General features: G+C 42.4%; 1 protein-coding gene across 1 annotated transcript; it reads right to left on the bottom strand.

The window, feature by feature from the left end:
- Positions 1-40,751: 40,751 nt before the first annotated feature.
- LOC128472431 (periphilin-1-like) lies at positions 40,752-64,843 on the bottom strand. The gene is made up of 5 exons (XM_053454274.1): positions 64,791-64,843; positions 61,095-61,298; positions 60,448-60,618; positions 60,135-60,287; positions 40,752-41,238 (listed from the first exon to the last, which is right to left on the bottom strand). Exons 2-5 carry the CDS (start codon positions 61,260-61,262, stop codon positions 41,026-41,028), a joined length of 705 nt encoding a protein of 234 aa, XP_053310249.1. The 5' UTR covers positions 61,263-61,298; positions 64,791-64,843; the 3' UTR covers positions 40,752-41,025.
- Between the last annotated feature and the right edge of the window lie 7,246 nt (positions 64,844-72,089).

The following is a 72,089-nucleotide window of genomic DNA, read 5'->3' as shown; positions in this document are numbered from 1 at the left end:
TTATATGCTCCTCGTAGGTCTAGTTTGGTGAATATAGCGGCTTGTTTTAAACGTTCGAATAATTCCGGGATGAGAGGAAGAGGGTATCGATTTTTTATGGTTATAGCGTTTAGTTCTCTGTAGTCCACACAGGGCCGTAAACCCCCATCCTTCTTTCCTACAAAGAATATCCCTGCCCCGGCTGGAGAAGTGGATGGACGAATAAAACCCTTGGCTAGGTGTTCGTCGAGGTAATCTCGTAGTACTTTCAGTTCTGATTCCGACAAGGGATATATACGGCCGTAAGGAATTTTAGATCCAGGTATGAGGTCTATAGGACAATCATATGAACGGTGTGGCGGAAGACAATCAACTCCCTTTTCATCAAACACGTCCTGGAATTCCATATAGCATGAAGGCAAACCCGGGATGGAGGTTCGGGATACAGTAGGGGACGTTTGAAGAGTAATATGTGCAGTACTGAGACAATGGCGGATGCAGAACGGAGAGGAAAATGTTACTTGTCCTGTAGTCCAATGAATGACGGGATCATGTTGCTTGAGCCAGGGCAGGCCCAAGATTAATGGAAATAAAGAGGAATTGATGACATCAAAGGTTATTTTTTCTGTATGCCTATTCCCTATAGAACAGGTGAGTGGGACAGTCTCTAAATCCACTAGTCCAGAAGACACAGGTGAGCCATCAATGGTCTGGATAAATACCTCATGTTTCTTAGAAGAGGTAGGGATCTTCTGTTTGGCGAGGTATTCTTTATCAATTATATTGCTGCTTGCCCCGGAATCGATGATGGCTTGGAGATGAAGTTGATGAGATCCCCACTGTAAACGCAGAGGAACAGATAGGTGAGTAGCGGTCTCCAGAAGTATGGACGAAATACAATAGGATCTGTTTCTGGACTCACCTCTAGGTGATTTAGGACAGATAGGGCAGGCCGACAGGAGATGGGAATCCGCTCCACAATATAAACATAAATTATTGTCCCTGCGTCTGTTCTTTTCTTGAATGGACAGAGAAGATCTGGCTAGCCCGATCTGCATAGGTTCCACCTCCGATAGAGGTGAAGGTGTAGGAGTAGGATCATGTGAACGAGGCATAGATGTTCTTCATGAGGGAGTCCAGGGACGATGTTTCTCGGCCCTACGTTCTCGCAATCTCCGATCAATAGAAAGAGCCAAAGCCATGAGAGGTTCAAGTGAATCTGGAATTTGGCCATGAGCCAATTCGTCACGAACAGCATCCGAAAGACCTAGGCGAAATTGGTCAGCGAGGGCGTAATCGTTCCATTTAGTATCCGCAGCGAGGCATCGGAACTCTGTAATGTACTCCTCCACTGGACGGCGGCCTTGAAATAAGGTACGGATAGCTGAACATGCTGAGGAGTGGAGGTGCGGGTCATCGTATAATGAGGACAGAGCAGCAATAAAGGAGGTGTAATTATGAATAACAGGATCATTTGAAGATAATAAACGATGTGCCCAACTGGCAGGTTCACCCTCCATTAACAAAATCATTGAACGAATCTTCACCGAGTCAGAATTATAAGTACGTGGTTTAACAGAAAATATGAGTTCACAATTTGTAATAAACGTACGGAAAGTCTTTCGGTCTCCGGAGAATTTGGTTGGTAAAAGAACTTGGGGTTCAAACGACGATCCTGACTCTGGTGCTGCAACGGAGGGAGCAGGTGGTGGAGAAGGGTTAATAGGAGCAGCAACTTGGTTCTTTAGGTCAGCTACTTCATTATGAAGATTTCCATATTGAGCTTGCATGTCTATCATCATTTGGGCCAGCTTCTCCATCTTTTCGTTCATATCAGAAAGCGTGGCTTGGAGTCCTGCAGGAACCATGGTAATTGCTGAAGTATACTGTCACGATCCGTATGTGAGCTGGTAAGCGAAAGGTTCCTAATCGCAGAAAAAACACCAAACCACACAGGACAAAAATCCAGGCGAGGTACAATAGGGCACGAGCGGAGGCAGAGTCGAAAAACAAGCAAGGGTTAAAGGCAAGCAGCAAATAGTCAATGGTCGGTAAGCAGGAAACAGGGTCTGGTACACAAAGGGTCAAAACACAGAGAACGCTTCAGTATAGGAATCTAACTTCAACTGATACTTCAGCAAAGGAAACTGGGACTGGAGCGTCTAAATACGTTCAAATTTGGCGCCAAAATGACGTCAGCATTTGAAACGTGTTGCCATGGCAACGGTGGAGCGTGTCCTACGTTTCACTTGATTCTGCCGGCAGCTAGAGAGAGACGCGTCTCCCTGGCAACGGAGCGAGCGCCCCCTCCCTCCTGATAACCTCCGGCTGCAGCTGTGTGGGAGTGTAGCTGGAGAGGCCCTGCTTGCTGCTGTGTCAGTAAGCCGGGAAGGAGCAGAGATGTCAGCGTGGGAACGATGGCGGGGGTAAGTACTTGATTTATGACAATAGGTCAGGTTCAGGCAATAGGACAGGTACGGGTACAGGTTCAGGTTTAGAATAGGGACAGGAGAACAGTATTGGGAACGCTGTGTAGGGCACAGAGCGTCTCAGAATATCTGAGCACTGCCATAAAGGAGCTTGGGGGTTTTATAGGGATCTCAGGCATGACGTATGATGTCACGTCTGGAGATCCACCCTCCGTACTGCCCCCAACATACAACATCTACAGTGAGAACCCTCCACACTCACTCTTTCCTTCTCCTCCTGCACACAGTCGGCAGGAGGAGGAGGTGCCGGAGCAGTGTGTAGAAGCGCCGCCCCCTTCGTGGGACCCGACACCGCGTCGCAGCCATGCTCCCCAGCTCCCTGCTTCGATGCAGGGAGTGAAGAATACGCTGACCGCGACGGTCCCGGGACCAGGGAACCTACCACGAGCCGTCGCCGTCGCCCCCGGACGGTACGTGCCTGACAGGTGTTGTAAGAGGTGAATCACCTCCGTCTTGAAATGACGGTAGACGATGAAGGAATTGTGCGCACGAGGATTTAGAAAGGGACAAAACTCTCCTTCGGGTCTTCTTCCTCACAAGAACGGTATTGCTGACAAACTGGAGCGCCTGACGCATGTTTGAATGCCCTCTTGTCGCGCAGGGAAAGCAGTTCGCATTTACCAGCGCTAGTGTATCGCCCTCCATATGGATAGGGTGAGGGGGACAAAGTTGATGTAGATGGGAAAGGAATTCTAAACGAAAACCTTGGACACAACGAAGGATCCAGGGGTCCTGAGTGAGACGTTCCAAGGCTGGGAAAAATGAAATAACCTATCCGCTACCGGCGTATGAGGCAAAATTGAAAAGAATCTTACCTTATGAGCCCCTGGTCTTATGGGAAGAGGTCCCTCTGCTCCTAGCAGTGCTTCTGAAGAACGAGGATCGGTATTGGAACCGCTGACTCGCCATACTCTCCTGGAATCTGGGCCTGTTGCCATGGAAGGCAGCTCTGCTGATGGCAAGACCCCTCTGCCGACCAGCCCTCGCCAAAAAGCGATCTCCAGCCCTGAAGACCTTCCGCATTTAGGTCTGAGCCTTGTTCAAGGATGTGAAGATATTAACGAGCTGGTTCAGTTCTTTGAGAAACTTATCCCCAAACAGGAGGCCTTTGGCACCTGGCCCCAACTCTTTCGGCGGCGGCGGCTTGGCCACTTTACTGTCAACTTAGGTAGGGGCTGTCTTCCTGCGTTCCGCGGATATGGCAGAGTTAGCATTACCCAGGAGGCAAACAGCTCGTTGCGCCCACTCCCTGACTAGGTATTGATCGGCCTGGGTACCTTCTGCCATAGCCTCATCAGCCATAGAGAGAATCTGCGTCAGAGGGCCTGCCATGTCCAGCAGTTTCTTCTGTGCAGACCCTGCTCCAAGCCCTTCCGAGGATCTTTTCCGGACCTGTTCATGAAGGTGACTAGCGTAGGTTCGAACTGTGGGGTATTCCCCACCTTGTCAGGAAGAGGGTACTCAGCAAGCCTCCTTCTCCAGAAGTGCAGAAACTGCACAATGTGGGATGTAGAAGTCCACTCTGAGTACCTGGGGTCGCACAGGGTACTCGGGTCAAATAGCGAGAGGCCTGCGGAATCCAGGATCTCCGTGGAGGACCTGGGGGCAGAGGTAGGCTGAGAGTTCCTCAAGATTGTCTCTCGAACCAACGTAGATTGCTCCACTGGAGAAGCTGGTCAAGAGCCTTCAGCGGGTTATTCATCCGATACCTCATATTCCTCAGCTTGGCACTCTGCCCTGGATGTAGACGGGTGCACCAAAGCTAGTGTAGGGGCCTTAGGTTTTTTCAAAGGCCCCTTGCCCTTAGCTGAAACGTCCGCCTCCGTCCACTGACAATTGCGTGGGCGTTCCTTGGTGGACACGTGATGTGACTCTTCAAGACTCAACCCGCAGTGACCCCCACGCCTGGGCAAGGGCCGAGCGGTCCAGTGAGGTCAGGGCAGACTTCAGTAGCGCAAAATTAAGACATGCTTCGAAGCCGGACATCAAGATGCTGGTCCGTGGGCCATCACAGCTATTGCGGCTGCCTCCACCGCTTAATGATTTTATTCAGACATGCCTGGAGGGCAGTGGCCATAGGTAGAACAGCGTCAGACAGATGCTTGATATCTGCCAGACATGCAATGGACAAAATTGGTCTCAGGGTTACACGGGGGTCACCAGAGGGCCGAGATTCCAGGCCAGAGGCCAGTCACAAATTCTAGGGGGTCACCCTAAGGGGGCGCTGCACCAAGCTAACCCCAGGCAGGTGAAAGTGAGCCAGGTCACGAGAAGATGAAAAACTACCAAAGTAGTTTAAATAAATCTACGGCTGAGACAGGCTTTGTAAAAACGTATTTTTCAATTTATATATATATATATATATATATATATATATATAGTGTAGTGTGGAGGGGGGTCACCCTCAGGTAGTGTGGAGGGGGGTCACCCTCTCGTAGTACGGAGGGGGTCACCCTCTTGTAGTGCGGAAGGGGTCACCCTCAAGGATCAGGCAGAGGGGTTCATGCGGTGAACGTAGACAAAAATGCTCCGCACCATTAGGTTATGCTGCACTAAGCGAAGGCTGGGTCGCATAACAGCAGGGAAAGAAACTGGAAAATGCGCAAGCACAGATACCCGGCCGGCCGCAGTGAGGCCACACTATACGTGGGGTGCGCACCCCCAGGAGGGGGCTGCCTCATCAGGGCATGTCTGCCCGTAGGAGGAAGCAATCCCGTGGCCCAGCACGGAAACATGAAGGTTTGGGAAGGCGGACACACTGGATGCTTAGACGCAGTAAGGCAGAAGAAGCAAACGCTAAACAGTAAAGTCGAAAAGAGGCCTAAACAGGTGGAGACAAACACATATATTGCAAAATATATTTTTTTTTCCAATTCCGTTTATTAAGACTGGAACCATACTCATGCAGAATCATACAGTGACTGGTATGACAATAATTACATACAAATGTCATAATAGGAACATGAGGTACAGTAAATAATTTGAAATACATCAACAAGATGAAATAGAGTACGAATATCAATAGGCACATAGCAAGAACAAGTAGGCAGTGCCGGGTGATCATCATCCTGAGTGTACATAGTGCCAGAGAATCGATTAACGATGAAAATAACAAAAACATACACCAAAGAAAAAAAAATGAAACGAATCATGAGCGGTGGTATGGATAAAAATTAAAATTAAAATGGGGGCGTGGCTGGCCGCGGGACAAGATGGTCGTGTAGTTCCTCTGCTCTCCCTCCCAGCCCTCAATAAGCTGCTGTTTAAGCGTCTTCACCCACTCTCACCTTCTCCAAAATTCGTCCCACCGCTGCAGTATGCCCGGGGGCACTCGGAAATCTTCAAAGAAGACTTCGGTACCAGACATTTTTCAGAGGAAGCCCTCTCCTGCGGTGCTTCCCGCGCTACCATCATCTGCGCCACTGGGCCTACTAGACGACATGGCCGCTGAGGCAGCCTGCTCCAAGCAAGATATTGCGGACCTTAAGAACTTAGTTCTCTCGGTTAAGCAGGATATCATTGCCCAACTTCGAGGAGAGCTGCAGGACCTGCGACGGGACATCGCGGAGATCGGACACCGAACAGACACACTTGAAAATACACAGTCTTCGATGCAACAGGTACAGCACACATTGCAGTCTGACATCGCCACATTGCGACAAACACTGCAATCACTATATGATGATCAGGAGGACCTTGAGAACAGGTCCAGAAGTGATAATATTCGCATCCGTGGGGTGCCGGAGACTTACCTGGTCGTCGCGGAGGTGCTGGCAGACCTGTTTCGGCAACTTCTTCCCGACACCCCTCCGGAACAGATTGTGGTAGAGCGCGCTCATCGGGCCCTGCGCTCCAAGCCCTCTAGCCGAGAAAGACCGAGGGATATCATTGTTAAGTTTCGGGACTTTCCCATCAAGGATGCGTTAATGAAGGAGGCCAGGTCGAAACCACCTACCATTGGCAATGTGGAAATCCAGTTTTTCTCGGACCTCTCTCCCAAGACCCTACAGCGCCGCAGAGACTTTAAACCGCTTACCGATCACCTCAGAGCCTGTGCTATTTCCTATAGATGGCGGTTCCCCTTTGCCCTACAGGCCACTAACGACGGTAGGAGCATCGCCATTAAAACCATGGAGGACGCTGACACGCTACTGCGAGAACTGGATTTGCCGCCTTTACTCCTGGGCCGCAAGAGACGCCATCAGGAAGCATCCCCTGCAGCCACAGACACCTGGTCCGTGACCCCTGCACCTCACTCCACACGCGACTCGTCCAACACTGCCACTGCGGCTGGAGACATCGTGCCCTGAGGGCACCGGCGCCGTCTACACCGGGTTGCTATCAGGCCCACGCTCGTATACTTAGGTGGCGACTCAGGACCGGACGCTATACGAGACTCACCTTGCGGTTTCTGATGTCTGCCTCACCGGACAGATAATTTTTCGTTTGAACTCTGTTCAGTGTTCACTCATGTTGCTTTATTTTGTTTTTGTTTTGCTAGTTATGCCGCGATATATATATATGGGGACCTTTCAGTGTGGAGGTCTGTTTGTTTGAACCCCGGTATTACAGTCTGGCAATACGTTTATCCGCTGTGGGAAGCCTCTGGTTATTACTAGGGTGAAGTTTTACCTCATCACGGGGCTGGGGGGAGGCCGTCGAGTTCCGTGGACGGTTGATACCCCCTATTGACCCTTGCGGTCATTCTATTACTTGACGGTCGCCGTGCCCGACCTCGGCTCGAGAGTGGACGGCGTACCGCTGTCAAGTGATAGCCAAGAGTTATATATGAGACTGTTTTTTTTTGCATTCTGTTTTTTGTGCTCTCCTCTTTCTTTTCTGTCTTTCTTTCCCTTGACCCTGTCCTCCTCCTTTCCTTACCACTTTTCATGGGAGATGTCGCAAGTTTCTACTGATGATGCCGCATTCGCTGTGATTGACGCCTGCTTTCCAGCGCTGTCCCTCCTGACGTGATGTCTGCGCGGATTAAGATCATTTCCCACAACGTTAGGGGTCTCAACACCCCACATAAACGGAATATGGCTTTACGCTACTATCAACGTCACCATTGTGATATTGTCATGTTTCAAGAAACGCATCTGCGCAAATCCTATATACCGTCTTACTGGCACAGATCCTTCGGGATGCACTTCCATGCTCCGCACCCGAGACAGAAAAAGAATGGAGTTAGTATTTTCCTGCGAACGTCTCTCGGATTCCAGCTCACGGAGGCCCGCCCGGACAAATGGGGTCGTTATCTATTATTGATAGGAACTTTACACAACCAACCCACAGTAATCTTGAACGTATATGCTCCCTCCTCTAGTGATGTCTCTTTCTACAACCGTTTATCAGATATTTTGTTGCCGTTTCGCTCCCACCGTGTTATCGTCGGCGGCGACTTCAACTCTATTTGGGACCCGTTCCTTGACAGGAGAGGACCACACACAACATCGACTACGTCGCCGAATACGAAACACCTTAAAGATTTTATACGGACATCGGCTTTGGTGGACATCTGGAGACTACTTCATCCTAAAATGCTTGATTTTTCTTTTTATTCTCACCCCCATAATTCCTATTCGCGCATTGACTTTATTTTTTTGAGCCAAAATATGATTTCGTCTGACATGTCTTCTGCAATTCACCCCATCATTTGGTCGGATCGCAGCGCGGTGGAATGCTCGATAGTGCTACCGGACACCCCTCCCTCTCGTCCCACATGGCGGCTGGATGAATTCTTGCTGACCGATCCCTCGGTGCTGGAGGTCGTTTGCAGAAATCTTGAGGAATATTTTCGTTTCAACGAGACTCCTGACATGGATCCGGCCCTAATCTGGTCGGCCCATAAGGCTTTTATCCGGGACTTTTCTTAAAATTGCAGCGCGACGAAATCGAGCGCACCGTGTGGAGGTGAAGTTGCTTACCGACAAGCTTGCTCAACTCGAGACTCTCCATAAGAATTCCCTCTGTGACTCGACCCTTCGGGAGATTGTCCGGACACGGGGTGAGTTGAATTTACTCTTAAGTAAAGCGGTTCTCTCCTCCCTCAACTTTACGAAACAAAAATTTTTTGAGCATGCCAACAAGCCAAGCGCGATGTTGGCGAGGCGCCTACGCTCTAGGAGGAAATCTCAAACCATTTCGAAAATAGTAGACAGCCACAAACAAGCTTGGGTGAATCCCGTTGACATCGCGGAACAATTTGCTGCTTATTACAGGGCGCTTTATGATGGCAACAAGGCTCCCATTAATAAAGCTGGAAATGAACATATTTCGGACTTCCTGAACTCCCTGTCACTTCCACGGTTATCCACGGATCACATGGATTTTTTGAATAGCCCCTTTTCGGAAGACGACCTCAAACGCGCACTCTCCTCCGTCAAATCCTCTAAGGCTCCTGGTCCGGATGGCCTCCCGAGCTTGTACTATAAAAAATTATCTTCGATATTGAGCCCCAAATTGCTTGCCCTTTTTAACTGCTTTTTGGATGGGAACCCGATCCCGCAGGAAATGCTTACAGCTAGGATTATAGTTATCCATAAAGAGGGGAAGGATCCAGCCAGCTGTGGGAGTTATCGGCCCATATCCCTTATCAATGCAGATACTAAACTTTATGCGAAACTTTTGGCGACGCGTCTGAGTTCCATCATTTCGGCATTAATTCATCCGGACCAGGTGGGATTCATACCCCACCGGGAAGCCCCAGACAACATCAGGCGAACATTAGATCTGATTGACATTGCGATTTCTACGGATCAACCGCTAATGCTTCTCGCGTTGGACGCCGAAAAGGCGTTCGACCGCATAGACTGGCACTATATGTGGGAGGTCCTGCAGTCGTTTGGCTTCGACGGTCGTTTCCTCAGGGGCGTTCGTGCATTATATGAGTCTCCAAAGGCGACAATTGCTCTTATGGGTCATGAATCCTTGCCCTTCCAAGTATTCAACGGCACCAGGCAGGGATGTCCGCTCTCACCTCTTCTGTTCGCCTTATGCCTGGAACCGCTGGCGATCGCTATACGGTCTAATCCAGATGCGCGGGGAGTGGAGATCCTTGGACGCCAATATAAACTCAGTCTGTTCGCGGACGATATCTTACTTACCGTGTCGGATCCTCTCATATCTCTCCCCAACTTGTATTCCACTCTCCAGGCTTTCTCTAATATCTCGGGATATAAAATTAATGACTCTAAATGTGAGGCCCTGAACATCACCCTGGGAACATCGTGGTCAATTCACTTTCCGCTGCTTTTAAGTTTACCTGGAAGTCTACGTCTCTCACTTACCTGGGTATACATATTACTAAATCACACAAAACAATGTACCAAGCTAATTATGCTCCGCTATTGTCCACGCTTCGCTCAGAAATCACGAGCTGGTCCAACTACTCCATCTCATGGCTTGGGCGCATCCATGCACTCAAGATGAACATTTTGCCTAAACTTCTTTATTTGTTCAGAGCTTTGCCTACCCCGATTCGCCGACCTGATTTAGACGCATTTCAGTCATTTCTGTTTCGTTTTCTCTGGAATTCTAAAAGAGCCAGGATCAATAGGCACACGTTGTATTTACCCAAAGGCAAAGGGGGCCTCGCTGCTCCGAATCTGTACCTTTATTATTTGGCAGCAAGAATTGCTCAATTGGAGTCCTGATCCCTCTCGGAGGGCGCGCTCCCGTGGGTGGACATCGAACGTGCGTTTGCACCACACCAACAACTCCACCTCCTGCTCTGGACGGACGCCTCGGTTCTATCTGCTGCTTCTCCTCCATCATCGATGTTGGCTTCTCTCTCTATTTGGAAGTCCTGTCGCTATACCCTGAACCTTACAGGTGATGTCTCTCCCATGACTCCCGTGTTCTTTAACCCGACGTTTCCAGCGGGGCTAGAGCCGAAGATTTTCCAGTGGTGGCTGGAGAGGGGACTTGTGCGAGTGAGCCAGTTGATCCATCAGAATGCGGTTGTTCCATTCCACACGCTGCGTGAGTCGATCGACATCCCATCAAGGGAATTGTTTCGGTATCTCCAGATTAGGCATTTTATTCACTCCCTGCTGTCAAGATGTCCGGTGGCCGTTCCTACGGTGTTTGAGAAACGTTTCCTCGCGGGTAAGCGCCGCACACAAGCAATCTCTACATACTACGGTCGCTTCCTGGAGCTTAAGTACGCAGATCCACCTTCTTACAGGCACAGCTGGCACACGGCCCTCAACTGTGTATTCCCACCTGAGGCATGGGAGAGGGCGGCATCCACCGCGCATAAACTTACTGTGTGCACGGTGGTACAGGAAAGACTATTTAAAGTAGTAGCGCACTGGTACCTCTCTCCGATACGTTTGTCTCACATATTCCAGTCGGCTCTTGCAACATGCTTCAGGGGCTGTGGACAACCCGGCACTTACCTGCATGCGTGGTGGAGCTGTGCATCGGTTCGGCCTATCTGGCGGGACACCTTCCGCAAGCTATCCCAGGCGTTGGATCTAGAGATTCAGGATACCCCGGAGGTGGCCCTGCTTGTGATGGACGCCGTACAGCCTGCGCTCTCATCCCACAACCACAAGCTTATACACCGCATCTGTGCAGCAGTTAAGCTGGCAATCGCAAGGAGATGGAAGGGGTCGCCGCCGACTGATGCCGAGATACAAACAGCTATCTGGAATATCATAATCATGGAACATCTAACGGCCAAATTGAAGGATGAGTTATCCAAGTTTGATGCCATTTGGTCGCCCTGGCTCTCTGCACATACAGATTTTGCCAACAGGTTGGATCTATTCCATCTCTAATTAGTTGTGCTCCTGAGGCGAGCGTCATCTCCCATTCCTCCTTCCTTCCCCACCTTTTTTCCCACTCTCGGACTATTTCTTCTACTCCTCTAACTATGATTTTTCTTGTTTACATATTACAAAACCACTTCTGTGCAGGTGTTTGTGCTACATTGTCTGAATAGATTCCTTTGTTATAGCCAACGGTCAGGTCACTTGGTGTCAATATATTTGTAACATAGCACTGTATTTTTCTGTACATGACTGTGTATTTACGCAATGTGCTGTTTGGTATCTTTGTTGTGGCTTCCATGTATACATTGTTGGTATATCTGTTCATGACCTGCTTTGTGTCACAGAGGTTAATAAAACTTGAATTTACAAAAAAAAAAAAAAATTAAAATTAAAATACGCGGGTACATTGGGATGCGTACGGAATGGTCACCTATGAGTGGAAAGCAGGTTCTGCAATGACTAGTAGTTCAGGTAGACAGCAGGGCACTTCCCAAATGTGGCCTTTTAACCCCAAACAGCAGTCAAACCCATGTTGGGTATCAGTGTACTCGGGAGATGTTGCTGAACACACACTGGAGTGACATGTACCTGGGGCTATAAATTTATACCCACAGTACAATTTGTGTGAACCACAGTGTGGCAAAGGCTGGTGGTGGAATCTCATGCATGGAAAGGGTTAAAATACTAGCATGTGAAATACCTTTGGGGTGTCTAGTTTTCAAAAATATATGGTTTGATGGGGTAAATTGAATTAACCGGCTTCAAAGATGGTCCTATTAGGACATGGGGGCAGTAGGACCAGATGTAAAACTTCCAAGTTAAAAAATGTGCACTTCCTAAATGTGGCGTTTTACCTCCCAATCAACCCAACAAACCCACGCATGGGGGATATCACTGTACTCGGGAGATGTTGCTGAACACATATTGGGGTGTTGTTTGATAGTGACGTATACCAAGAGCTGTAAACCATACCTGAAGCGCAATTTTAGTGATAAAAAAAACACAAAATAAATTACTACCACAAAGTATGACAAAGACTGGTGGAAGAATTAGTGCATGGAAAAAGTTAAAATTCTAGCATTTGAAATACCCTGGGGTGTCTAGTTTTCAAAAATACATGATTTGATGGGGTAAATTGCGTTGGCCGGCTTCAAAGATACCCGAAATGGCACATGGGGGGAAGAATTACCAGATTTGGAAAAAATGGTTTTGAAATAGCAAAACGCTACTTGTACTTATTGCTCCATAGCGTGCAGAAAAAAACATAAAAACATTGAGTATTTCTAAACTCAGGACAAATAGTAGAATCTATTTAGTAGGTTTTTTTCATTAGCTTTTTTGGATCAGTAAAAGATGTTTTGGGTAAAAGTCAGAAAATGTGTTTTTTTTACATTTTTCATCTTATTTGGGGGCAGATGTGCATAACTGAGGGAGGAAGGTTGGAAAATAAAAGGAAATAAAAACATTTTTCTCAGTCATAGCTTTTATTAAAGAAAAAAAAAAAGTTTACATAGTTTACATGAATTAACATTTACTGGTAAAACTTTTTTCCTATAAGGTCGTCTTATATTCAGGCTTTTTCTTTGTTTCCTAAATTAATATTCAGATTTTGGGGGGTTGTCTTATAATCAAGCAAATACGGTATATACACACCTACACACATATATATTTACACACATATATATACACACACACACCGATTAGTGATAATATTATGACCACCTTCCTAATATTGTGTAGGTCCCCATTTTGCACCAAAACAGCCCTTACCTGTCAAAGCACAAACTCTATTAATCAATTCTCGGTTTATTAAGAAAGTTAAGGTACAGGGTACATTGTGTAGGTACAACATAAAATATTACAGAGAAACATGAAAAATACAATATCACATGAGTCCCTGGGAAGCACAAAACCATGAGATTCACTACGGCAGGGGTGTCCAACATGCGGCCCACGGGCCAAATGCCGGTGGGTCGTCCGGTCCGTCACACATAGATGCTATTGTGGCTGCCTCCGCAGGCTGCTTAATGATTTTAAAGAGCCTGGTTTGCAGGCACCATGCCGCACAGTGCCTTAATGAGGCTCTTTGTCCCGCCCCTTTGAAGATGCAATGTGGCTCTCAAGGGGGCGGGCTCACACAGAAGAGTTCCTCGTGACGGGTAGAAGAGCATGTCGGTGGATAGCAGTCTGCAGGGAAAGGAAGCCAGCCAAAAAAGTAAGTATTTAAAAAAAATACTTGGGGTGATAGCTGGAAGGGGACCCATATTCAAAGAGGGGCTGCCTTGGGGCAACAATTTAACCCCTTTGGTACGCAATTTTGCCATTTTTGTCAGTTCAGCGATTATTCTCTTTTCCTGTGAATAGTGTACCCATGTAAACTATATATTGTTTTTTCAAGGAGAGATAGAGCTTTCTTTTGATACCGTAGTTGGATGATTAGCTGACAATTTAGAATGAAATTCTAAAATTAAATTTCCCTCTGAATCCGCCCAAAATTAGGTAAAGTGATGGAAAATCCCCTCCAAGTTTATCAATCCAAGTGTTCTAATTTCAGGAATACCTAATTTATATAGATTTTCTATACTTTCCCAGCACTTATAGGAAACATACTATAAGGTGTACATTTTTGGTAGAAGTTTTACGCTTATGGCTTAACGGGTTTGGGGGTTGTGAACGGGGGCAGGAGGGTTATACTTGGTAGATGTTATGCTAGGGCAATGAGATGTAAGGTTTTTTTAAATTTTTTATTATTATTATTATCTTTTTTATATGTTTTATTTTTTATTTTTGTATTTTTTTTGTATTTTTTATATATATTTTTTAGAAAAACATGGTAAGAGATCCTCTTAGGGACCTCTTGAACATGTTATTAATGCCAGTGATGTCACAATGACATCACTTAGCTCACTTTATTGGTTTTTTTAATTATTATTTATTGTATTTTACATAGTTACATAGTTCATAAGGTTGAAAAAAGACCTAAGTCCATCAAGTTCAACCCTTCTACCTAACCTTTCTATTCTTGATCCAAAAGAAGCCAAAAAATCCCTAATTAAGCTACTTCGAATTCTGCCATCAGGGGAAAAAATTCCTTCTTGACTCCAAGAGGCAATCAGATTTCTCCTTGGATCAAGAAGCTCTAAAATATTAATATTATTCTATTTATATCCCTGTATATCGTGCCTTTCTAAGAAAATATCGAGGCCCATTTTGAAGGTATCTAATGTATTGGATAACACTACCTCCCTTGGAAGTGAATTCCATACCTTAATTGTCCTCACTGTGAAGACTTTGTCGTCTATGAAACCTGCGCTCTTCCAGTCTCAGAGGGTGACCTCTTGTTCTTTGTGTATTTCTGTTAATGAACAGGTCACTGAAGAACTCTTTATATTGGCCCTGCATATATTTATATAGTGTTATCATATCCCCTCTGAGACGCCGTTTTTCCAGTGTATATAATTTTAACTTTTTTAGTCTCTCTTCATAACTAGTATCTCCCAATCCCCTTATTAATTTCGTAGCCCTCCTTTGCACTTTTTCTAATTCCATAATGTCCTTTTTAAGGACCGGTGCCCAGAATTGTACCGCATATTCAAGGTGAGGTCTTACCAATGACCTGTAAAGAGGCAAGAAGATATCCTCCTCCCTTGAATCAATACCTCTTTTTATGCATGCCAAAACCTTATTGGCCCTCGCAGCTGCTTGCTGGCATTGCGCACTGTTGTCAAGTCTGTTGTCAACCGTTATTCCTAAATCCTTCTCATTGGTAGTTTCCCCCAAGGATATTCCATTTAAAGTATAGGTTGCATTTTTGTTATTTTTACCATAATGCATAACTTTGCATTTCTCTTTATTGAACCTCATCTGCCACTTGCACGCCCAGTCCCCAACTCTGTCTAGATCTTCCTGCAATGAAGAAACATCAAGATTAGTCTGAATTACCCGGCCTAATTTTGTGTCATCAGCAAAAACTGTGACATGGCTCTTAATGCAGCTTGGGAGATCATTTATAAATAAATTAAAAAGAAGAGGACCGAGGACAGACCCCTGAGGCACTCCACTTAATACCTGCGTACAGGCTGAGAAACATCCATTCACAACAACCCTCTGCATTCTATCTTCTAGCAAATTTCTGATCCACATACAGACATTTGCCCCTAAGCCTATTTCTGTTAATTTATACAGTAGCCTTTTATGCGGAACCGTATCAAACGCCTTGGCAAAGTCCAGATAAATCACATCTACAGCCAACCCAAGGTCTATATTTTTACTAACGTCTTCATAGAATGCTAATAGGTTGGTTTGACAAGACCGGTCTTTCACAAATCCATGTTGACTTCTACTAATTGGATTATGGATCAAGATATGATCTTGAATGTATACCTTTAGCAACCCTTCAAATAATTTCCCCACTACCGATGTTTAGTGATTTTTTTAAATGTTTAAAATCACTAACCTTTTTTTTCCCCTCGTTTTCTTTTTTTCAGCATGGGAGGAGGGTGAGAAACACGGTTTCTCACTCTCCTCCCTGCGATCCCCCTGCACTGATCACACTGTGATCTCTATGCAAGTCTGTGGAGATCACAGTGTCTGTGCCTCATCGGAGGACAGGATATCCCCTGGTGACGTCAGCAGTTTAAAAACGTAACAGCTTTCCGGCTTTCGTGCCAGAAGCTGTTACATCAGATTGGACGGCAGAAAGCCGACGATGCTGGCTTCTGCTGTCAGGGGGAGTCCAGGCTGAGTCCCTGCTGCTGCAAGGAGGGCAGTACATACTGGTACGTCCATAGGGGATTCTTGGGATGCGTTTTTTGGACGTACCGGTACGTCCAAAGGGGACTGAAGGGGTTAATAATAGGTAAAGGGTGCGGCTGAGGGTTATAAGCAGACAACAGGGTGGTTGGGGCATCACATATTAATCAATACAAAAAAGGGTGAGTGGGTGGGTGGCTGTTTACAATACACAAGGGTATGGGGGAGCATTACATTAACCCCTTAAGGACCAGGCTGTGTTTTACCTTTTGTACTCTTTGGGACTGAGGCTGTTTTAACTCTTCTGCGGTGCTCGTGTTTAGATGTATCATTTTTTTTCAGATCTAAGAAGGGCTTAGTTTTGATCATATTATCTAATTTCCCATTTAAAAAAATAAAAAAAATTCTGACCTTTACCGGAAATATCTTTTACTCTTCCAAAAAAGCTAATTAAAAAACCTGCAAAATAGATTCTATTTGTCTTGAGTTTAGAAATACCCAACGTTTTATGTTTTTTTGCTGCAAGTTATTGGGCAATAAGTACAAGTAGGGTTTTGCTATTTTACAACCATTTTTTCCAAAGCTGGTCATTCTGTGCCATGTTACACAGATGAAAAAAGACATGCGTCCATCAAGTACAGCCTTTCCCATATCTGTTTATTTCTTGCTGTTGATCAAAAAGAAGGCAAATAAACCCAGTGGCTCATTCCAATTTTGCACAAACTAGGGAAAAAATCCTTCTTGACCCCAGAATGGCAGTCAGATCTCTCCTTGGACCAAGAAGCTGTTTCCCCATAATTTAAAAATTATACTCCTGAATATTATGTTTTTGCAAGCATACATCCAATTGTTGTTTAAATAAAAAATGCGTAAAAAAGATGTAAAAAAGATGTAAATATTTTCCTTTGCCTTAGACTAAATCTCCTTTCTTCCAGTCTAAATGCGTGACCACGTGTCCTATGCATAGTCCTGTTTATGAATAGATTTCCACACAATAATTTGTATTGGCCCCGAATATATTTATATAATGCTATCATATGCCCTCTGAGGCACCGTTTTTCTAAACTAAACAGATTTAAATTAATTAACCTTTCTTCATAACTAAAGTGTTCCATTCCTTTTATTAATTTTGTAGCCCGCCTCTGCACTTTTTTCCAGTGCTATAATATCCTTCTTTAGAATAGGTGCCCAAAATTGCACAGCACTTTCAAGGTGTGGTCTTACCATTGATTTATAAAGGGGCAAAATTATATTTTTATCCCGAGAATTTATGCCCCTTTGACAATACCTTACTGGCCTTAGCAACTGCTGACAGACATTGCACAATGTTTCCTACTTTTGTTGTCTATAACAATTCCCAAATCCTTCTCATTTGTTGTTATCCCTAATTCACTACCATTTAGGGTGTAATTTGCTTGTGCATTCCTTACCCCGAAGTGCATAACTTTGTATTTATCTTCATTAAATCCCTCTGCAGCAAGGTAATATCCTGCTCACATTGTATTACTTTACAGAGTTTAGTGTAATCTGCAAATACGGAAACATGACTTTCAACGCCTTTTGCAAGGTTGAATAAAATTGGTCCCAGGACAGAACCCTTACCACTTTTGTCCAGCTTGAAAATTTACCATTTATGACAACTCTGTGTACTCTATCACTAAGCCAATGTTCAACCCAAGAACAAGAATTTGCATCTAGACCAATTTCTTTCAGTTTGAATACTAACCTATTGTGCGGAACCGTGTCAAACGCCTTGGCAAAATCCAAGTAGGATTTGCTATTTCGGGTATCTTTGAAGCCGGCCAATGCAATTTACCCCATCAAACCATATATTTTTGAAAACAAGACACCCCAAGGTATTTCAAATGCTAGTATTTAACCCTTTCCATGCATGAGGTTCTACCACCAGCCTTTGCCAAAGTTTGTGGTAGTAATTTTTTTTTTCTCCCACACAAATTGTACTTCGGGTATAGATTTATAGCTCCAAGTATATATCACTAGCAACCAACACCCAAATGTGTGTTCAGCAATATCTCCCGAGTACAGTGATACCACCCATGCATGGGTTTGTCTGGTGTTTGGGGTTAAAAGGCCACATTTGGGAAGTGCACTTTTTTCCCCCCATTTTGGTCAGTCTGTGCCTATGCTCTAATCTATGAGCCCGGCCACTCCAATTTGCCCCATCAAACCATTAATTTTTTTTTTAAAATCAGACACCCCTTGAGTATTTGAAATGCTTTTACTTTAACTCTTTCCATGTCAAAATTTTTGGGAAGACACAGCGCTAATTCTAGCACTTACTCAAAATAAACTTTATTTTTTTATTTTATTTTATTTTTTTGACTTTTTTTGCTGGAACTGGATGGTTCCTCTGATGCATAATAATTTTTAAATGTTACCATTTTTTTAAGCTTTTTTAATTTTTTTAAATATTTTACTAATCTCATAGTGATTAGAAAGCTGGGCTCCATTGACTTGCATGGTTGAATGCAGTACCTGTCTGGAGACCCTCTGGCGAACTTTTCCAACTTTGTTATTCGTTATACAGGATGCACTGCCATCTTGCGAGTAGCAAAATCACTTGCAGTGGCGGCTGTGACCACTCTCTGGATCAGTCACAGTGCGTCCTGGGGTGAGTGTTCGGTGTTGCTAAATGCCTCGTGATCGAGGCATTTCAGGAACACCATTGAATTTTAGGAGGCGATTGTTGATCTGCCAGACAGTGTATGGCAGATGTTAACGCCCACGGGGAGGGGCCAGACATGGCCCATGATGCCGATCTTGGTGTTGCTGAATGCCTCAACATCAAGGCATTACAGCAACACCGCTTAAGCGAAGAAAGTGATCGTTGATCAGTTTCTTAGCTTGTTTAATGACATGACGTGTCAGGCACATCATATAGGTCGTTAAGTGACCGTTTTTCTGTGACGTGCCTGACCCGTCAATGGACGTTAAGGGTACTGAAGGAGCTAAGCCTAATTCTGGCCCAACCATTATTGCTAATCTTTAGGGATTCTTTCAGCTCAGGCATAGTTCCATTAGATTGGCGCAAGGCAGATGTGCCCATATTTAAAAAGGGATCTGTGACGGGCCTCGGGTACCCCGGCTGGGTACACTCGTCGATTCTTTGTTGCTTCCTCCTGGAACCACAAGGGTTAACCACTTCCAGCGCTAGACTATACTCGCGGGGAAGGAACCAGGAATCTGGCTTGGATGCTTTGATGAAATAGCACCGTAGCTCGGCAAAGCGTAGCCAGATCTGGTGCTGTAACTGTCCTGAGAAGGACAGTGAGTGATCCAGCAAACGCCTGAAGCATTAGACAAAACTAATGTCCAGGGAAGTAACAGACTTTATTGGGAAACACACAGGCTTATATACAGGTTAGGTGATAAAAAGGTCATAAATCAGGACACATCTTCCCGCCCTGCCCAGACAGTCCGGCGCTGCTCTTAGGCCACCGAGCCCCGCAATGTCCGTATACTTTGGTCGTCGTTCTCGAAGTGATCCCCAAGGAGCGGCAGCGATCTCAGGGGGTGTCGAGGAGGCGATCGGGGACCAGGAACATCTGGTCCAAAAAGCGACGTGATCGGTCAACGGGGCCCCGAGCGACAACAGTTCAAAGTTTTCCCCGGACGAACCGCGAGATAGCCGGCACGCGTTTGGCAGCCACGCCAGTCATTTTCCGCTCCGGAAGTCCCATCAATCAGGGATCCATGGGAGGCTTTTTTCCCTGAATCGTTCCTGCTCCGTAACACGCCCCCTGTGGGAAATGGTGCGGTAGGGGGCTGATGGCGTCCAGGATATGAAAAGTTAAAGTATGTGGGCAGGGCATGTGGAACATGGACAGGGGCAGCACACGAGGGAGAACAAAGGCACATAAGAGATTCACACAGATGGATATACATAACAATCACAACCCCTGATTATTAAACAGCACTTTTTAACCTAGGGTTGTGACAGGATCAAAATCTCAACCGGGCAATCACAGCCCAGTCAGCTTAACATCGGTAGAGGGGAAATTATTTGAAGAGTTGCTAAAGGTATACATTCAAGATCGTATCTTGATCCATAATCCGTTTAGTAGAAGTCAACATGGATTTGTGAAAGACCGGTCTTGTCAAACCAACATATTAGCATTCTATGAAGAAGTTGGTAAAAATATAGACCTGGGTGTGGCTGTAGATGTGATTTATCTGGACTTTGCTAAGGCATTTGATACGGTTCCCCATAAAAGGCTACTTTACAAACTTAACAGAAATAGGCTTGGGGCAAATATCTGTATGTGGATCAGAAATTGGCTAAAAGATAGAATGCAGAGGGTTGTTGTGAATGGATGTTTCTCAGCCTGTACGCAGGTATTAAGTGGAGTGCCTCAGGGGTCTGTCCTCGGTCCTCTACTTTTTAATTTATTTATAAATGATCTCCCAAGCTGCATTGAGAGCCATGTCACAGTTTTTGCTGATGACACAAAATTAGGCCGGGTAATTCAGACTAATCTTGATGTTTCTTCTTTGCAGGAAGATTTAGACAGAGTTGGGGACTGGGCGTGCAAGTGGCAGATGAGGTTCAATATAGAGAAAGGCAAAGTTATGCATTATGGTAAAAATAATAAAAATGCAACCTGTTCTTTAAATGGAATATCCTTGGGGAAAACTACCAATGAGAAGGATTTAGGAATAACGGTTGACAACAGACTTGACAACAGTGCACAATGCCAGCAAGCAGCTGCGTGGGCCAATAAGGTTTTGGCATGCATAAAAAGAGGTATTGATTCAAGGGAGGAGGATATTATCTTGCCTCTTCACAGGTCATTGGTAAGACCTCACCTTGAATACGCGGTATAATTCTGGGCACCAGTCCTTAAAAAGGACATTATAGAATTTGAAAAAGTTAAAAGGAGAGCTGCAAAATTAATAAGGGGATTGGGAGATACTAGTTATGAAGAGAGCCTAAAAAAGTTAAAATTATCTACGCTAGAAAAACAGCATCTCAGAGGGGATATGATAACATTATATAAATATATGCAGGGCCAATATAAAGAGCTCTTCAGTGACCTGTTCATTAACAGAAATGTACAAAGAAGGTCACCCTCAGAGACTGGAAGAGCGCTGTAAGGTCCCTGGTCCGTGGTCAGATGGCTACCATGACCCAGAGCGCCCACAGATGGTGTGCAGGGGTTATTGCGCAGAAGCGGAGTGGTCAGGGACTGATGCAGGGCGACCGCACCCTCCAGGGCGCCGAGCACCCAAGGTTGTGCAGCCACATACCAGCACCCTGACATAGCAGCGGATGTTGTCCAGTTCAAAACAAAGTAATAACCACCCTGGAGCAGGTATGAGACATAACAGAACATAGAAATGGGCAGGATGCTGCAGGCTGGGAGTAGGAAAGCTGAGCAGAGTACAGGAGAAACAAAGCAAGCAAGGGGGACAGAGCGAGCAAGGGGAACAGAGCAAGGGAAAGGGAGACCAAGCAAGAAACATAACCAGACAAGACATACATGATACAGGGCACAACACAGGGCAGGGAACAAGGCAAGGACCACAGGGGATGGAGTGAGGAGCCAGAATCCTTGGACGCTTCTCCTTTAAGCAAGGATAGGACATATTAACTGGGACATGGGGAGAGGAACCGAACTCCTCAGATGCTTCAACGGTACACAAAACACTGACACACATGGATACAGGACTAGCCTAGGACTATAAGATAATCGTATGGCCATAGTATGCTTAGCCCACCACTAAGCCAAAGTACTCCAATGACGGTGGGTCCAAACACTAAAACCTGCCCACAGAGGTATTAAACAAACTAAACATGAAACACAAACACATATCAGAGAGACATACCTGTAGACTGCTGAACACACAAACAGAACACACGGGTGGGGCACACCTTATAAAGGAAACAGAGCCAAAGCAAAGAGCCAGACTGGAATCAAGGAATCAGAGGTACAGGACAGAGCATAGGGAAATCCAGGAATGGATTACTGCAAAGGGAGAACTATAGCAAGGACTAGGGACACTGTAGCAAGGCAAGGGAAACTGTAGCAAGGCAAGGGAAACTAAAGACATGCAGCTCCGCAGGTTTCTGCAGGTTTCCGCATGTTTCATAGACGCCAAAGGAAGGGATTCTTTACAGTAAGGACAATAGCGGTATGGAATTCACTGCCAAGGGAGGTGGTGTTATTAAACACACTAGATATCTTCAAAAGGTGTCTGGATATTTTTTTATAAAGGCATGACATACAGAGCTAGCAATAGAATAACATTAAAATTTTAGAGAAATCCGATTGCCTCTTGGAGCCAAGAAGGATTTTTTTCCCCTTATGGCAGAATTCGAAGTAGCTTAATTAGGGTTTTTTTGGAACAAGAATAGAAAGGTTAGCTATAAGGGTTGAACTTGATGGACTTAGGTCTTTTTTCAACCTTATTTACTATGTAACTATGTAACTTTGATCAACGCTGAGGGATTGTGATATAATGTTTTGATGCAGGTTACAAAATGGAGACCTAAACCCAATCTCTCCAAGACCCATAAAAGGAAGGGCCAGGCGTGTCTAATGCCTTCTCCGTGTCCAGTGAAGTCAGGGTGATAGGAAATTGCATCTGGGTAGAGTAGCTAAGAAGGGCAATAACCCTGGTAGTATTTCCCTTGCCTGACAAAGCCCACCTGATCTCAGTGTATGAAATGGGGAATAAAAAGCTTAAGTCTACTGGCTAAAAGTTTTGCTAATAATTTAGTAAGGAAATAGAGCGATAGCTGCCACAAGCATCAGGGGGTTTACCCAGGGGCGTACCTAGAGTATTTGGCACCCGGGGCGGATCCTGTAAGTGGCACCCCCCCCCAAATGTAAAGACATCTACAAAATTATGTTGGCAGGAATATTTATTGCACCAATTTGTAAACTGTATGTCAACTGTAAACAAGAAATCTGAAAAAATAAATTAATAACTTATAAGTAAAATAAATATGTTTAAATAACATTTACTGAACATATAATAGTGCTTTCTTTAATAAAAAAACAGCACCCACATTGCCCACATAGAACCTGACCAGCACCCAAATTACACACACATAGGCCATCTTTGCCCCCAAACAGCCCAGCATGAGTCAGCATTGTTCCCAAACGGCCGAGTGTACGCCATCTTTGTCCCATAAACACGCTACCTGTGCCATCTTTGTCCCATAAACACCCTGCCTGTGCCATTTTTGTCCCATTAACACCCTGCTTATACCATCTTTGCCTTTTTGACAAATCAACTATACACCTATGATTAACACAAACACTTTTACAGTCACTCACTAATTCACTTTCATTCACACAATTCATTCACACAATCATTTATTCTTTTACACAAATTATTTACACACATTCATTCATTCTCACTCATTCACACAATTCATCCACACATTAATCCATTCATTTTTGCTCTCTCATTCTGACTCTTATTTCAATATTCTTGCTACCCTCCTTTCTCCCTATCTAACCATTCTCACCCCCTTCTGACTCCCTTCTCCCTATCTACCCCCTATCCCCCGTCTCACTCCTTTCTCCCTATCTACCCCCTCCTAACTATCTACCCTCTCCCCCTTTGAAGTTCACTTACCTTTCAGGAGTCCTGCGGTGGGGGTGCAAGGCCTCTGTCTCCCAGCTCTGCCACTGTATGGAACAGTATAGAGTGATGGGAGTTATGATGTACTTTAGAGCATAATGAAAAAGACATTGGAAATGGTACAGCATAACACCCATCACTCTCGCACACTTACCAGTCCACACTTACCATTCCACAGATTCCACACTGTAAAATATTCTAATACATTTTCTAACCTCAATTAAGAAATGGACCATATATAATTATTAGTATAGGCAATAGTCAAAGATATGTAATCATTGTTCATAAATAAATGATAATTAAGATATATTAATAGGTTTCAATAATAAGCTTCAAGGTTTCCTTGACCTTAAACATAGAATGAAGGATTTGCTGAACATGCAGTCTATAGAAAGGATAGTAGCTTGCTAATGCATGGTATAGTTGTAACTCTAAAAGGGCATTACAATATACGTACAGCGACCACCTAAAATAGGGTTTAGGCGTGTAAGACCTAAGTGAACATGTTTGAACACCTAATTAGGTGAAGACCAATAGACTGACATCATTTTCAAATGATATATAAGCTTGGTGTACGAGAGGCATGGGAGGAGAGGTAGAGGAGAGATGTACTTGCCATCCACAGACTCTTCACGTCCCAACACTCCCTCCCTCCATCCTCAGGAATGCATTGGACAGATCCCATGAACTAAATTCCTCTTGAAGGTTTCGTAAGACTTGTTTCGTATTTTTGTTACCTACTTTTTATATTCGTCTATTTTTGTTCGTATTAAATGTTTCACCTTTGTTTGCATCTAAGTGACTCTGCCTATTTTTGACGCACATACATATTTATGTGTTGTTCCTGGTACGAAGTTTGTGTTTGGCCCTATATATTTTCTTACATATCTGGCGTGCCAGCCCTGCGTATTTTTTCCTGACCTTTGCCCTCCAGCTTGCTCAGGGGGAAGGGCAGATATATCTGTACGCTTTTTGCAAACTGTCGGGAGAAAATTAAGAAAAGGACCTTTGAGAATACAGACTTATTGGAACTACACGAACTGGAACTGCTAAAAGACGCTATTGACGGCAGACGCAAGAAAGCCATACAGCGTGATACAACAGCCACTCAAAGAGAGTTCACTAAACAGGGTAAGTCATGGATTTTATAAAAACGTATGCTAACAAAAGTAAAATAACTTTTCAATTTGATAATTGTCCTACTAATGCACAGTTATGGGCTAGCATGTACAAACAATGTGAGCTAGAGAATATGAAGATAGATAAGAAATTGTTATGTATTGATAAACTTAAGAAGAAACTGCAAAATGTCCTAAGCATGTTTAAAACGTTTAATGACTTGATTGTGGAGGATTTACAACCTAGACAAAGTATTTGCATGATTAACAAAGTTGTACCAGAATCTAACCCTGATGACAGTACGGACGACTTTAACAGCTGTCCCGACTGTTTTGTTTTAGCTCAGCAATTAGAGAACTTGGAGAGGGATAGGGACAGACAAGCTCAGTTACTGTCTAAACTATGTTTAGAAAATAAGAAGGTGTCAGTTATCACAAGACAAGAAGGTAAGAAGGGCGTATCCTTTGTCCCTGAAATAGCTGGCACCTCAACGATAGATTCTGATGAGGAACTTGACTTAGGAGGCGTTGAAAGACAAAAGCTCAGAGACAGTGCAACAAAATTGACTTTAAAAATTAATGATCAATTAATGAAAATTGCCAAAGATATTCCTAAATATGACGATAAGATGGATGCATTCCATAATAGCGATGGTTTTGAGACAAATACAGACAAATACCTATTAAATCAAGATCAAAAAAATAAAATTTATAGGGTTTGGATACCTTCGCATATGTCCAAAAGGTTACAGGACACACCTACAGAGGACGCATTAGGTCAAGTAGTGCATGCAAATGAAGGGGATAGATTGAATTAATTCTGTTTACAACTGGTGACTCATCCCCATCTCTTGACTTAATTGAATCTCTAAAAGTAAATCTTCAAGGTGATCCCTTTGCATTTTTGTTGAAATTTGAGAAAGCCTATAGAATGGTAATGGGAGTTGATGATGGAGATGAAACACAGGCAATGATTACAGCATTTGTAAGGAAATTTAAATATCTAGATCCTGTATCAGTTCAGCTTGCCTCTGAAAAACCTAGTTTGCAAGAAGCAGCCATATTCATTGATCATATTAGAAGAGCAATGAAAATGTCAACTGTAAAGGTAAAAGTATCTACAGTACAGGAACTAATTGACAAACGGCGAGAATTAACTCAGAATGACTGTCACAAGCCACAAACTAATCCTACTAATTTTGAACGATTTGATAATACTAACCAAAAGATATTCAGACCAAATGTTAGTTGTTATCATTGTGGTCAAAGAGGACATTTGAAGTGGCAGTGTAAACAATTTCTTAAAAATAGAAAATTTGTCCCTAGAACACAAAATTTTGGGAAAGAAAATGGGCTGATGCCAACAGCCCCACCTACTGGTGAACAATTTAAGTCAACGTCCCCATACACTCCACTAATAAGACAGGTGCAAGAGCTCACAACAAATAGTACTGCTACTAATGTAACAGGAAAGAATGTCAGGAGGGGTCTGACACCCTCTCAGTGACTAGATAAGAATCAATCACTCTGTAAGTTGACCTATGTAGCTCCAGTGTCAACTGACAACTGTGGCAGACCATATGTCAAGGGAAAATTACAGGGAAAAGAGATTACATTCCTAATTGATACAGGAGCTCAATTAAGTGTTACTAATCAAGCTTTACCTATAACATCTAACTCACCTGTTTGCACGATTGTAGGTTTTAGTGGTAAAGGTAATACTTCAGCAACTTTGGTTACTGGTGTTTTGTTTGAGATTCCTGGCTATTTGTGTACTGAAATTGATATCTGGCATTGTCCTAGCTCAGAAAATATCTTAGGGGCTGACGTAATGAGAGAACGAGGTTGGGTCATTGACTTAGGGAATCAAGTGATTTGGAGAAGTAATAACCTTAAAGGGCCTGTAGTAATTGATCCAAGTGACTACAGTGTAGTGGCCGTCATCAATTTAATTGAGGAGGTATCCCCAAATCATGTATGACCACAAATGGATTGTAATGACTTGACTCTTGTAGAAATTGTGCAGAAACATCCCTCGTTATGGGCTCAGTCTAAGAATGAGGTAGGGACGATGAAAGATGTTGTTGTTAAAGTGGAAGGAACAGATCCCATAGCTCAGAAACAGTACCGATTGCCTCCAGATTCAATTGAGCCTTTGTCCAAAATTATTGAAGAACTACTTCAACAAGGTGTCATACGCAAATCAAATTCGGTGACAAACTATCCGTTATGGGCAGTTAAGAAACCAGATAATTCTTATAGAATGCTTCTAGATCTGCGTATGTTTAATAAATGTACCCCAAATGTGGCGCCAATTGTAGCAGATACCCCCGACATCATGTCTCGATTGAATGCTAAGGCAAAGTTTTTCTCGGTACTGGATATCAGTAATGGTTTTTTCAGTATTCAGATAGAGAGGAGTTGTCAATACAAATTTGCTTTTACTTTTCTGAATGAGCAATATGTATTTTGCAGATTACCACAAGGGGCGCACATGTCACCTAGTCCGTTTCATCAGGCATTGGCAAAAGTGTTATCAAAATTCTCAAGGCAAGATTGTATTCTACAGTATGTTGATGATATCTTGTTGGCAACAGAGAGTAGAGAGGAACACCTCACCTTGCTAGCAGAATTGTTTAATCTGTTGTACGAGTCAGGATTGAAATTAAATCCAAGGAAGGTCCAATTACTGAAACAAGAGGTTCAGTACTTGGGAGTTTTGATAAGTCCAGGCCAGAGACGTCCTTTGCAGGAAAGAGTAGCAACAGTAGCAGCTTTGCCTGTACCTACAACTTTCAAAGCTTTAAGACAATTCCTGGGACTTGTAAATTTTTCTAGAGACTTCATAGAGGGCTTTGCTGAAAAAGCTAAACCCTTATATGACTTACTAAAAAGTACTGATGATGACAATTTGTTTGGTCCATGGGGAGATGAGCAGCAGAAAGCGTTTGAACAACTTAAACTTGATTTACAGAGAGCACCAGCTTTGACAACTGTGTATCCATCTAAGCCTTTTGCTTTACAAGTTCATACCTCGGAGACGGCTGTCTCGGCAGTTTTACTGCAGCTACAAGGAAAGGAATGGAGAATAGTTGGCTATTTTTCCAAACTCCTTTCACCTGTGGAAAAAGGGTTTGAAACGTGTGCAAGACATCTGGTGGGTGTACACTTTGCAGTCAAGGCGACTGAACATATAGTTGGGTTTAACAAATTAATTCTGCAGACCCCTCACTCCACCTTGAAATTGCTTCTTGAAAAAAGTATCCCAGGAGTGTCACATCAAAGATTTGCACATTGGTTGTTGTCTTTATCTCCAAAACAGATTGAAGTGGATCATAAAGCTAAATATGTGCTCCCTCAACTAATGCAATATGAGGGTGAATCACATGAGTGTGTTGAGACATTTCAGGGGGATTTTCCATCTCTTTTTAGAAAAGAAGTAGAGGAAACTGATGAACCAGTATTTGTAGATGGTTCTAGATTTTGTTTGAAAGGACAATATTATACCGGATATGCCATTTGGTTTCCAAAGAAAGGCCGAGCTATTCAGCATAGACTACCAGGACATTTTTCTGCACAGAGAGCAGAAATTGAAGCTGTTAAAACAGTATTGGAAATTAATGAGAAAGAAAATAATGATCCTTTGGTAATCTATAGCGATAGTTCATATGTCGTACGTTCACTAACAGACTACTTACTTGTGTGGAAAAAACGAGGTTTTGTGGATTCATCTAACAAAATCTTAAGTCATGTTGATACATTGCAGACTATCTTTGAGCTTGCTTCTAAAAATCCTAACCGATATGCTATTGTCAAAGTACCTGGCCATAGCAGAGGAACTAGTGATTTAGCTTTGGGAAATGAGAAAGCAGATTCTCTAGCCAAGGAAGCAGCTTTGACAGGAGAGATAGTGATGGAACTAGAACCGTTGGAAGTACTACCAGTAAAGAGTAAGGAAGCAAATTTACCTTCATTTAGTGATGAACAGATGAAAGATCCGTTCATTGTGGAATGTAAGAATAAAATAACACCTCCTTTTGTTTGTGAAAATGGAGTGATTTGTTATGAAATGCAAGGTAATTTACTTCCAGTTGTGCCTAAACACTTGCAGACGGAATTCACCCGCTATAATCAGGAAAGTTTAGGTCATGTGGGTCAGCAAAAGTTGCTGGAAATTCTCAAAGAGAAGTTTTATTGGGACAAAATGGAGGACTCTGTACAAAATGTTGTTCAGTCATGTCTCATTTGTGCTCAAGTAAACCCCAGGCCTAAAGGACAAAAGCCTCCACTTCTAAGAATTGCACCTGCAGACGGTCCGTGGTCTACATTGCAGATTGACTACGTAGGTCCCCTACCTTCAGGTAAACAAGGTCTCAGGTATGCATTGGTTGTGGTAGATGTATTTTCTAAGTGGGTAGAACTGTTGCCTAGAAAGAATGAACAGAACGATTAAGTCTAGAATTGCAAAAATGTTACTCGATAAAGGAAATATTTGGGTTGATGCAGTACCTCTGGTATTGATGAGTATTAGGGGAACAAGTTCCTCAACTACCCAGTATACACCTTTTGAATTAATGACAGGAAGGAAAATGCCATTGATCTTTCCTCATGAACCGTTTTTGTCTACTCCACAGAAAGATGCCATTGCAAGAACTAAGTGGTTACAGATACTTCAGGAGAATTTAAAAACAATTCTTCCTCACGCAGCGTCTAGAATGCAGCTTATGGAACACAGTTCTGCAAGAAAATGGAGGAACAAAACTGTTTACTATTGGACAAAGAACCTCCAAAAAAACAGCAATACAAGAAGCATGACATCAAGATAGCGTGCTACATATTACTTCCATGGTTGTTGGTGCTGAGTTTTTTGATTGCTGTGTTGTTTGATCTATACCAGAAGCTAATTAGAATGGATGATCCAGCAAAGGATTTACCACAGGAGACATTGTTATCACATAAAATAAGAGAAGTTCAGGTGGATCGACTCCTGACATCAGACATTGATACATCAAGAGACATTGTTGGACAAATTAGATTAATTATAATTTAAGATATACAGATTTTGTATTTGATGGGGAAAATCTGGAACAATTAGATGTTTCGGCTTGTCTTCATTTTGTTTCCAAAGTAATATGTCTTCCAGGGCAAGAAAAAGTTGTCTATCATTCTTGTTTTCACAATCATTCATCATGTGAGGCCAGGATTGAAAGTGTTACATCTATGCATGAATTAATGACTCAAGTAAAAGGAGGAAAAGTTTGTTTTCAGGTAATGAAGGAAGAGTCATTGGTCAGAGCATTCTTTTCAAACTGTATGCATAATGAAACTCTTCACAGAGGATTATATTGCATAGAAGGAGAATTGAAAAAGTTGGAGATAGATGGGAAAAAGTTTAATGTCTCCACTATGGGCATAGAGCGTTTAAAAACACTACCTCTGCAATTTAATCTCACACAGATAGACCATTTTCCTTGGAAAACATGGACTGAAGAAATAAAGAAAGATAAGGGATTATTGGCCATATTAAAACAACAATTGAAAGATGCCGAAATTGTTTTCCAACATAAACAAGGTGAATTAGAACAAATTCAACATCAATGGAATGATATGTCTGGAGTTGGTTGGTGGTCAAATTTTAAAAAATCAGTAAATATGTGGTCACAATCTTCGGTAAAATCCGCAGCTGGGAATATATTGTTGAATCCAATTGTTATTATAGCTATACTTGTTTTATTATGTATTATTTATCAAAGTTTTCTTATGTGTAGAATAAGTAAGATATATAAACATGTTAAGTATGAAGTAGATAAGGGAGATGGAATATTAAGGGAATTGATAAAAAGGGCACAATCCTCTCATTCCATAACAAATGTAGAGAAAAGGGTGTCTCATGCTAATGATTATCATATGGTCCCAGGTAAAGTGTGATGTGATTGTAGTATAAATGTGATACGAATGTGATACGAATGGTGAGTAAATGTGTATATTTGAAAAGATATGATAAGGATATTATCCTATCATCAGGGGGAATTGTAAAATATTCTAATACATTTTCTAACCTTAATTAAGAAATGGACCATATATAATTATTAGTATAGGCAATAGTCAAAGATATGTAATCATTGTTCATAAATAAATGATAATTAAGATATATTAATAGGTTTCAATAATAAGCTTCAAGGTTTCCTTGACCTTAAATATAGAATGAAGGATTTGCTGAACATGCAGTCTATAGATAGGATAGTAGCTTGCTAATGCATGGTATAGTTGTAACTCTAAAAGGGCATTACAATATACGTACAGCGACCACCTAAAATAGGGTTTAGGCGTGTAAGACCTAAGTGAACATGTTTGAACACCTAATTAGGTGAAGACCAATAGACTGACATCATTTTCAAATGATATATAAGCTTGGTGTACGAGAGGCATGGGAGGAGAGGTAGAGGAGAGATGTACTTGCCATCCACAGACTCTTCACATCCCAACACTCCCTCCCTCCATCCTCAGGAATGCATAGGACAGATGCCATGAACTAAATTCCTCTTGAAGGTTTCGTAAGACTTGTTTCGTATTTTTGTTACCTACTTTTTATATTCGTCTATTTTTGTTCGTATTAAATGTTTCACCTTTGTTTGCATCTACGTGACTCTGCCTATTTTTGACGCACATACATATTTATGTGTTGTTCCTGATACGAAGTTTGTGTTTGGCCCTATATATTTTCTTACACACACATACCAATCCGCAGATTCCACACATACCAATCCACACATTCCACATTTACCAATCCACAGATTCCACACATACCAATCCACACTTACCAATCCACAGATTCCACACATACCAATCCTCAGTTACCAATCCACAGATTCAACACATACCAATCCACACATACCAATCCACAGATTCCACACATACCAATCCACACATACCAATCCAGATTCCACACATACCAATCCACACATACCAATCCACAGATTCCACACATACCAATCCACACTTACCAATCCACAGATTCCACACATACCAATCCACACTTACCAATCCACAGATTCCACACATACCAATCCACACTTACCAGAGTGAGCGTGTGGTCAAGAACCATCACCGGCCTACCTAGTATACTATGAAATAAGGACATCAAGGTGGAAACAATGTAAGCATTGGGGATGGAATGGTTACGGATACAGAGCTTAGACCGACGTCCCCTATTATCCAAAGACATGTGCAATAGTACCTTGTTGTAACAAAACGCAGTCCGATATTTTGTGTACTTTGTGTTTGTTCTCCTCCAGAGCTGCCAAGCTGTCTCCCGGTTGATTAAAGTTTTCTTTCATTTTTTCGCAGGTTATCTTGGATGCCATCTAACGCTGAGTTGAACAGGGCAGACATTTCAGCTTTAGTGGGGAGGTTTTTCACTGCTTCTTGCGAAGCCAGTTCGGACCGTGAGAGTGGTGGTGCATAGGATTCAGCAATGAAAGGCGAGCCGGAGCGTGTGCTACGCGGACTTGGAGGAGCCAACACCATCTTGGTAAGTGGGTCCCTTTACTCCTGATCGGAGATATTTTTAAAAAAGGCACAAAAGGATGTGTTTGAATGTTTTTCTTTCACCCCAGAGGTTTTAGGGGTAGAAGAGGCTTTAGTATTCTTGCACATTATCGGAGTAAAACACCCCAAAAATAGGTTAAATGAAGGAAATCTTCGGAGCTCTGTACATACCCGTTGAGTGCTATTCATGCCTCCACACGCACTCTACTAGACCTCTGAAGGTGTGTTGTGGTTTCTGGCACCAACATGTTGGCAGCAGGTCCTTTAACCCCTTAACGCCTGGCAAGTAATTTCATTAAACAAGCTTAGAAAGTGATCTATGATCACTTTCTTCGCTTAAACGGTGTTGCTGTAATGCCTCAATGTCGAGGCATTCATCACCACCGAGATCGGTACCCATTTTAAAAGAGTTTAGGAGGCGCATGCACGTCAATGGAGCACAGCTTTCTAATCACAGTGTGATTAGTAAAATATTTAAAAAATAATTTAAACAAATATGAAAAAAAAGCTTTAAAAAAAGTGGTAACATTTAAAATAATTATGCATCAAGGAACCATCCAGTTCCAGCAAAATGTAAAAAAAAAGTCCAAAAAGAATTAAATAAAATTTTATTATTATGAGCCCGTGCTAAAATGAATGGTGTATCTTCCCAAAAATCTTGACATGGAGCTAAAGAAAAAGCATTTCAAATACCGGCGGGGTGTCTAATAAAAAAAAATGAATTGTTTGATGGGGTAAATTGGAGTGGCCGGGCTCAAAGATAGGGCATAGGCACAGACTGACCAAAATGGGGGGGGGGGCGCGCACTTCCCAAATGTGGCCTTTTAACCCCAAACAACCCTGACAAACCCATGCATGGGTGGTATTACTGTACTCGGGAGATGTTGCTGAACACATATTGGGGTGGTGTTGGATAGTGATGTATAGCAGGAGCTATAAATCCATACCTGAAGCACAATTTTTGTGATTAAAAAAAAAAAACACGAAATAACTTACTACCACAAAGTTTGACTGGTAGTAGAATTAGTGCATGGAAAGGGTTAAAATACCAGCATTTGAAATACCTTGAGGTGACTAGTTTTCAAAAATATATGGTTTGATGGGATAAACTGCATTTGACAGCTTCAAAGATACCCGAAATAGCACATGGGGCAGAACGACCAGCTTTGGAAAAAAATGGTTTTGAAATAGCAAAATGCTACGTGTACTTACTGCCCAATAACTTGCAGAAAAAAGCAAAAAAAAAAAATAAATAAATAAAAAACATTGGTTATTCCTAAACTCAGGACAGATAGTAGGATCCATTTAGCAGGTTTTTTTCATTAGCTTTTTTGGATGAGTAAAAGATTTTTCAGGTAGAAGTCAAAGTTTTCTTTTTCAATTCATCATATTTTATTATTTTTATAGGAAAATATTAAGAAATGGCATCTGAAGAAAGCTCTTCTTATACAATATATAACTTGTGTGTGTACACTAAATGAGTGAGGAGAAAATTACATCTTAAAACGAGCACCGCAAAAAAGTGTTAACACAGCCTCATACAAAGGGTGCAGAAAGTAAAAGAACAGCCTGGTCCTTAAGGGGTTAAGTCCTGTAAGTTGCGAGGTGGGCCTCCAAGGATGAATCCTGGTGCCATGTGTTCTCCAGGTAACCAATGCTCCCAGCCATCCACGTGATGTAAAGGAAAACATGATTCATTAGACCAGGCCACCTTCATCTATTGCTCTGCGGTCCAGTTCTTATGCTTACATCCCTTTTATAGGCGATTTCAGCAAGGGCTGGCCTTAGGGGTGTGCGAGCTGTGCGGCCGCACAGGGCACCATGGCAGCAGGGGCGCCATTCTGCTGTCCCATCACCAAGGCCAGGGCCACTCCGAGGCGGCAGGGAGAGGAGGAGAGAAAGGGGCGCCGAGTGGTCGCACATGAAAAAATTTTTAGCAATCGCTCAGCCCCCTTTGTCGCCTCTGCTCCCTACCGCTGCCCTGACTGTGGTGGTGGGAGCTCAAGGCCTTGATTGCGTTGCAGCACTTCATGATGAGCGCCGGAATATGACTTCATATCCCGATGTACAGCTGTGAACGCTGTGGCAGGACAGCAAGACTGAGGCCTTGCGCTCCCACCACAGGACTTTCAACCACAAGGTAAGTGAACTGCATGGGAGGGTAGATAAGAAAGGGTGAGTAGCGGGAGGAGAGGGGGTAGATAGTGAGTAGGGGGAGAGGAAGTACATAATGAGAAGGGTAGTGGAGGGGGTAGACAGTGAGAAGGGGAAGGAGATTGTGAGAAAGGGAGGAGAGGGGATAGATCGTGAGAAGGGGAAGAAATCGTGAGAAAGGGGGGTAAAAAAATCTTGAAAGAGTGAGAATGAGTAAGATAACGAAGTAATGTGTGGATGAATTGTGTGAATGGGTGAGAATGAATTAATTGGTGTATGGATGGATTGTGTAAATGAATCAGAGAATGAATGAATGTGTGGATGAATGGTGAGAATGCATTAATGAGTGGGTAAATGATTTGTGTGAATGAGCAAGGGAATGAATAACTGTGAATAAATTGTGTAAATGACAGCGTGAATCAGTGTTATTCTGATGATCTATATCTGATATACTAGGTTTCCATTCATTATTTATGTATACCTGGGTTTTTATATCTTATTTTGTTGATCTATACTTGCAGTGCTGTGTCCATGTGTTGTTTATTTGATCTATACCTTCTTTGCCGAGTTTACATGTGATCCCCTGTTGATCTATACCTGCAAAGCTGGGTTTGTGTTTGTTATTCTTTTGGACTATACCTGCAATGCTATACACGCAAGTGTTGTTTACATTTGTTGTTTATTTGATCTATACCTGAACTACAGGGAGGAAGGAAAAGAGAGGTGTGGCATAGTGAATGAAGGGACAAAGGGACTCTGGGGATGATTACGGGGAAAGGACCTTTCAAAGTTACGGTAGAGTCAGAAGGAGGGAAGACTCACAGTCTTCCCCTAATCTGCAGTAAGTATGGAGAATTTTTTTTTTTTTTGGTGTGGGAGCAGAGGAAGTGATTACATGCTAGGGTGCGTGGAGGGAATGCAAAGGAAATAATTGCCTAAGATCAATTTTTTTTTTAATATTTAAAGGAAAATAGTTTTTGTTACAAATATTTTTTCCCCCTATATTTAATGTATTTAAGGTACATTATTGTTACCGGTGTTTCCAGTTATATATTATTGTACTTGTTTGCCCTTGTACATAAATAATCTCTAATTAAAAAAGGTTGTTTGTAACAAGATTTTTTCCCTTTCTTTTTTGTCGAGAAAGGCGCCAGAGAAGTAGTGCACACCGGGCGCCTGAACACCTAAAGCTGGCTCCGCTTTCAGCATGGGCACCCGGACTGGTCGCAACAAACCGCGATGCACACCATTCTATCAGAATCGGCATAAATTTTTTCAGCTACAGTAGCTTGTCTGTTGGATTTGACCACAAAGCCCAGCCTTCGCCCCCCCCCCACGTGCATCGATGAGCCTAGGCTTCCCATGACGCGGTCGCTGGTTCACAACTTTTCCTTCCTTGGAGCACTTTTGATAGGAACCGACAACTGCAGACTGAGAAAAACCTCACAAGAGCTGCAGTTTTGGAGGTGCTCTTACTCAGTCATCTAGTCATCACAATTTGGCCCTTCGCTGGGATCCTTTCACTTGCCCATTTTTTCCTGCTACTAACACATCAACTTTGAAGACAAAATGTTCACTTGCTGCCTAATACCGTATTTGCTCGATTATAAGACGACTGATAAGACAAACTTCCAAAATTTGAATATTAATTTAGGAAAAAAGAAAAATCCTGAATATAAGACTACCCTATCAGAGAAAAGTTTTACTAGTAAATATTAATTCACATGTAAACTATTTTTCTATATTTAATAAAAACTATGATTGAGAAAAATGCATTTTTTTGCCCTAGTTATGCACATCTGCCCCCCAGAAATGCCCCCCTATATGCCACTCTGCCTCCCTGGTATTCATTTGAACCCCTATATGCCACTGGCTCCCTGCTATTCCTTTTAACCCCCTATTTGACACTCTGCCTCCCTGATATTCTTTTTAACCGCTATATGCTACTCTGCCTAAAGAAATCCCTTTAAAGTCCCCTACCCATATGCCACTCTTAACCTCCCCTGCCTTACCAGTGCTTCTTTAGACTTCTCCCCGTGCTTCAGATTCCTTGGTGTCTAGTGGGGCAGCCGATGGAGGACCTGAGCTACTGCTGTTGGCACTTCCGCTGGAGCTTCTATGAATGAGCACCGGAAGGTCATGTGATGTCATAAAAGCCCCGGCAGAATGTTTTGACTGCATAGTATAATCGGGTTTATAAGATACTTATTTAGAAAATGTTTAACCCCTTAACATCAAAGCCCGTACATGTTTTCACCGCGATCGGCGGCTTTGCAGCATCCACGGAAGCCTCACAAATAAGGCTGACCATGGACCTGGGGAGGAAAGCCCTCCCCGCAAGAAAAATGGCCGCCGCCGCACCGATCATCAAAGATTGTGGCAGCGCCCGGCTAAAACAGCTTAGGAAGCGATCGGAATCGCTTCCCAAGCATAAACTGTGTTGCTTACATGCCTTGATATCGAGGTATGTAACAACACAACCCTCCTACTCAGATAGCCTTGTGATTACTCAGAAGACCAACCACAAGTACCATCATGCAAATTACTTCAGCCTATGACAAGATGGCGTCAACAATAGAAAAATTAATGAGTTCACAGAGGGTCTATTCAGACCCTCTTGAGAACTCTCAAGCTACTCCTGCAGGTACTGCATTCAACCATGCAAGGTCAATGGAGCCCAGCTCACTAATCAGTGAGATAAGAAATATAGTTAAAAAAAAAAAAAAAAAAAAAAAGGAAAAAAAACAAATGAAAAAATATTGTAACATGTAAAAATTCTCCAGTCACCAAAAAAACAAAAATACGTTTTTTTATGAGCAAGTCCTACAATTCACAAAAAATCCCAGATAGAAAGAGCTAAAATATTGGCATTATAAATGCCCATAGGGTGTCTAGTGTATGATTTGATGGGGTAAATTGAATTGGCCGGCTTCAAATATGTCCCAAATATGGGACTGGGGCACAGACTGACCAGATGTCTAAATGGCAAAAGATACACACCTCACAAAGGTGGCCTTTTACCTCCCAAATAACCCAACAAACCCATGCATGTGGGGTATCACTGTGCTCAGCAGATGTTGGGGAACACATATTGGGGTGTTTGGCAGTGACATATACCAGGTGTGGTAAATTTATACCTGGAGTACAACGTGTGTAAAAAAAAAAAAAAAAACACAAAACAAAACAATTCTACCAAAAAGTCTAAAGTTTGACAAAGGCTGATGGTAGAACTAGTGCATGGAAAAAGTCATTTAAAAAAAATCATTCTTTTTATAGTAAATTAGATGAGATGATAAAAATAATGGTATCTAAAGAAAGCCCTGTTTTTCCTGAAAAAAAAAAAAAAAATATATAATGTGTGGGAGCACAAAATCAGAAATAAGAAAATCACAGCTAAACAGCAACACTGAAAAATGTTAACCCCTTAATGACAATTGCCGGTTCTGGCACGGCACGGAAAAACAAGTCGATTATAACAAATGACGTGCCAGAACCGGCACGTCTTTAAACGGGTGCAGAAAGCGATCTACGTTCGCTTTCTGCACCCAAACGGTATTGCTGTAATGCCTCGACCTCGAGGCATTCAGCAACGCCACGATCGGCACCAGGGGCCATGTCTGGCCCCTCCCCGGGGCGTCAACAACCGCCATACATTGTATCGATCAGGAGGCATCCAGCGACACCACTTACCTTTGGATGGACTGTGACCGCTACACTGTCTCCAGACCCTCTAGAGAACTCTGGCTCCACTTGCAGGTTGAATACAGTTACTGCATTCAACCATGCAAGTCAATGGAGCCCAGCTTTCTAATCACAGTGTGATTAGTAAAAATAAATTAAAAAATATAATAAAATTAATAATAATTAGAAAAAAAATAGTAAAAAAAACCAGTAAAATGTAAAAATAATTTCCCACTGATGTCACTATCAGGGGAACCTTCAAGTTGAAAAAAAAAAAGTTTTGTGATAGTGACGTATATGAGAACCTTTTTATTCATACCTGAAGTAAAATGTATGTGACAAAACAAATGCAAAAAATGACTACCACAAAGTTTGACAAAGACTGGTGGTAGATATGGTGCATGGAAAGTTAAAATACTAGCATTTGAAATACCCTGGGGTGTCTAGTTTTCAAAAATATATGGCTTTATTGGGCATACTGAAATGGCCTGGCTCAAAGATGTACCAAATAGGGCATGGGCAGTTGATCACCAAACGCCAAAGTTCAACACTGAAAATGCACATGCCCCACATGTGGCCCTTTTGCCCCCAAACAGCCAGGCAAAATCATTCATGTGAGGTATCGCTGTACTCAGGAGATGTTGCTAAACACATACTGGCGTGTTTTATGATAGTGACATATACCAGAACCTGTTTATTCATACCTGAAGTAAAATGTGTGTGAAAAAACTAATGCAAAAAAAATTACTACCATAAAGTTTGACAAAGGCTGATGGTAGAATTAGTGCTTGGAAAGGGTTAAAATACTAGCATTTGGAATACCCAGGGCTGTCTAGTTTTCAAAAATATATGACTTGATGGGGTAAATTGCATTGGCCGGCTTCAAAGATACCTGAAATGGCACATGGGAGGAAGAATTACCAGATTTGGAAAAAATGGCTTTGAAATAGCAAAACGCTACCTGTACTTATTGCACCATAATGTGCAGAAAAAAGCAAAAAAACATAAAAACATTGGGTATTTCTAAACTCAGGACAAATAGTAGAATCTATTTAGCAGTTTTTTTCATTACCATTTATAGAGGAGTAAAAGATTTTTCAACTAAAAGTTAAAAAGTCATTTTTTTCTAAATTTTTCACCATATTTTATACTTTTTTAATAGTAAATACCGTATTGGCCCGAATATAGGCCGCACTTTTTCCCCCACTTTAAGTCTTTAAAGTGGGGGTGCGGCCTATATTCGGGGTCTAGCGCCTGCCGGGCAGGCAGCGGGGTTAGGATACAGATCCCCCGCAGCGGACCTGTATCCTACTGTCTGATACGCTCAGACAGCCTCCCCTGCCAGCACTTCCCACGGGGGGAGTATCGGCACGGGAGGTTGTCTAAGCGCATCGCGTGGACGTTCACCGGCAGCGGCGATGCGCCGCTGCCGGTGAACGTCCGCATGATGCATTTTACATCCCCCCCCCGACTTACCAGAGCAGACTCCCGGGTGTCTTGCAGGGCCGGCGGAAGACATCTACGCAATACGCGTATACAACTTCCGGTGCCGGCACTTCCGCTGAGTGCTGGCACCGGGAGTTGTATACACGATGTGCATAGATGTCCCCCTCCGGCCCCGCAAGACACCCGGGAGTCTGCTCTGGTAAGTCGGGGGGGGTGTGTGTAAAATGCATCATGCGGACGTTCACCGGCAGCGGCGCATCGCCGCTGCACGTCCACGCGATGCGCTTAGACAGAGGACAGAGTGGCAGCATAGGTTGGGGGGGACAGAGTGGAAGCATATCTCGGGGGGGGCAGAGTGGCAGCATATCTCGGGGGGGAGGGACAGAGTGGCAGCATATCTCGGGGGGGGGGGAGGACAGAGTGGCAGGATGCGCTTAGACAGAGGACAGAGTGGCAGCATAGGTTGGGGGGAGACAGAGTGGCAGCATATCTCGGGGGGGCAGAGTGGCAGCATATCTCGGGGGGGGAGGGACAGAGTGGCAGCATATCTCGGGGGGGGGAGGACAGAGTGGCAGGATGTTCTTTTTCTTTAAAAAAGCACCAAACTTTTAGGGTGCGGCCTATATACGGGGGTGGCCTATATCCGAGCCAATACGGTAATATGATACAATCAAAACAATGTCATCTAAAGAAAGCCCTTCTTGTCCTGAAAAAAACAATATATAATGTGTGTGGGTTCAGTAAACGGGAAAGAAAAAAATTACAGCTAAACACGAGCAGCGCAGAAATGTTAAAACGGCCATTGTCACGAAGGGTACAAAAAGTACCTTTGTCACGAAGGGGTTAAAAGAGCCATTGTCCCACAATATACTATGAGTAAGAAACAGTCTTGTCATTAAGGGGTTAAATAACAAATGACAAGTATTCTTGCCCATTGGAGTAAAACACCCAAAACATAGGCTAAATGAAGAAAATCCTCTGAGCTCTGCATCTATGCGTGCATCCACGTTGAGTGCTATCTACGCCCCCGCACGCACTCTACTAGACCTCTGTTGTGGTTTCTGGCACCAACACATTGGCAGCAGGTCCTTTAAGTCTGGTAAGTTGCGAGGTGGGGCATCCAAGGATGCATCTTGGTGCTATGTGTTCTCCAGGTAACCGACGCACATGATCCAGCCTTCCACATGATGTAAAAATACTAAGAAAGACCCCTCGATTTTCTGTTTATTTCAGTAGTTTGTATACTATGAATCATAAAATGAAACCAGCACTTAAGTGAATGGCTTGTGAGGCTCTCAGAATAAAGGCACTTGGTACATAAGAAATCATATGTTGAAAACCAACAATTACACATTATTAAATGTTCAATAGTGTTTGTCAATATCTCTAAGAAAACAACATACTGAAAACTCTGTGGCTGTCCTAACAAGGGACCACAATATTGCATTTTGAAAGACACCCCTTTTAGTCTGTTGTCTCATGAATACTGGAGTCTACAAGTAAATTACATTCCATGTCATAACGATCTATAAAGGAGCTAAGCTGATGCACACAGCTCCCCGCAATCTCTTGCAAGGTGGACTGAAGAGCATTTGCCACAGCAGTTTCCAACGATGGGTCCTTTTTCAGTAACTTGTTGGCCACAAAAGCAAAGGCACGACAATCCTGAGCATATGCCTGTAAGAGATCATAGTTGAAGTTGAAAATAAAAATGTATCAAAGTGCACGCATTTATAATAAATGTTACACACTACGGCATAGCAGATTGTTGTCTTTAAGCTTGCCTTGTATGCAAACTAAAATCAAATATAAATGCACACATTCATGGTATCCATGGTGGATGGCACCCTTTCAGACAAATGCAGAGGTTCCCTATAGGGACTGCAACCACAAAATATTAAGATTAGGTGATATGGTGCCTATCACAGCTCTTAACCCATTCTATCCAAACAGAGTATTTCAGTACATTTCTTTCCCTGGATACATGAAATTACTGAAACAACTTGTGATTTGCATTCATGTGGCACTGAAGGTTTAAAATTGGAACATGCGCATTACAGTTTTCAAACATGGAATTTTGGCATGTCCTATGAAGCGGATTCCGCACCAGCACCTTCCAAAGTAAGGCTAACAAAAAAAAAATAATAAAGGTCTTGATTTGTGTTGAGTAACACCCTCCTGGGTACAGTAATATGCCACATGTAGGGCTGCAACTAACGATTATTTTAATAGATTAGTTGGTCAATTCTTTTCTTAGATTAATCCGATAAAAAAAAAAATGCACATTTTTATTTTATTTAAAATAATGTAATGAACAAACTGGGTGTTAAAAAAAAACAAAACAAAAAAAAAAGCAGAATTAAAAACTTTAAATTTACACTTTCATCTATTTATCACAATGGCATTTCTCTATTCACCTTCTTATTTTACTGACATAATAATAAAAGCTTCAAGAACCCAAACACAGTGTTTCTCAAACTAGGTTTTAATTAGGGCTGCAACTAACGATTATTTTAATAATCGATTAGTTGGCCGATTATTTTGTCGATTAATCGGATAAAAAAATACATTATTTTAAATTGAAGAAAAATTGCAATAAAAAAACGTACAATTTACACTTTCATCTCTTTATTGCAATGGCCTCTCTCTATTCACCTTCTTATTTTACTGACATAATAATAAAAGCTACAAGAACCCAAACACAGTGCTTCTCAAACTAGGTTTTAATACAAAGTTATTAGTAAATATTAATTCATATGTTAACTATTTTTCATATTTAATAAAAAACTGAGAAAAAAAGCCTTGTTTAAATTTTTTTATTTACCAAACTGCCCGCAGTTATGCACATCTGACCCCCAGCTTGCCACTCTGCCCCCATATATGCCTTATACCTCTTATATGCCAGATTCCACTGTGCCCCCTGATATGCCTTATACTCCTTATAGGCCAGTGATATGCAACTGAGCCCCCTGATATACCTTTTACCCCCAGATTTGTTTTATGCCCCCCTGATATACCTAATATCGATGTCTTATACCCCCTATATGCCACTGAGCCCCCTGATATACCTTTTACCCCCAGATATGTTTATGCCCCCCCTGATATGCCTAATATCCATATGCCTTATACCCCCTATATGCCCTAAAAATTCATAATACCCCCCATACACCACTATAACTCACCCATACACCACTCTGGCTCCTCCCCCTCCCATACACCACTCTGGCTCCTCCCCTCCCATACACCACTCTGGCTCCTCCCCCTCCCAAACACCACTCTGGCTCCTCCCCCCTCTCATACTCCACTCTGCCTCCTCCCCCTCCCATACACCACTCTGCCTCCTCCCCCACCCATACATCACTTTGGCTCCTCCCCTCCCATACATCACTTTGCCTCCTCCCCCTCCCATACATCACTTTGGCTCCTCCCCCTCCCATACTCCACTCTGCCTCCTCCCATACACCACTCTGGCTCCTCCCCTCCCATACTCCACTCTGGCTCCTCCCATACATCGCGTTGGCTCCTCCCCCTCCCATACATCACTTTGCCTCCTCCCCCCTCCCATACTCCACTGTGCCTCCTGTGAACCTCCGTTTCTGACAAGACACCAGGGAGCCGGGTAGAGAGGCAGAGCGGCGTATGGGAGGGGGAGGAGCCAGAGTGGTGTATTGGAGGGTGGCTCCCATACACCCCTCTGACTCCTCCCCCTCCCATTCACCGCTCTGCCTCTCTACCCGGCTCCGTTACTGAAGGCCATGGGCGTAGGAACCCCTAAAAATCTGGGGGGGATAGCATTTTTACTGTTAGGGTATACCTGACCATTTCACCAACAGGGACTTTTATGACATTGCATTATAAATACATAGACATTAATATGTAGTTGGTCCCTCTTTGCAGCTATAACGGCTTCCACTCTTCTGGGAACGATTTCCACAAGATTTTGGAGAGTTTCTGTGGGGAATTTTTGCAACCATGCCTTTATGGACCTTGTTTTGTACACTGGGGCACAGTCATGATGGAATAGAAAAGGACCTTCCCCAAAACTGTTCCCACAAAGTTAGAAGCATAGTGTTGTCCAAATTGTCTTGGTTTATCACCTTCAGCTCATAAAACGTTCTACTAGATGAATGGGAGAAAATTCCCACAGAAACAGAAAAATCTTACAACCACAGATGGACCGCACTGGACACGGCCACAGAGACTACTATGATGCATTGAAGGATCCATCTAAGACTCCTAACACATCATGCACACAGGAACATATCCACACACTTAAACACTTGAATAACATACACACACATACACACCAACATACACACACAATAATACACCCAAAAAGATTCCCACCCTAATATACCTAGACACATGCCCACTATAACACACCTGGAAACATACTAACATACCCATAAAAACAGATGTGCACAATAACATACCCACAAACATACACTATGTATGTATAGACACCCAGACACGCATTCAAACACATCATTCACTTACTCTGCCTACCCCTAAATTTACCACGTGGCACTTTGTATTAGTGATGCCCCAGACCAAGTAGCACCCCGCGATATTCCCTTGTGTCCAAATGCTACATACAGTGACACACACTCATTTTAACCAGAAATAGGCCTGGATTTAACCCTAGGCGCCCCTGAGTTAAACATGTGTTACAGGGAATCATTCTCTTCCCTTTAAGCACGACATGCCTGCTCATACACACACATATGCACTGCTCTTACGCATGCCTGCCCACAAAAACACACATATACGCTGCAGTTGCCTGCACATACACACTTGCCAGTACTCACACATATGCACTACCCTTATACACGCCTGCCCAAACATACATAAACTGCTCACACACACATGCCTCCCCATAAATATACACTGCCCTTGCACATACTTACACAGACGTATACACTATAAGACAAATACACTCCTAATATACACACATATACACTGCCCATACACACATACACATATACACTGCCCATACACACATACACACTGCCCATACACACATACACACTGCCCATACAGACGTACCCATACACACTGCCCATACAGACGTACCCATATACACTGCCCATACGCACGTACACATATACACTGCCCATACGCACGTACACATATACATTGCCCATACGCACGTACACATATACATTGCCCATACGCACGTACACATATACACTGCCCATACAGACGTACCCATATACACTGCCCATACACACGTTCACATATACACTGCCCATACACACGTACACATATACACTGCCCATACACACGTACACATATACATTGCCCATACACACGTACTCATATACACTGCCCATACACACGTACTCATATACACTGCCCATACACACGTACTCATATACACTGCCCATACACACGTACCCATATACACTGCCCATACAGACGTACCCATATACACTGCCCATACGCACGTACACATATACACTGCCCATACACACGTACACATACACTGCCCATACGCACGTACACATATACACTGCCCATACACACGTACACATATACACTGCCCATACAGATGTACACATTTACACTGCCCATACACACGTATGCACATACACTGCCCTTATATGCGCGTGCCCATACACACACATATACACACCTGCCCAAGTGCCCATACACATTCATAGACATTGCCCGTATACATGCCTCACCATATATATATATGCGCACACACACATATCTACCACCAGACCCCCTCGTTTTGCACATCAGACCCCCCCTCATTTTGCACATCAGACCCCCCCTCGTTTTGCACATTAGACCCCCCTCGTTTTGCACATCAGACCCCCCCTCGTTTTGCACATCAGACCCCCTCCCTTCGTTCTTCACATCTCTTACCTTTCTCTTCTTCCTTTCTGCTTTCTCTTCTTCTTTTCTGCTTTCTCTTCTTCCTTTCTGCTTTCTCTTCCTCCTTCCCTTCTGGAGGTTTGCCGCTCTAGTGCAGTGCTGCTGCTAACAGCTGTTTATGCTGAGCCCCGGGGCTGGGATATAAACGTCATATCCCTTCGCCCGGCGCTCAGTGACAGACTGTTAGGGAAATCCGTGATCTCCCCAACCAGTCCTGCACGCTGCAGCTGCTGATCGGGCAGCTGTGCACCGAGGGCACTTACCTCACACAGCCCTGGGGGGGATTTCTCTATTATCGGTCCCCCCCGCATGATTTCCTGGGGGGGATCTGTCCCCCCCGGTTCCTACGCCCCTGCTGAAGGCACTTTCATTGCAGCTTCATAGAAGCCGCAGTGTAAGTGAAGGGCAGTAACGGAGTCTGTCTGTGCGATGCAGGCCCTCACCGGCTATCAGAGAGGATGATTCTCTGTCAGCCGGTGGGGGTCTGCATCGCACAGACAGACTCCGTTACTCACCTTCACTTACACTGAGGCTTCTATGAAGCTGCAGGGAAAGTGCCTGTCAGTAACGGTGCCGGGTAGAGAGGCAGAGTGATGTATGGGAGGGGGGAGGAGGCAGATGGGAGGGGGAGAGAGACGGAAGTGAGAGACCGGCCGACAGTGAGGGGAATCCAGGTCCCCTGCAGCGTTGCGGTGGATCTGGATTCCGGTGTTATCCGATCTCTGTTTGAGGTCGGATTATATAAGGAGAGGAGTTTTTCAGAGCATTTGCTCTGAAAAAAACCTCTTTTTATAATCGATAAAAATCGATCCGATTAATCGATGATGAAATTCGTTGACAACGAATTTCATTATCGATTATTATCGATTTTATCGATTAGTTGTTTCAGCCCTAGTTTTAATACAAAGTTATTAGTAAATATTAATTCATATGTTAACTGTTTTCATATTTAATAAAAACTGAGAAAAAAGTCTTGTTTATATTTTCTTTTATTTGCCAAACTGCCCCCAGTTATGCACATCTGACCCCCAGCTTGCCACTCTGCCCCCAGATATGCCTTATACCTCCTTATATGCCAGTGATATGCCACTGAGCCCCCTGATATACCTTATACCCCCAGATATGTCTTATGCCCCCCTGATATGCCTAATATCGATATGCCTTATACCCCCTATATGCCACTGTGCCCCCGTTTATGCCTTACACCTCCCTATATGCCACTGTGCACCCTGATATGCCACTCCGCCCCCCATAAATGCCCTACACCACCCTGAAATTCATTATACTCCCTGATTCACCACTCTGCCTCCCTCAGATATGCCACTCTGAAATTCATTATACCCCCTATACACCACTATAACTCACCCAGATATGCCACTCTGCCTCCCTGAAATTCATTACACCCCCATACACCACTATAACTCACCCATAAACCACTCCGGCAGATTCCGCAGCGCTCTTACAGGTAGCAGAACAATTTCACATACAAAAACACATACAATAACAAACTGGTACAAAAGGAGACGAGGGCTCTGCCCTTGCGAGCTTACAATCTAGTCGGTGGTTGAGGGGGAAGTGAGACAATAGGAGAGGACCGCTCGGATGGGTTGATCTGGTTCCGACGATGTGTTGTAGCCGCTTTCTGCAGTGGTACTTGGTAAGTCATTTCCCTCCTGTTTAACTCCAGTAAACAGCCACTTATAAAGGAGGCCCTATAAACCTTATAAATTCACTGAACGCAGAAAGCCCAAGGACCACAAAGCCACCCCCATGCCTTTCAATTTAGTGAAAATAGGGGTTAGCTGATAACATAAGGGATTAGGATTGCATTGGTGAATAGTTATAGGTACTGTTAGCTGTCAGATAAGGTCCCTGGCTATTAAAGTGAGATGGATCAATGATTAATGACCAAAACGGTCATGAATCAAAAGGTCAAATAGCATTAGGTTAAATATATAGTGTATTTTATACATCGCTATCAGATCACTTCTAAGTGACAAGTTTAAGCCACTGACATTGATCAGGGAGATTGGTCAATAATCAGTGACCAAAATGTCACTGAAAACTGATAAAGTAATAATTATGTATTACATTTTTTATTAACTTGTGTTCTATTTATTATTACCTTAGATGAGGCATGCCCAAACTTTTTTCGAAGAGTGCCAGATTTGATGAAGTGAACATGTGTGGGGGCCGACCATTTTGCCTGACATTCTTTGAACCATTAAAATTAAATTCAAATTAACTATTTTATGCAAAGTTTATTGAAAACGGCATACTTTTCATTTTGTGACTTGGATGACAAATCTAAACAGGTGTTAAATCACTCTGCCTTTATTATCAAAAAAACAGATGTATATTTGGGCAACTTATCTGGGGGGCCTTATCGGTCCGGAACGCGGGCCGCAATTGGCCCTCGGGCTGGACTTTGGACATGCCTGCCTTAGATGAACCCTCTTTCTTTCTAGGATTGTATCATCCAGGGGCTGCCATAATGATCAGATCACTGCTACTGGCCAGGAGTGATCTGATCATCAACAGCCCACATTTGATGGGTTCTGCAGCAGTTTGAACTCACAGTCTGAGCAGATCCTTAACAGTAATTGACCTGGAAGCACCCATAGTATAGTATGTTCACAAAAAAAAAAAAAAAAAAAAAGACCTTGATCCATCAAGTTCAACCTTTCACACATCACACATACCTAGCTCTCAAGTTGTAAAGTTGATTCAAAAGAAGGCAAAAAAAAAAAAAAAACCCTACTTGAGGCAATTACCAATTGTGCCACAACACGGAAAAAAATCCTTGATTCCATAGCGGCATTATTAGTGGCAGATTACTCCCTGAATCAACTTGCTAATACTACTGTCCTTTTAACAGTTGTAGCCCTTTACGTTATGCTCAAGTAGAAAAGCATCCAGACCTTTCTCAAAATGTTGTATTGGATAATACAACATCCTTGGGCAGAGAATTCCATATTCTTATTGTTCTTACTCTAAAGAATCCTTTTCTATACGGATGCCGTCAGATATTTTATGATGGAAAACATGTATTCTATATATATATGTATTTTACATGAACACAAAATGGAGTCAAAGCCATTTTATTTTACTTAATCATGTAATAATTATTTCTTTCTATCTTTGTTCCCTTTATAATCGAGAACGTATTCATGTATATAGATGTTTCAGTATATATTATCTAATTAGCGTTATCTCCATGAGAAAGTTAAGGAGTAGACACTGCATATCCTTAGGAATGTAAATGGAATGGGGGATATGTCGTAAGACCACCAAAGCCTAATTTACTACCTACCTAGGAGGCAACATCTGGAGATATGGGTGACTACCAAAACTTGATTTATTACCTAGGTGGTAACTTCTAATGATAAGGGTGACCAAGGATAAATTCCAAACGCATATGTAATGGTCTTAAGTTATTTCTTAGACCAGAGTGTCTCTCGTAGGTAAATTAAGAAATTACAACGGTGTAAATATGAGTAGAAGTCCTAATTATAATGGGTAAAACCCACCGTTATGATTGGAGAATTCCAATCAAGAGGTGGAGGCTATGATAATAAGCCCTTTCTTTAAAAGCTTATGTCTTTAATAATTTAAGGAGGCACCCTGAAACGAGGCACCCTGAAACAGACTCATTCACCAAATGTACCCCAGAGAATTGGAATTTGGAACATCTTAAGATCTTGACACCATATTTTATTCTCAGAGTTACTTTGAGTACTAACATATATAACTTTTAGAAAGTTATATTTCTTCCCACTTAATTTCTTGCCACTGAACCTGGATTAATTTCTACAAGGACCAGTTGGACCACAGCAACAAGTGGTGGTAATTATAATTGTTTTATTATTCTGAATAGAGGTGAATTTTGTCTTCTTCATATAGAATTCCCTTTTTCTGGGAAATAGCAATAATTTGACATTATTGTATATGACTGCTTGTGAGACTGCAGCTTATAACCCGTGATAATGACAATAATGTAAAAGGTATTTTTACCTGTAGATGAAGTTTGACATCATTTGCATCTATTAGGAACTTCAACTAATATGACAAAATAAGAGTCTTAGTGAACTAATATATAAAGAGAGATAGTGATATATTTTGTTACCGCCCTGATGATTAATTTTTTGGTCGCTGAGTGGAATGGAAATTGTGTGTGTTAGACTCATAAAGTAGTAATTCATATTGATGACTTTCGATAATATACTGTATTTGGAATTAATTCATTTTTGACATATTCTAAGTATTTTCTGTTTCATATCATGCACTGTGCAATAAATACAATAAATAATATTTTTGATTGACTATCGTGGTGATATATATCTAATTTGAATTATAATTTTCGGCGATCTGAAAGAATTTAGGATCGGAGATAAAATATAGGTTCTCTCTCTGAATTAATATTGTGGATGTGGTACTACAATAATTGATAGCGTCGTTATTTCGCGTGTGAAAATATTGATTTTGCCTATTTTGTCTCATTAATATCCCTAACAATGCTGAAATCTCCTTTCCACAAGTCTCAACCAATGACCTCGTGTCTTTTGTAGAGACCTCTTGGTGAATAGTTATTCTGTTTATACTGTATTTGCACAAAGTTATCAGATCTCCTCTCAGCTTTTCTAGCCTTTCTTCATAACTAAAATTCTCCATTCCATTAACTACTTTCTCCAGCTCAATAACATCCTTCTTAAAAACTGGTGCCCAAAATTGCACTGCATATTCAAGGTGAGGCCTCACCATTGCTTTATAAAGAGGTAAAATTATATTTTCATCTCGTGATTTAATACTCCTCTTTATGCATGCCAATACATTACTGGCTTTTGCAACCACTGACTGGCACTGCAGTTTGTTGCAATGTCTATGGTCTACAATTATACCCAAGTCCTTCTCATTTTCTGTTATCCCCAATGCAATGCCCTTTAGAGTGTAAGTTGCAAGCTTATTTTATGTATCACATTGCATTACTTATCTATACTGAATCTCATCTGCTACTTATTTGCTTAGTCCCATAGTTTATCCAAATCATTCTGTAGAGAAGCTACATCCTGGTCATACTTTTCAACCTTACCTAATTTTGTGTCATCCGCAAACACAGACAAGCAACTTCTAATATCAATTGCAAGATCAATAATAAATACTGTAGTTGATTATAGGTAGGGCTGCAACAACTAATAGATAACATCGATAATGAAAATTGTTGCCAACAAATTTCGTTATCGATTAGATGAATCTATTCTATCAAATATAACATGAGGGTTTTTCCAGAGCAAATGCTCTGAAAAATACCCTTCGTCTAATAATCTGACTTCAAACAGACCTCAAACAGAGGTCGGATAACAGTAAAATCCAGATTCCCCGCAACGCTGCAGGGTACCTGGATCCTCCTCTCTGACAGCCGGCAGGCGTCTGTGCTTCCCTTCCCCCTGGATGTCCACACCATCGCCTACATTTGTTTGATAAAAGTTATTTTTTGTAACCACAAGGGAATCGGTGGAGCCTTGGAAGTACGCCAAAATCTGGGTATCACAGCCTTAGCAGCATTTAAAAGGTGGATCGTGAGCAACCTCTTATATGCATGTTGTGGTGTAATAAAACCGCACTGCCACCAAATGTGGTATAGAGTACCCCTGTCTGTCCCACACCTCCAGCATACATCAGGGACTGAGGGATAAAACCTATGGAGATCCACTGGTGTTTTGTACCATCTCATCAAAAGTTTGTATGAACACTCCTGAATCCTACTGGAGATCGAGCCCCTATGGATAGCAAACAAAACCTTATACCAGTCCTGGGGGGGGGGTGAAATAGAGAGATCCCCCTCCCACATGCTCACGAAGTAGGTTTTGACCTGGAGGCAGATTCCAGAAGGAGGGCATATAAGGCCAAAAGCAAATGCGGAGTCTCTGAGCTAGGAGGAGCACAGAGACTCAAACTTGGATAATGGTCTAAACAGGAGGGGAGTTTTGGGAATTGAGGCTATGAAATACTGAGTTTCTAAATAAAAAAAGTTAGGCAGAAGTCAAGGACTGCTTGCCATAAAAGGTCCCGTCTGAAAAAGGGTGTCGCCCACAGAGTGGAAACGAACACTTAAGTGCCAATCGGTGAATTGTCATACTTAGGGGGAAATTAGGATTGGGAATAATCGGATAGAGGGGGCATGGACTTGAGGTTACTACACCCTCTTTCAGTATCCTCCCAAAGACCCTCAAAGTAGAGGTAACAGTGATCGAAATTTTAGTGATGAAGTGTTTCTTGGAATCAGGTAACCAGGGAAGGCAACGAAGAGGTACGCTTACGAAAGCTCCTTCAATTTCCAACACTGCTTAGGGACTGAGATAGACCATTCCACAACTCTACGGAGATGGGCTGCCTGCCAGTATTTTTCTAGATCCAGTAACCCCAATCCACCCTTGGATTTTGGCCTAATTAAACATGAGTGGGACAATCTAGGAGATTTGGAGCACCAGACATAGGACCGAAAAAATGAGGGATAAAGATGGGTAGTGTCTGGAACAGGTATAAAAATCTAGGGAGAATGTTCATTTTTATGACGGCTACCCTACCAAACCATGAAACATGGGTATAGTCCCACCTCCGCAGATCAGCAGAGATGGTAGAAAGTAAGGGGGCAAAAGAGAAGGGAGAGGTCCATTGGAATTCGGAGACCTAGGTACGTGATGGCTTGGTTGCACACCCTGAACGGAAATTTGTGAGTTATGTCAGTTAACACCTCTTCGGAGATGTTGCAGCACAGCAATTCAGACTTAGAAAGATTTATCTTATAGTTGGAAAGCGTACCAAAGGTTTGTAATTCAAGCAGCATGTGGGAGAGGGAGTCCAGCGGGTTGGAATTAATACACAGCATATCATCTGAGTAAAATCGCCAATTTTTGTTGAACCCCAGCTATAGGAATGCCCGTAATGGAGGAATTAGCACGGATGGCATTTGCCAAGGGGTCCATCCCCAGCACAAAAAGGAGTGGTGACAGCAGACAACCCTGCCTAGTGCAGTTCGACAGGCAGGCGTCTGTGCTTCCCTTCCCCCTGGATGTCCACACCATCGCCTACATTTGTTTGATAAAAGTTATTTTTTGTAACCACAAGGGAATCGGTGGAGCCTTGGAAGTACGCCAAAATCTGGGTATCACAGCCTTAGCAGCATTTAAAAGGTGGATCGTGAGCAACCTCTTATATGCATGTTGTGGTGTAATAAAACCGCACTGCCACCAAATGTGGTATAGAGTACCCCTGTCTGTCCCACACCTCCAGCATACATCAGGGACTGAGGGATAAAACCTATGGAGATCCACTGGTGTTTTGTACCATCTCATCAAAAGTTTGTATGAACACTCCTGAATCCTACTGGAGATCGAGCCCCTATGGATAGCAAACAAAACCTTATACCAGTCCTGGGGGGGGGGTGAAATAGAGAGATCCCCCTCCCACATGCTCACGAAGTAGGTTTTGACCTGGAGGCAGATTCCAGAAGGAGGGCATATAAGGCCAAAAGCAAATGCGGAGTCTCTGAGCTAGGAGGAGCACAGAGACTCAAACTTGGATAATGGTCTAAACAGGAGGGGAGTTTTGGGAATTGAGGCTATGAAATACTGAGTTTCTAAATAAAAAAAGTTAGGCAGAAGTCAAGGACTGCTTGCCATAAAAGGTCCCGTCTGAAAAAGGGTGTCGCCCACAGAGTGGAAACGAACACTTAAGTGCCAATCGGTGAATTGTCATACTTAGGGGGAAATTAGGATTGGGAATAATCGGATAGAGGGGGCATGGACTTGAGGTTACTACACCCTCTTTCAGTATCCTCCCAAAGACCCTCAAAGTAGAGGTAACAGTGATCGAAATTTTAGTGATGAAGTGTTTCTTGGAATCAGGTAACCAGGGAAGGCAACGAAGAGGTACGCTTACAAAAGCTCCTTCAATTTCCAACACTGCTTAGGGACTGAGATAGACCATTCCACAACTCTACGGAGATGGGCTGCCTGCCAGTATTTTTCTAGATCCAGTAACCCCAATCCACCCTTGGATTTTGGCCTAATTAAACATGAGTGGGACAATCTAGGAGATTTGGAGCACCAGACATAGGACCGAAAAAATGAGGGATAAAGATGGGTAGTGTCTGGAACAGGTATAAAAATCTAGGGAGAATGTTCATTTTTATGACGGCTACCCTACCAAACCATGAAACATGGGTATAGTCCCACCTCCGCAGATCAGCAGAGATGGTAGAAAGTAAGGGGGCAAAAGAGAAGGGAGAGGTCCATTGGAATTCGGAGACCTAGGTACGTGATGGCTTGGTTGCACACCCTGAACGGAAATTTGTGAGTTATGTCAGTTAACACCTCTTCGGAGATGTTGCAGCACAGCAATTCAGACTTAGAAAGATTTATCTTATAGTTGGAAAGCGTACCAAAGGTTTGTAATTCAAGCAGCATGTGGGAGAGGGAGTCCAGCGGGTTGGAATTAATACACAGCATATCATCTGAGTAAAATCGCCAATTTTTGTTGAACCCCAGCTATAGGAATGCCCGTAATGGAGAAATTAGCACGGATGGCATTTGCCAAGGGGTCCATCCCCAGCACAAAAAGGAGTGGTGACAGCAGACAACCCTGCCTAGTGCAGTTCGACAGGGTGACCTGTTGAGACACGAGCCCATTGACTTTAATCATTGCCGTAGGGTTGTGATATAAGGCTCCAACCCAAATAAGAAAGTGTTTACCAAGCCTCAGTCTCTCTCCGGTACTCGAAAGAGATAGGGCCAGACCACCCTGTTGAAGGCCTTTTCCGCATCCAACGAGGTCAGGGTAAGAGGAATTTGTTTAGCGGTGGAGTGATTAATAAGGTCGATGACCTTAGTGGTGTTGTCCCTAGCCTCCCTGCCGGGGACAAAGCCCACCTGATCCCTGTGGATAAGTTGAGGAACATAAGGTGACAACCTTAAGGCAACAATTGTGGCCAGCAGTTTAATATCTGCGTTGAGACGTTTTAGTATTTTTTTTTTTAAACCTTTTATTTACAAAGAAGCACTGATCTTGGGGCTTTCACAGAAGAAAATGGGTAAGTATGGAGGTTATAATGGGACAAGGTATGAATTGTTTGCGGTTTCTTTTCCTTACTTGTACAGACTACAGTCATGTGAAAAAATGCCTGCTGTTCCTTAGCAGGTCTAAGAATTGGGTAAATACAACCTCAGATGAACAACACATGACATATTATACCATGTCATGATTTATTCAACAAAAATAAAGCCAAAATGGAGAAGCCATGTGTTAAAAACTAAGTATACCCTTACTGCTTACAAAGGGAAAAAATTTGCTAAGTAGTAGGCAGACACTGCTATTCAAGGGCCCTTGATTAATTGATCATCAGCAAGTGTGACCACCTCCATAAAAGCTATATATATATATATATATATATATATATATATATATATATATATATATATATATATATATATATATATATATATATATATATATATATATTATTATTGTTAGCAGCAATCACACTCCTATCATACCCAGGCATCCAGTGAATTTTCAATTTCGGTCCAGAATTTTCATTTTGGTGCATCCCTAATACAAACCATTGTCTGGAAACCTATTCATGAACACGACTATGCATAGGACACGTGGTCACGCATTTAGACCAGAAGAAAGCAGATTTAGTCTAAGGCAAAGGGTTTTTTACAGTAAGGACAATAAGGATGTGGAATTCTCTGTCTGCAGAGGTAGTTTTATCAGAGTCTGTACAGACATTTAAACAGCAACTGGATGAATACTTGCAAAGACATAATATTCAGGGATATCATTTTTAAATTGATCCAAGGAGAGATCTGACTGGGTTCAAGAAAGATTTTTTTTCTCCTAGTTTGTTGCCTTTTCCAAACAATGTAAAAGGCATTGAGAAAGATTACTCAAAAGTGGAAAACATTCAAGACAGTTGCTAATGTTCCCAGGAGTGGATATCCCAGCAAATTCACCTTAATTACAAAAAACTTGCTTCAGGTAGCATGTTAAATGTTAAAGTTTGTGATGGTACAATTAGAAATAATTCCGTTTATTTGGAAGGTTTGCCAGGAGAAAGTTTTTTCTCTACAAGAAGAACATGGCAGCGTGACTGTTTGGCGATAATGCACAGCGCCATGTTTGGTAAACACCAAACACAGCATGGCACCAACACCTCATACAGTCAAGCACTGTGGTGGAGGGGTCATGATTTGGGCTTGTTTTGCAGACACAGGACCTGGCAACCTTGAATCAACCATGAACTCCAAAATATTCTAGAGTCAAATGTGAGGCCATTTGTTAGACAGTAAAGACGAGTGGGCCAAAACTCCAGCACAAAGATGTAAGTGACTGATAAAGTCACAAAGAAAACAATTGCTTTCAGTTTCAAAGAGTTCTACTTTATTTTTATATATGTATATGTTTTGTCCAGACTGTCAGAGGATATCTTACAGTTGGTAAAGACCCCAGGGGGCTGTTATAGGAAGCCTCAGGGAAGAAACTTCTAAGGGTACAAACATTACACATCACCAACTAATGAAATGTCCTCCCATTTAACCCAATAAGGACCTTCTACCTACCAAGGAGCAGCCACTTTAGTTAGGGAAGTACAGTAATCTGCATCCAGGATAAGGGAAACCATGCACACCTGGAGATCTCAAGACAGGTAGATCTGAGAATGCATGTTCGATATTTGTAAATAGCAATTGTATATATACACACAATATGTTGTAAGTGCATTAGGGCTGCAACTAACGATTATTTTAATAATCGATTAGTTGGCCGATTATTTTTTCGATTAATCGGATAAAAAAAAATGAATGTAAATTTTTCATTTATTTAAAATAATTTACTAAACAAATGATGTTAAATACAAACAGCAGAATAAAAAAACTTTGATAATAAATTTCTTTTCTTTATTTCCCAACCAGCCCCCCAATATATGCACATTTGAGCCCAGGCTTGCTACGCTGCCTCCCAGACATGCCATGCTGCCCCCCCACATATGCCACGCTGCCTACCACAGCACTCCACGCTGCCTCCCACATATACCACACCACGCTGCCTCCCACATCTGCCACTCCACAATGCCTCCCACATCTGCCACTCCACGCTGCCTCCCACATCTGCCACTGTGCCTGATACGCCTTATATCCCCTGATACCCCACTCCATCCTCCCCAGACATGCCACCCTGCCTCCCAGACATGCCACTTCTCTACCCCCAGATATGCCACTCTACCCCCAGATATGCCTTATATACCCTGATACACCACTCCGTCCTCCCCAGACATGCCCCACTGCCCTCCCCACATATGCCACGCCATGCTGCCTCCCACATCTGCCACTCCACAATGCCTCCCACATATGCCACGCTGCCTCCCACATCTGCCACTGTGCCTGATACGCCTTATATCCCCTGATACCCCACTCCATCCTCCCCAGACATGCCACCCTGCCTCCCAGACATGCCACTTCTCTACCCCCAGATATGCCACTCTACCCCCAGATATGCCTTATACACCCTGATACACCACTCCGTCCTCCCCAGATATGCCACACTGCCCTCCCCACATATGCCTTATATACGGTATATGCCTTATACCCCCAGATATGTCACTTCACTGCCCCCAGGATTTAGATTCCCCTAAATTAACCCTAAACTCCCCATTAACCATAACTGCCCCTAAATTAACCCTTAACACCCCCTTAACCACAGCATCCCCTAAATTAACCCTAAAGACCCCATCAACCACAGCATCCCCTAAATTAACCCCAAACACCCCATTAACCACAGCTGCTCCTAAATTAACCCTAAACACCCTATTAACATAACTGCCCCTAAATTAACCCTAAACACCCAATTAACCATAACTGCCCCTAAATTAACCCTAAACACCCTAAAAAGTAGCCCAAATATATATATATATATATATATATTACATACATATATATACATACATATATATATACATACACACACATACACATTATATATATATATATACATATATATGTACATATACTTACAGTTAGATGAGTGTCACAGCCATGTGGTTCTGGCCTGGAGAAGGAAGGGGCGGGGCCAGTTGTCACAGTGATTACAGGGAGGGGGAGTAAGTAGGAGCTGCTGCTGTGAGACGGTGAGTCAGACTAAACGGATTATATAATGAGGGGGATTTTTCAGAGCGTTTGCTCTGAAAAAACCCTCATTTTATAATCGATAATAATCGATTCAACTAATCGATAATGAGATTCGTTGCCAACGAATTTCATTATCGATTATTATCGATTTTATCGATTAGTTGTTGCAGCCCTAAAGTGCATGTCTATTAATGTTGGGTTTGTATTGTAATTTGTATTTTTACATTTGAAATGTTTTAGTTTGTCTTGGTTGCATTATAATTAGAATTGTGACGTCCTGGATAACTTTTTTTTCTTCAATATATTTCCCCTCCTATTATGGAATGCTGCACATAAAGCATTTATTCATCTAACAATATTGTCTATGTAATCATTAATTAGTCATTGATAATTATTAATCTTAAATATGAATAATTAAGCAATTCAATTGTTTTTAAATTAACAGATTTTCTCTTGTCACCGAAGATGAAGTGCTCTCATCTGCTCTCGTCCCTACACCAGCTCATATCTTCAACATCTTTCTTTCTACTGGAGCTGTCCCATCTTGAAAAAGCCCTCCCTGGACCCGACGGATCTGTCCAACTACCTTGCCATCTCTCTAGTTCCTCACACCTCCAAACTTCCTAAACAAATTACACCAACAGGGACATTTATGCCATCACATTCTATATACCTAGACATTAATATGTAGTTAGTCTCCCATTTGCAGACCCATTTATGGACCTTGTTTGGGCACTGAGGATGTTGGATGAGAAGGCCTAGTTCGTAATCACTGTTCCAATAGATGGGCGGAGGTCAGGTCCCTGTGTGGGCTAGTCAAGTTTTTCCACACCAAGCTCATAGAACCATCTCTTTATGGACCTTGTTTGGGCACAGTCATACTGGAATAGAAAAGGGCCTTCCCCAAACTGTTCCAACAAAGTTGGAAACATTACATTGTCCAAGATACTTGGATAAGCTGAAGCATTAAGATTTCTTCCTTCACTGGAAGTAAAGGGCCTAGCCCTACCCCTGAAAAAATATCATTATCCCTCCTTCACTAAACCTTACAGTTGGCACAATGCAGTCAAGCAGGTAACCGCCAAACCTAGATTCACCCAGACAGCCAAACAAACTAAGAGTGACTTGTCACTCCTCAACAAACATTTCCAATGTTCCAGAGTCCAGTTGCGGTGTACTTTACACCACTTGATCTGAGCGGCATTGTACTTGGTGATGTAAGGCTTGCATGTAGCTGCTGGGCCATGGGAACCCTTTCCATGAAGCTCCTGCCGCACATTATTGTGTTACATTATATATTACATTCATATACACATGCACACAGGGAAGGATTGGTCCAAACAAGGCCCGATTCTTTCCTAAGGTCTGACATACCTGACCCTAATAATGCCCTTTTTTAAAATTTAATATGAGTGGGGAGTATAGGCTTTTCACACCTGAAGATCGCATATTTGAGAACCTAGCGATAAAGGTCTAGTCTAGTGTGGCACATTCAGAGATATGGGGTGCAACCCTTCTCTCGCAAACCAGGATACAACTGCCTTGCTGAATGATCAGGCTCTCCAGTGCCCCTTTTTTACGTAATGGGCTGATGGAGGAGATCAGAGAACTCCTTGTAACTGTGCCATTTACAGTATGGAGGCTGTGCCTAGCAGTATCGATGCTGCATGTCCTTAAGAGTGTCCTTAAGAGTGAGCACTGGGATGTCATGTAACATACCAATGCCAAGTGCTGGCTGCCAGCCTAAATAAACCACTGCTTATCACATCAAGCAAATGGATCAAGTTACTATTTTTATAGTTATTACTATAACCCACAAAATCAATGTGAATTATGCAACCAAATCAGGCAAAGAAAAATACTTTTTTGTTATATTAACCTTTGCATTCAGACATGCCACACACACATGTATTATACATACAGATATACGTAGATCTTTATATTTCTGCACAGCATCGTAGTTATACAAGCTGAAGTTTTGGGGTGGAGTTTTGAGTATAGAAAATGGTCAGGGTATTAAAGCTGTAGTTGTGCAGATTCTTATAAATTAAGAATGTGTGTATGTATGTACTCATGTTTGGTAGGGGGTATATACCTATGCAAATGAGGGAATATTTGTAGGCATGTACGTACACGAGGGGGCATGTGTTGGTAGGATAATTGGCTTTTCCTCATTGTTTAGCATGTCAACCAATAACACAGGCAGAGACTCTTACCTACAATTATAGTCTTTGAAGCCTACACAAAGATAACTGTACTTACTAACACCATGCAAATAGCAATTGTCTTCTGAAACCAAGTACAATGTTACTTCTGTGGTTAGTGTCATGTTCCATTCTACCAACCTGGCATTAATGACACTAGACTTATTTACAATAGTGAATAAGGAGAAACTTGGGCTATAGATGTGAACATGGCCTACCTGTGTACAGAGTTGACAGATGCATGCCCAGGCCTTAATAAATAATCTGCCAGAGACAAACATTGAATGTTTAAGTAGAACCTCACCAGCTCAATTTCTTCTTTTCTGGCTAAGATAAATGCTGTACGTAGCACTCTGGCAGCATCAGAAACACTGTGTTCTGTATTTGAGTTTTTTGCTTGCTCTTCTTTGGCACATGGAGACAGTGGTGATTGTGGGGGGACATCCACCCAGCCATCCTACAGAGAAACAGAAACATTGTTTTTTAGACAATGATGACTAGAGAACATAAATGCATGACCTAAAGTGCAGATCTCGCAACAACTCTTGCACATGTAAGGGTACTCCAAGATAAGAGGTTCAGAAACCACCTTAGTTTGCAACAAATAGATTAATTACCAGTAATGGGATGTTGACTGAGGAGTCTTTGTTGCAGGTTTCAGAGTCATTGCGCACTCGTTTTCCTATGTACATTTCTCCCTCTTTTTTATCATTGCTCAAATTGGATTCCACATCCTTGGAATGTGCTCTTTTTGAAGCACATCTTTCCAATGTGCTCTCTTCTTTAATCTGAAGCAGAAAGAATAATGCCCTTTTAGAAAAACAAAATGCATGAATGGTTTAATTACACTGTCAACAAAGTGAGCTTTTACCAGGTCTAGAGGTCCAGGAACTTCAGCTATTTGACAGGCTTTTGGAGCAGCACACAGTGTAAGAAAAAACCCTCAAAATGTTTACATGCTTAATGAACTTGCTTAATTCTCACCCTGGGAGTTGCCAGTCGCACTGGAAGGAATTTAAAAGGACCACAGTACATATACTGAGCTTTGACTGGTCCCTATCACGTCCAGCTTTTCAATTTCCATGGGAAACTATCAGTGAAAATGGGCAGATAAGATGGGCCAAATTGTTCTTCTCTACCATCAAATGTTATGTTCCCAAGAAACAAATGCACTGTCCCTAGTGATTGCCACAGTAATTTAAATAAAAACTGCTTGTACTCATAAATGTCAAGACCTTTAAGAACATATAAAGCTTCCATTCACCTCTGGTACCTCTTTGGATCCTGCAGAGGTCCCCATATTGATGTCGGATTTTGTAGACACTTCCTCTGTGTTCAGCAGTTCCTGCTTAGGACTTTCTAAATTACTTTCAAAAGGCTCTGTCTTAATGTCAGGAATGCATTTTACACTTCTGTGCTCTTTAATGGTCATGACAGGTGGATCAATAACTTTTACTTTATCTTCTTCCTGTATATATTTGACAAAATACCCAGACAGTAAATGTTTAATGAAATATCTAGGGCTGCAACTAACGATTATTTTAATAATCGATTAGTTGGCCGATTATTTTTTCGATTAATCGGATAAAAAAAATGAATGTAAATTTTTCATTTATTTAAAATAATTTACTAAACAAATGATGTTAAATACAAACAGCAGAATAAAAAAACTTTGATAATACATTTCTTGTCTTTATTTCCCAACCAGCCCCCCAATATATGCACATTTGAGCCCAGGCTTGCTACGCTGCCTCCCAGACATGCCATGCTGCCCCCCCACATATGCCACGCTGCCTACCACATATACCACACCACGCTGCCTCCCACATCTGCCACTCCACGCTGCCTCCCACATATGCCACGCCACGCTGCCTCCCACATCTGCCACTCCACTCTACCCCCCACATGCCACTGTGTCTGATACGCCTTATACCCCCTGAAACACCACTCCATCCTCCCCAGACATGCCACCCTGCCCTCCCCACATATGCCACGCCATGCTGCCTCCCACATCTGCCACTCCACAATGCCTCCCACATATGCCACGCTGCCTCCCACATCTGCCACTGTGCCTGATACGCCTTATATCCCGATACCCCACTCCATCCTCCCCAGACATGCCACCCTGCCTCCCAGACATGCCACGCTGCCTCCCAGACATGCCACTTCTCTACCCCCAGATATGCCTTATACACCCTGATACACCACTCCGTCCTCCCCAGACATGCCACACTGCCCTCCCCACATATGCCTTATATACTGTATATGCCTTATACCCCCAGATATGTCACTTCACTGCCCCCAGGATTTAGATTCCCCTAAATTAACCCTAAACTCCCCATTAACCATAACTGCCCCTAAATTAACCCTTAACACCCCCTCAACCACAGCATCCCCTAAATTAACCCTAAAGACCCCATCAACCACAGCATCCCCTAAATTAACCCTAAACACACCATTAACCACAACTGCCTCAAATTAACCCCAAACACCCCATTAACCACAGCTGCTCCTAAATTAACCCTAAACACCCTATTAACATAACTGCCCCTAAATTAACCCTAAACACCCAATTAACCATAACTGCCCCTAAATTAACCCTAAACACCCCACTAACCATAACTGCCCCTAAATTAACCCCCAGCTCCCCTAACTTTCAGTAGCCCAAATATATATATATATATATATATATATATATATATACACACATATATATACACACACATACACATATATATATACACACACATACACATATATATATACACACACACATACACATATATATATACACACACATACACATATATATATACACACACATACACATATATATATACACACACATACACATATATATATACACACACATACACATTATATATATATATATATATATATATATATACCGTATATTCCGGCGTATAAGACGACTGGGCGTATAAGACGACCCCCAACTTTTACAGTCCAAATATAGAGTTTGGACTATACTCGCCGTATAAGACTACCCCTCTACCCAGCGTACAACAACCAGCCAATCACGGCAATCGATGTACCTTACCGGTGATTTGCTGGTTGATTTGCTGACATATACATACATGCACTGCCCTTACACACACACACACACACATATATAATATATATATCTATATATATATCTACACATATGCCTGTCCATACATACACATTTATACACTGCCCTCACCACACACCCCTGCCTTTACACAGACATGTATATGTATATGTGTATATATATATATATATATACACACACACGTATGTATATATATATATATACACACACACCAGTGTGTATATATATGTATATATATATATATATATATATATATATATATATATATATATATATATATATATATATACATACACACACACACACACCAGTATATATATATATATACACACCAGTGTGTGTGTGTGTGTATATGTATATATATATATATATATATATATATATATATATATATATATATATATATATATATATATATATATATATATATTATATATTTCTCCCCCCTTTCTCCCTATCTCTTACCTTATCTTCTGTCTTCTTTCTTCCATCCAGTTGTGGGAGCCGAGGTCTGGCACTTCAGACCTCGGCTTCCCTGCTCTCTAATCACTAGGCGCCGGGACATGACATCATCCCTGCGCTCGGCATCAATAGCCGGCGCCTAGTGATTAGAGAGCAGGGAAGCCGAGGTCTGAAGTGCCAGACCTCGGGCTTCCCTGCTCCCTCATCACTACGCGCCGGCAATTGATGCCGGGCGCCGGGACATGACGGCATCCCTGCGTTCGGCATCAATAGCCGGCGCGTAGTGATTAGAGAGATTGGTGGCTTCGTGGGAACCTCCGGCTTGGTAAGTACCCGGCGTATAAGACGACCCCCCACTTTTAAGAAGATTTTTTGGGGTTAAAAAGTCGTCTTATACGCCGGAATATACGGTATATATATATATATATATATATATATATATATATATATATATATATATATATATATATATATATATATATATATATATATATATATATATATATATATATATATATACTTACAGTTAGATGAGTGTCAACTGGCCCCGCCCCTTCCTTCTCCAGGCCAGAACCACATGGCTGTGACACTCATCTAACTGTAAGTATATGTACATATATATGTATATATATATATATATATATATAATGTGTATGTGTGTGTATGTATATATATATATATATATTTATATATATATTACATACATATATATATATATATATATATATATATATATATATATATATATATATATATATATATATATATATACATACATACACACACATACACATTATATATATATATATACATATATATGTACATATACTTACAGTTAGATGAGTGTCACAGCCATGTGGTTCTGGCCTGGAGAAGGAAGGGGCGGGGCCAGTTGTCACAGTGATTACAGGGAGGGGGAGTAAGTAGGAACTGCTGCTGTGAGACGGTGAGTCAGACTAAACGGATTATATAATGAGGGGGATTTTTCAGAGCGTTTGCTCTGAAAAAACCCTCATTTTATAATCGATAATAATCGATTCAACTAATCGATAATGAAATTCGTTGCCAACGAATTTCATTATCGATTATTATCGATTTTATCGATTAGTTGTTGCAGCCCTAGAAATATCCCCATATAAAATAGGAGTCCCATAGGTCAACATAAAATAATTTTTTTAATGCAGGTTCAACTCATTCCCTCAATGCTGTGTCAGTGTCTTGGCTAACTGAATTAATGTTGGTACTCTCTACAATAGCTAGAGGAACTTATTATTGTCTGGTCCCACTTTAATGTTTGATAAACATCTTTATAGTGAACACATTACATGCTTTCTTTCACAACATTATATATATATATAACATGCAGATGAGTTAATAATTGTACGTTATCATACAATTACTTACCTCAGAGCTGTGGCCTGATGTTAACACCACAATACTGCAAGCAGGATTATGAACAACTGAAAAACAACAAAACAGAAAATTAAAAACAAAAACACATACATATATAAGTGTGTTTCAATGCATTTTAAGTTTCTGCATGGAAAAGGTAATGCATTATATATGATGCAGTTCTGGAACTTTTCTGAGCTCCGAGAGGAGAGTTGGCGGCAGGACAATTGTGCTTAAAAGTTTGCATACCCTGGCATAAATTGTGAAATGTTAGCATCGATTTTGAGTATATGACTAATCATGCAAAAAAAATAAAACAAAAATAGTCTTATTTAAGGCTAGTGATCATACAAAGCCATTTATTATCACATAGTTGTTTGGCTCCTTTTAAAATCTTAATAGTAATGGATAATGACCCTTATCAAAAGTTACCACGCCCCCTGAATATTTGCCCTTGTTACAGACACACAAAGTGACACACATGGGTTAAAATGGCAACTAAAAGGTTAACTTCCCACACCTGTGGCTTTTTACATTTCAGTTAGTGTCTGTGTATAAAGGAGTCGGTTAAGCTCTCATGTGGATGCACTAAGCAAGCTAGATACTGAGCCATGGGGAGCAGAAAAGAACTGTCAAAAGACCTGCATAAAAATGTAATAGAATTTAACAATGATGGCAAAGAATATAAAAAGATATCCAAAGCCAGTCAGTACTGTTAAATTACTTATTAGGAATTGGAAAATTCGGAGGGGGTCTCTTGGTCATCTAGACCAAGAAAGATTTCAGCCACAACTGCCAGTAGAATTGTTGGGGATACATAGAAAAACCCACTGGTAATCTCAGGAGAAATACAGGCTGCTCACAATTGGAAAAAACTTGAACAGAAATTACCTCCATGGTAGATTTGCCAGAAAGAAGCCTTTACCGTGCCAACGCCACAAAAAAAAAGCCAGGTTACAATATGCTGACAACACCTTGATACACCTCACAGCTTCGGCACACTGCAGTTTAGAGGGACGAGACCTAGATTGAGCTTTATGGTCACAATCATAAGCTCTGTTTGGAGAGGAGACAACAAGGCTATAGCAAAAAGAATACCATCCTTACTGTGAAGCATGGTGGTAGCTCGCTGATGTTTTGGGGGTGCGTGAGCTCTAAAGGCAAAGGGAATCTTGTGAAAATTTATGGCAAGATGAATGCAACATGTTATCAGAGAATACTTGCAGACAATTTATATTTTTTCGCACAAAAGCTGTATTATTATTAAATCACAATATGATACCCTCACCAGTGTCACAAGATTGGCATGTCTTACATTTATGGGTTATTGAGCTCAGTGAATTCAAACATTATACTGTGATAGGGTGCCACCTCTGCAATAAGGGAGTTTGTGAAATTTCATGCCTGCTAGATATTCCACGGTTAACTGTAAGTGGTATTATTGGAAAGTGGAAGCATTTAGGAACTACAGCAACTCATGAAGCGGAAGACTACATAAAGCAGGGTCACCGAGAGCTGAAGCACATGGTGCATAAAAGTCGCCAATACTCTGCTGATTCCATAGCTGAAGAATTAATCACACACAAAAACTGAAGCGGGAGCTTCACAGAATGGGTTTCCAGCGCTGAGCAGCTGCAACAAAGCCTCTCACCACCAAGTACAATACCAATCGGACCGTGTGAAGCATGCCAACGTTGGACTCTCGAGCAGTGGAAAAAAGTTTGCTGTGAGGCAACTAATCACGCTTCTCTGTTTGGCAGTCTTATGGGAGAGTCTGGGTTTGGAGGATGCCAGGAGAACATTACCTGACGGAATTGTGCCAACTTTTAAGTTTGGTGGAGGAGGGACAGAAGGAAGGCAATGAAAAACAATATAAGGCGGTTTACATGACAAGGCCTGCAGTTCTCCCACTGTCTTGGCCAAAGTTATAGCCACTAAGACGACATTTTCTGAGTAGGCCTTAGTAAGGCACAATCCGTTTAAAAGGTGGTCCACACAGCTTATCCAGAACCAGGTTGAGGTCCTAAGGAAGAAAAGGAGATCGGGAATTTGGAGATAGGAGTTTTGTCAAAGCTAACTTATGGCTCCTGAGCCAAAGAATGGTCTGAAATAGAACTAATAGCAAAAATGTGGACTTTAATTGAGACCCCCTTGATATCTTGTTAGTAGAAAATTTAGAATCTGAAGAACCAAAGCCTTTAGAAGGTATTCACACAAAGACAAACACCATATGGTAAAAATCTTTCCAAATCCGGTTATAAATAATGGAAGTAGACTGCTTTTAAGGAGAAGAACTTCGATACGATCAGGTGAGATTCTCTGATTTCTTAGGATGCTTTGTTCAGTAGCAATGCTGGCATCTGCCATCGATCTAAAAACACTGAGGGGAACCTTCACATGTTCCAAAATTCTTTGTTAGAGAATGATAAGATTGGTGAACCAGGCCCACTGGGTCCTGAACTGCATTATGACAAGGACTCTTGGTTTTTCCTTCCGAAGAACTATCGAAGAACTCGGGGAATCAGAGGACTGGGATGAAAGACATGAGCCAGGCTGTAGGTACATGTAACCGACAAGGCATCCAGAATCTCTAGCATATCTACAGTCCTCAAGGAACCGATCCGGGGAAGCTTTGCATTTGGTTTTGTAGCTATGAGGTCTATTTCTAGTGTACTAAATTAGAGGATGATTTCTGCAAAAAGTTTGTTGCTGAGCTCCCAGTCTGTCTGCCAGGATACTGTGATGACCTGCAATGTGAACCGCTGATAAGGCCAGGAGATATCTTTCTAACAAAGTCATTATTTTTGCACACAACTGTCCCAGAGAATTGGATCGTGTTTCCCTTTGATTTGTTAAATAAGCTACAGCTGTAGCATTGTCTGAATGGACCTGCACCAGAAGGCCTATGACAAATGGACTGAACCACAGAAGCGCCATCCATACTGTTAATTTCCAAAAAGTTTGAAGAGTGTCCTCAGTCTTTTGATCCCCTACAGTCCGTTTGTTATGTGGACAGGCATATGCATCCCCCAACCCATCTTTGAGCAGTCTGTGGAAATGTGGCACCAAAAGCCTTGATGGAGGGGCATACCTTTATTGAGGTGAGTGTGTACTAGCCACCAAGCAAGGTTGGCTTTCAACAGTCTGGGTATGTGAATACTCCTTTCCAGTGAGCGAGGAGTCCCTTTTCCACAAACTTTACTGTGGATAGATCTAGAATAGGTCGAAAAGTCATGTCTGGTTTTTGAACCAAGAAGATTCTGGAATAAGTGCCTGTTCCTGCCTCTGCCCAAAGTACTGGCTCTACAGCCTTCGCATCCAGGAGTTTTTGAACTTCCAGCACAAGGGTAAACAGATGAACTTCTTTCTGAAACAAGAAAAACCGGAGGAGGAAGTTGAAGAAATTCTATTCAGTAACCTTCTGAGACAATCTGAGGAACCCAAATGTCTTGTGGTGGAAAAACAAAAGCCTTCCTCCAACCTGCAACCGACATTTAGAACGTTTTCCTTAGACAGCGTTTCCTTTGAAATGTCCAAAATATTTTTTGGAGGAGGACTGTGATGAAAGGGCCTGAAATTGATGCGGTGATTTATCTTCTTTCTTGTACCTGTAAAAGGAGCAAGAAAGGTTAGCATTCCAAGATCTCTCTTTCGTGTAGCAAAGTATTTTTTTCCCATCAGATAGATTTTCAATCAATTGATCCAAGACAGCCCGTCTTCCTCCAGGAGAATAGAGCAAAGACTATGCTTAGAGGCCACATCTAGCGACCAAACTTTTAACTATAGGGCATGTCTAGCGACCCCATAGACTTTGCAGCTAGGCGAGTAGCCTCAAGAGATGCATCACAAAGAAAAACGGAGAATATTAAGTTAGCCATTCAACAGTTTAAGTTGGTCCGTGCTAACCAGCTCTGTTGAGCCCTAGAGACTGAGAAATGGTTTGCACAGCACCTTTAAGGCCAGATAAGTACTTCTCAAGGCACAATCCGCTTTCCAGTTCATGGTGTCTTTTAGCCCTGAGTAATCTTCAATAGGTGTAGTGCGTTTAAGTAAACGAGAAACAGCCGTGTCAACAGAAGGAGGATTTCAAAGACCTTTGATTCTTCCTTATCCAACAAAAATAAAGGATTTAAAATGTTTAGAAATCAAAGCATTCTTGTCAGGATATTTCCATTCTAATTGCATAATTAGTTTAAACAATGTTGTAATGGGTGTAAAGGAAATATTTTAGGGTATGTGGCAAAAAAGAAACGCCCAAAACTTGTCAGTAAACATCACCGGGGGCTCCTTCAAGATATTACAGTTCAGGCAGTCATACACGACCGCGCAGAAACAACGCCAACTCCATAAAAATGGCGGATGTCCTGGAACCCACCTGGAGGAACTCCTGATCCCTGCCTGACCAGGAGGCACCACCGGACCTCAAGAGACGAATGACCCCGTTAAGTACATGTAAAGAAGAGTGTGACCTGTCCTCCCCAGGACAGGAAAATACTGGGGAATCACTGTTGCCGGAGGAAGTGTATTTAACTTCTGTTTCTTTTCAGGTTCCTGTCCTGCCCAAAAGAGCGAGGAGGAAACATGAAAGGTATCATGCCGATGGGGGAAAGGGGAAAAATGCAAAACAAAACAAAAAACCCAATGAGTTACATCTCAGACTTTAAAGGCCTATATTAGCATGTTGCATTTTAAAGTTCATGACAGTACAATCAGAAAAAAACTGAAGAAGTATGGTTTGTTTGGAAGGGTTGAAAGGAGAAACTCTCTTCTCTCTAAAAAGAACATGACAGAACAGCTTAGGTTTGCTTAAGTTGCATCTGAAGCTTCTGGAACAATGCCCAATGGACAGATGATACCAAAGTGGAGATGTTTGGCCTTAACCCACAGCGCCATGTTTGGCGAACACCAAACACAGCATATGAGCACAAACATCTCATCTCAAAAACATAACAACTGTCAAGCAGTGGTCAAGGCGTGATGATTTGGGCTTGTTTTGCAGACACAGGACTTGGAAACATTGAGTCGATCATTAACCAATTTGCATACCAAAATTGTGACGGCCCTGGGTTAATAAGTGCTGTCCATAACAGTTATTACATCCAGGGTTCAATAATGCCGTTTATATCAATTACTGTTAGAGTGGTGTATTCCCTTTCTATATGTGTGCTGTTTATAGTCTAAGCTCCATTCCTCTTCCCGTCCTACCCCATCCATGTATCACATGCCCTGCCCTCGTAGCTTGGACCACCCCGGAGACTGGAGATCTCTGGTCGCTGGGGCCGATACAGATGCCGAGATCAGCCGGCGTGTGTACGATAGCCGCGGTCCGTCCCAGAAAAACTTCTAACTGCTGCTGCTCGGGGGTCCTTCGACCGATCGCATCGCTTTTTGGACCGGATATCCCCTGGACCTATCCATTGGCTCCCCGGGGTCGTCATACGGACATTACGGGGCTCGGTGGCATAAGAGAGGCGCCGGACTGTCTGGGCAGGGTGGACATGATTTATGGTCTTTTCCTCACCTCACCCGTATATAAGCCCGTGCCCACATAAAGTGTGTTACGTCTCTGTAAAATTAGTTTTGTCTAATGCTTTCGGGGCTCGCTGGATCACCAATTGTCCTTTTCAGGACAATTACCGCACTGTATTCAGCTACGGTTCTGCAGGCTGCGATGCCGCAAAGCTAAAGACACCAGACCAGTTCGTGAGCCCTGCTCCACTAGTGTCGTCTAGCGCTGATCCGGGCAGGAAGCATCTCAGAACCAACGGGCATACCCAGCAGTGGTACAAGGCGTGCATACCGAAATATTCAAATGTGATACCTGCCAACCTCAATGAACTGATGCAATACCCATTCTTCTTTAAAGCAACAATGTGAGACTTAAGTCATATAAAAAAAAAACAATTATGTTAGGTTATTGCTAAAAGTGGTTCTACACTATTAAATCATAAAGTGTAGTTCATTTTTCACACATGGCTTCTCCATTTTGCCATTATTTTGTCAAATAAATAATGACATGGTGTAATATGTCATGTGTTGTTCCGAGGTTGTATTTACCTAATTTTAGACCTGCTAAGGAACAGATGATTGATGTGATGAGGATGATGTAAAACCATACTAAAAAGCCATTTCTAAAAAGTAGCCAACATGGGGTATTTTACTAGAAGCACTTGCAACGCACCAACCCGACCATTAATATTTGCCAAAGTTAACCATTATTAACTTTTTTTTTTTTTTTTTTTTTTAATTTTCATTAAAAAAATAAATAAATAAACCACACTAAACTTAAGGATGTATTGAATAAACACGCATCTCGCACAAGGCAGCGTAAATACACATAAAATAAAGAGTAAGATGCTAATATACAAAAGAAGCCTTTCTGGTGCATCTCCTTTTTGGACAAGTCTCATCACACTAATTACCTTGGTTGAGAGTGATGGGAGTTGTAGTTTAGGAAATGGTAAAACCTTTAGGGAAAAAAAAAACCTTAACGACCAATGATGCGTCAGGTATGTCATGAAAAACGGTCAGTAAACGATCAGTAACGTGCCTGACTGATAATTGAGGCATTCAGCAACAATGACAAGCGCTAGGGAGGTTTCTTCTGGGCTAGATCACCCCAACATGTTTGCCAGTTTGTGCAACAATGCTGGGGAGACCAGCTCAGAGGAAGCATTTCTAGGGCAGGCTGACTCTCCTAGCAGCCAGGAGAGTAGCCTATCCAGCATAGTGGGGAGCCAGAAAGCTAGGAAGGCTAGACAGGTGCTGGTGGTAGAGGATTTAATTATAAGGAAGGTTGATAGGGTAATCTGTCACCAGGACCCTAAATGCCGAACAGCATGCTGTCTCCCGGGTGCTCGGGGTCGACATATTGTGGACCGGGTAGACAGATTGTTGGGAGGGGCTGGAGATGATCCAGCAGGCGTAGTACATGTTGGTACAAATAACATAGTTAAGGGCAGGAGGGGGGTCCTTAAAAATAATTTTAGGGCACTAAGTCAGAAACTTAGGCAAAGGACCTCCAAGGTAATGTTCTCTGGAATATTACCAGTACCACGTGCTACCTCAGGAAGACAGCAGGAACTTAGGGAGATCAATGCGTGGGTAAGAGCATGGTGTAAGAAAGAGGGATTTGGGTTTTTGGAAAACTGGGCAGACTTTGCAGTCGTTTACAGACTCTACAGCAGGGATGGACTGCACCTCAATGAGGAGGGGAGAGGATGGCTAGGGAAATTGAGGATCTTTTAAACTAGGTTCGGGGGGGGATAAAGATAGAAATGAAGCGGTAGCTAGAGTAGACTGGGAAGGGGG

The sequence above is a fragment of the Spea bombifrons genome, chromosome 2, assembly GCF_027358695.1.
Source record: "Spea bombifrons isolate aSpeBom1 chromosome 2, aSpeBom1.2.pri, whole genome shotgun sequence".
NCBI lineage: Eukaryota > Metazoa > Chordata > Amphibia > Anura > Pelobatidae > Spea > Spea bombifrons.
The sequence above is the reverse complement of the archived record's forward strand: the minus strand, read 5'-3'. Positions and strand labels throughout refer to the sequence as shown.

Excerpts from the sequence above, each read along its gene's own strand:
- LOC128472431 (XM_053454274.1), bottom strand. The coding sequence starts at position 61,262 with ATGACCATTAAAGAGCACAGAAGTGTAAAATGCATTCCTGACATTAAG. Across the intron at positions 60,288-60,447 it reads CAGTCAACATCCCATTACTG|GATGGCTGGGTGGATGTCCC; the intron begins GTAATTAATCTA and ends GTTTCTCTGTAG. Across the intron at positions 41,239-60,134 it reads GAAAAGAAGAAATTGAGCTG|GCATATGCTCAGGATTGTCG; the intron begins GTGAGGTTCTAC and ends GATCTCTTACAG.